Source organism: Onychomys torridus, chromosome 15 (genome assembly GCF_903995425.1).
Source record: "Onychomys torridus chromosome 15, mOncTor1.1, whole genome shotgun sequence".
NCBI lineage: Eukaryota > Metazoa > Chordata > Mammalia > Rodentia > Cricetidae > Onychomys > Onychomys torridus.
In genome coordinates this window covers 35,077,803-35,149,891 of record NC_050457.1, presented here as the reverse complement: position 1 = coordinate 35,149,891, position 72,089 = coordinate 35,077,803, and the positions used below count along the sequence as shown (strand labels likewise).

The window sequence follows — 72,089 nt, the reverse complement described above, 5'->3', positions numbered from 1 at the left end:
TCATGCCAGCTTCCTGGCTAGGGGGTGCAATGGTTGTCATGTTAGAATGGTGGTCCAGTGTTGCCAAAGCCCTTAAGTTTTCATGAGAACCTGGATATCTAGGTTGCATTGTAATTTCCTGATGTCTAAGCATTATAGACAGTCAAATATTTTGGTCCATGCCTGTAATCCCAGTGTGGTGGGTATTGTGTGGCCTGAAATACTGTGTGTCCCCTGAAATAAACTTATCTGGGGTCAGAGAGCAGACAGCCACTAGAACAAAGCCAAAAATGGTGGCTAGAAAATAGGAAGAATAAGCCATAGCTGAAGTTGGGTGGTGGTGGTACACGCCTTTAATCCCAGCACTTGGGAGGCAGAGCCAGGTGGATCTCTGTGAGTTCAAGGCCACTTTAGAAAGAGCTAAGCATGGTGACCCAAGCCTTTAATCCCAGAAACCCAACCTTTAATCCCAGGGAGTGAGGGCAGAAAGAGAAAGGTATATAAGGCGTGAGGACCAGGAACTAAGGAGGAAAAAGCATGTAGTTAGTTAAGCATTTTGACTGGAGAAGCGTTCAGGCTTTAGAGCAACACAGTTCAGCTGAGATTCATGTGGAGGACTCAGAAGCTACAGTCTAAGGAAACAAGACCAGCTGAGGAACTGGTGAGGTGAGGTAGCTGTGGCTTGTTCTGCTTCTCTGATCTTCCAGGATTCACCCCAATAACTGGCTTCAGGTTTGTTTTTATTAACAAATACCTTTAAGATTCATGCTACAATCCCAGCACTAAGGAAGCTAAAATAGGAGGGTCAAGAATTCAAGGCCAGCTGGCGGTGGTGGCACATACCTTTCATCTCAGCACTGGGAAGGCAGAGGCAGACAGATTGCTGTGAATTCCATGCCAACTTGGCCTGCATAGTGAGTTTTAGGACAGCCAGGACTATGAAGAGAGATCCTGTCTAAAGAACAAACAACAAACAAGAATTCAAGACCAGCCTGCCTCACCACAAATTCGATAGATGAATAGATGGATGGATGGATGGATGGATAGATGGATGGATGGATGGATGATAGACAGATAGATTGATGGAATTATAGACTAAACAAAATTCATCACTGGAGTGTATTGGCCTGTGGTTGGTTGCTTCTTGCCCCCTGACTTAGTTCCAGGCTTACAAATACATAATTCAAGGAGAGGAAGGATCTCAGCCTTGGGAAAACAACTCTTTGGAAAATCAGGTGGTCTACAGTTCATTGCTTTGCCAGATCTGTAGAGATAAAAACCAAACAGACTTTGTAGGGACAAATACTTCATGTCCTAAAGCTCCTTTTCTCATAAATAGGGGCAATGCCAAAATGCTCACTAATTCTTATCTTAATTCTTAGATAACCAAATGTCAGTTTCCCATAAAGCCAATTTGCCCAGTAAGATCCCTCAGCATTTATATAGACGCGATGAGAAGGGCTGGAACTTGGGGTGGGACAGAGTGGTGTGATCATATCGATACTTGGAATCTTGAAGAGTTAAATGTGGGCCAAACAAGGAGGAGGAAAGCCAGAAGGCGATGTCGGTGGGACTCAACCTTCCTTTAATACAGTTCCTCATGTTGTGATGACCTCAACCATCACACTATTCTGAATGGCTGGAGAGGTGGCTCAGGGGTTAAGAACACTGGCTGCTCTTCCAGAGGACCTAGGTTTGATCCCTACTGCCCACATGACAACTCAGAATAAAAGCTGGAGGGGTGGGGGGAGAATAAAAATTATTTTTAAAAAAAGGAAAAAAAAAACTATTCTGTTGCTACTTCATACTGTAATTTTGTTACTGTTATGAATGGTAATATAAATATCTGATATGCAATTGCAAAGGGGTCATGACCCACAGGTTGAGAACCACTCACTGGAATAGACGACCTCCTCAGCTGCATGTTTAAGTGACTTGACTGTATAAAGATGCTTTTGTTCTTTCTCCTAGTTAAAATAACTTTATTATTTTTATCATACTATTGTATGTGTATAGGTGTTTTGCCTCCATGCATTTTTTTCTGTGCCATATACAAGCGAGGTGTCCGAGCAGCTCAGAAGAGTGCATTGGATCCCTGGAACTTGAATCACAGATTCTGCTTTGCACCTTCCCCGTGCTCTCTCCAGAGTCCAATCCCCATCATTTCCTTCACATTGTGTAACAACTATACCTTGCATGCTAACTGAAGGTGTTTGTATTTTCTGGAATAGTCTGTGCACAGAAGTAGGGTAATCACCGAAGTGATTCTAACAATTCCCACCAAGAAAGGCAGCCAGGCTGGGGAGAAGGAACAACAGAGTACAGTGTTCTCGGGCTTTCAAAAAAAAAAAAAAAAAGAAAAATCCAAATGCTCTCATAGGTTGCTATCTGATGCTTTTTTCAGTTTTGACATTTTGTTGAAGAGCCGATATAGTAGGGACCCCATGATAAAGAATTTGAATAATCCCTTCCTCTGGGAATTGTCCTAGTCAGTGTTCTGGTGCTGTGAAGAGACGCCATGATCACAGCAGCTCTTATAAAGGAAAACATTCCATTGGAGCTGGCTTACAGTTTCAGAGGTTTTGTTCAGTATCATCATGGCGGGAAGCACGCATGCCGGCAGACATGGTGCTAGAGAAGGAGCTGAGAGTTCTCCATCCTGATCATCAGGCAGCAGAGAGAGACAGAGACACTGGGCCCTTCTTATTCAAACCATCACAGTGGACAAAGAGACTGTCTAGCTGAGAAGTGATGGAGACCCGATCTTCATGAAGACAAGACGGAAGCTCCAGTCGGAAGAGAAGAACATTAGAGGTGGAAAACGAGAGGTCCCACTATAGCACTAGGAAGGTACAAGATCAGGGGAATCCAGAGAAGAGAAATTGTTAAAAAACAATGTGGTGGTTCACACCTATAGTCCCAGGAGTCTGGTGTCTCCAGACCTGTCTGGGCTATACAGCAAAACTCGGGGGGGGGGGGGGGCGAGAAAGGGAAGCATGAAAGAGAAATCAATGATTTCAAAAGCCACAAATGTGGAGATCAGACTCGTGCAGTCCCGACATGGAGTGTCTCCTATAAGTTCGTGAATTAAAGCTTGGTTCCCAGCCGGCACTGCTGGGAGCTGACTCAACCTTAAGGCACTAACTCCATTAATGAGTTCACACTCAAGGGGCTATTAGAAGGTGGGGCCTGGATGGATAGAGAAAGTCACTGGGGTCATGTCTTCGAGATGTGTATCTCATCTCTGGCCTCTTCCTGTCTCTCCAGCTGCTTTCTTGCAGACTCGTGAGGTGAGTGGCTTTTCTCTGGCACCACTACGGTGTTCCTGCTCTGCCATCGGCCATAAAGCAAGGGAGCCGCCACCACACCACGGACCTCTGAAACTGGGAGCCAAAGGAGCCTTCCCTGTGTTTAATCTCAGCTCCTTTGTCACAAGAACGAAAACTAACACAAGAACACCACGTCTCTGAAGATGAATGACAGGGACCACATCAGTGGAGCAGAAAGAATGAGGCTGTATTTCAGTGAGTGCCATGGGGAATCTGTGGCAGGAAGATGATGTGCAAGACACAGTTAGTCGCGAAGCTTGCCTAGGAGCAAGGAGTGTGATCCGTACCCTGCAGTGGCACGGATGCAGAGGAAGAAACAACAAATAACATAGCCTACAGGGTTCTTTTCACGGTCTGCTGTCTGTTCAGCTCTGCTCTCCTCACCACACCCACCTCATGACCAATGAGATATCTTCCCAGCCATTGCTGTCTCCCAGCATCAGCATGATCTCCTGCTAGCGGATGCCTCTACCAGGACACCAGGACACCCTGCCCCTCTCCTGAACTGGACTCACTCCTACTTTTTAAAATTGCTCACTTTAAGGATTTATGTATATGAGTGTTCTACTTGCAGGCCAGAAGAGGGCATCAGATGGCTGGGAGGCACCATGTGGGTGCTGGGAATTGAACTCAGGGCCTGGGAAAGAGCAGTCAGTGCTCTGAACCGCTGAGCCACCTCTCCAGTCCCTAAAATTGCTCACTTTTAAGATTCATTTTTGTTATGAGTGTTTGCTTGTGTGTATGTATGTGCCCACAGAGGTCAGATGATGGTACTACAATGAGTGGTGGTGGTGCACGCCTTTAATCCCAGCACTCAGGAGGCAGAGGCAGGCGGATCTCTGTGAGTTCGAGGCCAGCCTGGGCTACCAAGTGAGTTCCAGGATAGGCACAAAGCTACACAGAGAAACCCTGTCTTGAAGAAAAAGAAGAAGAAGGAGAAGGAGAAGGAGATGGAAAAGGAGGAGGAGGAGGAGGAGGAGGAGGAGGAGGAGGAGGAGGAGGAGGAGGAGAAGAAGAAGAAGAAGAAGAAGAAGAAGAAGAAGAAGAAGAAGAAGAAGAAGAAGAAGAAGAAGAAGAAGAAGAAGAAAGAAGGCATCAAACCCTCTGGACTGGAGTTACAGACAAATTGTGAGCTTCCATATGGGTGCTGAGAACTGAACCCTGGTCCTTTGTAAGAGCAAGGAGTACCCTTAACTGCTGAGCCACCTCTCCAACCTGTAAGACTTTTGTTTGTTTGTTTGCTTGCTTGTTTGTTTTCTAGACAGGGTTTCTCTGTATAGCTCTGTCTGTCTGTCTAGATCTCGCTCTGTAGACCAGGCTGGCCTCAAACTCACAGAGATCCTCCTGCCTCTGCCTCCCCAATGCTGGGATTAAAGGCATGGACCGCCGCCACACCCAGCCTTTAGCAGGGTTTCTATTGCTATGAAGAGACACCATGACCACAGCAACTCTTACAAAGGAAAACATTTAATTACAGTTCAGAGGTTCAGTCCATTATCATCATTATCAGCATGGTGGTGTGCAGGCAGACATGGTGCTGGCTACGTCTTGATCAGAAGGCAACAGGGAGTGACCGTGACACTGGGCAGTATCTTGAGCATAGGAACCTCAAAGCCTGCCCACCACAGTGACACACTTTTTCCAACAAGGCCACACCTACTCCAACAAAGCCACACCTCCTAATGATGCCACTCCTTATGAGCTTATAGGGGCCAATTACATTCAAACTACCACAGACAGTATCTTCTTCATTTCTATGATCTCAGTGGCTAGTACAGAGGCTAAAGCACTCGTTAGTTGAACTAGTCAGCAACAGAAGAGGGCCACTGTGTAATACCAGTGTCTCAGGAGGCTGTGTACAGTACCATTTTAAGAGGGCAACTATTGTTTAGGACTGAGCTACCCTGGTGGGGCCAATAACAAGGAACTACCACAAGGGAACCAGGGGGCAACTTGACACTGACTGAGGTGGAAGACAGCCACAGGGAAGCAGTCATGGAAAGGGAAAGAGCTAAACGTCAACATGTCAAAAAGTTTCAGGTGGCATCATTGAGGACAACTGCCCATCTGATAGCCCTGACATCAAGCACTGGAGAATTCTGACGATCCAGTGGAGTATTTCACCCACCCACTACCCAGCCCCTGAACCCCGCCACACACACACACACACACACACACACACACACACACACTCACTCACTCACTCACTCATTCACTCACTCACTCACTCACACAATCTACCTCGGCTAGAACCTGAGCCATTCCAGGGTGGTAACTGGGGAGTTTTAGGAATGAGTGGTAGCTTGCTCAGTCCACAGACTGCAAAGTCAAGAGTGGCCAGCAGAGGCTCCTGGTCTGAAAGGAATGGAAGGAAGCAAATGATGGTAGAGCGCTTGCCTAGTGTGTGTGAGGCCTTGAGTTCAACCCACCACACACACACACACACACACACACACACACACACACACACACACACACACACACACACACACACACACACACCACACACACACACACACACACACACACACACTGGGGGCAAGGATGCAGAATGAGAGAAAGGAACTTTCTATACTTCAGGTGTGTCTAGAACAAGAAATTTTCAAAATGAAAAATTAGAAAAATATTTCTGAAGTCTGAATAGTCTTTGGTTTGACTAGACTTTTTTAAAAAAATTGTACCTTCATTTTTCCTTAAAAAAAAAAAAATCGTTATCCTCTCTTGCAGCCGAGTTCTGTCTTTTCTTTCCCCTGCGCCTACTGAACAGAATTGTTTGACATACGCCATGTCCAGTAGAGGGCAGCAGAGTACAGCTTTGATTTAAAGGGCCTCAGCGTGTTGACTCTGCGAAGAAATCTTACACTTAGTTATTCTCAAAACTACAGCATAACTTTAACCCAGAGATCTCCGCAGAAACCTGAAAAATACACAAAAACCATCGACAATTCCATTTTTACCAGCCAGAACCCAGACTCGGTGTTTACCTGCTTCCTAAAAGGACGTGCCTATTCCTCCTGCTTCCAACCGTGTGCAGGGAAGGAGACACCCGCGGGCCCTGCCAGGGCTCCTGCTCTCAAGACCTTTACCTTCGCGGAGGATGACAGTGATTCTGCACCTTGTTTTTCCCCTCAGAGCGGCTGAGAACTGCTGGCCCCTTCCAGCTGACACCCAAGGCTGCCACAAGCACCTGAGTTCTGCACAGGTCTGTGAGCACCGTGAATGTTGTTGTTTTGTTTGGCTCGTGTATTTATTATAATTATGTCCTCGCGGATAGCAGTAAAGTGGCTGAGGGAAAAGGTAGCTTTTGCTACTTTGCATGCAACCTAGCAGAGACCATTTTCCTCCTTTTAATGCAGCAGTTTAGGTCTTTCAGCAGAAAATAGTTAAAGAATACTTAGCAAAAATCCTCTAGAAAAGACTGGTGAACTGAATTTAAGAACATATTATAAAGATCACATGTCACAAACAAGAAGGATTCATTTCAAGAATATAAAGATGGTTCAACATATACAAGCCAATACATACAATAGAGCACATAAAACAGAATCAAAGCTGGAATCGTCTCCATAGATGTAGAAAAGACCTGCCACTTGAGTTCAGCATCCCTTCACAGTAAAAGCCCTCAAGAAACTAGAACAAAAGGACCATACCTCAATACAATTCCAGTTACACATAACAAAGCTATTGCCAATAGTCCTAGCTGAGGAAAAACCGAGAACATATTTTCTAGACTTAGGAATAAGATAGGGAAGCTTTTTATCTCCACTCTTAGTCAATATACTGCTTGACATGTTAGCCAGAGGGATAAAGCAAGAGAGAGAAAGAAAAGGGCTTCAGATAGGAAAGGAAGCCGTCCAACTATTCCTGTTTGTAGATGCAGATATTTACGATGCTATACTGAAGAAACCCTAAAGGTTTCACCAGGAAACTCTTGGATATAATCAACACTTTTAGTAAAGTATCAGGATACAAAGTCAATACAAAGATCAGCAGCTTTCCCATATAGCACTAGGAAATCTGGAAAGAAAGATGCCAATAGGAAAAAAATCCTACTCATGGTAGCTTTCAAAAAATAAAACACTGGGTTGGGGATTTAGCTCAGTGGTAGAGCACTTGCCTAGCAAGCGCAAGGCCCTGGGTTCGATCCTCAGCTCAAACAAAAGACAACACCTAGTAAAAAGCCTAATCAAAGGGGTGAAAGGCATCGCAATGACTACTTTAAAACTGGAGAGATATGGAGCTGGGGAGATGGCTTAGTGGTTAAGAGCACGTGTAGCTCTTCAAGAGAACCAAGATTCAGTTCCCAGAACCCACATGATGGCTTACAGCCATCTGTAACTCCAGTTCCAGGGGATCCAACACTTTCTTCTGACCCTCAAGTACACCAGGCATGCATATGGTGCACATACATACATGCAGACAAAGTACTCAGACCCATGAAATAAAATAGAAATTTTAAAACTGAGGAAATAGAAGAAGACATTACAAGATGGAGAGACTTCCATACACATGAATTGGCAGAGGTTTTATTGGCAAAAGCAGGATATAGATTCTGTGACATCTCTATCAGAACATCCTACAACCTTCTATCAGAATCTCAACTCGGTGGTTACAGAAGTAGAAAATAGTCCTAAAATTCATATGCAAAAACAGCAGTTTTGCTGGGCAGTGGTAGAGAACGCCTTTAATCCCAGCACTCAGGAGGCAGAGGCAGGCAGATCTCTGTGAGTTCGAGGCCAGCCTGGTCTACAAAGCAGGTTCCAGGACAGGCACCAAAACTACACAGAGAAACCCTGTCTCAAAAAAAAAAAAAAAGAAAAAGAAAAAGAAAAAAAGAAAGAAAGAAAGAAAGAAAAGAAAAGAAAGAACAGCAGTTTTCCAACAGCCAAAGCAATCCTAAAATTCCAAAAACCTAAGCAGAAAGAGTAAGTCCAGAGGTATCACAATCCCTAATCTCAACTTACTTTATAGAGCCACTATCACAAAATCAGCATGATTTCGGGAAGGGGGACCATACTGGTAAACCAACAAAACAGAATAGAGGACCTAGGAGCAAACCCACACAGGTATAGCACCTAATTTTTGACAAAATGAACAATTATCCACTGCTGATGGAAATGTAAACTGGTGCGGCCACTATGGAACTTGCTGTGGGGTACACACACCCTTAGAACAGAGGTACCATATGACTACTGGTTTTGTCTCTATGGAAGGACTTGAAACATACCACAGAGATGCTTGCACACTCACGTTTACCATGGCACTGTTCATGATAGCCATGACATGGTACCTGTCCAGATGCCCATCAACAGGTGAACAGCTAAAGAAAACATAATACATAGCACTATGATGATTTAGTCAGCCATAAAGAAGAATGATATTTGCAGAAAAACGGATGGAACTGAAGATCATGATTTTAAGAAAAATAATCCAGATTCAGAAAGACAAATATCACATTTTCTCTTACATGCAAAATCTAGACTTAAATATATATCATGCTATATTTATTTAAATATATAAGAATAGGGGCTGGAGAGATGGCTCAGAGGTTAAGAGTACCACTGCTCTTCCAGAGGTCCTGAGTTCAATTCCCAGCACCCACATGGTGGCTCACAACCATCTGTAGTGAGATCTGGCATCCTCTTCTGTGTACATAATAAATAAATAAATATTTTTTTTAAAAAGAATAATATCCAACTCTAAGAGTGACTATGAAGAGAAATCAGGGATCAGGAGGGAGCAACATGGGAGTTAGAAATACAAAGTACAGTACGTTTCCTCTAACGTGTGGAATCTATATTTAACAATATATGTGTATATGTGACATAAAGCAGAAGGTGACCATTTTCAAGGAGGAAGGATACCAACAAGGCAGGGGAGAAGAACAGAGTATGGGGCTAGCAGGGTAGATGTGAACAAAGTTTAAGATTTAATGCAAATGTCATAATGAAACACATTTCACCGTATGGCAACTGAAAAATTAATTACAAATTTAAATATATAGCAGTCTAACATTTTGAACAATTTCACACTGACAAATCTGAAAATCTAGACTAAATGAACAGATTTCATTACAAAAAAATCATCTTACCAAATGTTATACAAGGAGAAAAGGAGTTTTGAATAATAGCCTTTTATCTGTTGCAAAACTGAATTCAGTATCAAGGTGAACTACACACTCAGACAGTTCTACTGGCAAACTCTACCTGAAAATTTAAAAGGAAAAAAGGTTGCCTAACAGCAATAGCACATATAACTATCTGTGGGGTCTCACCAAAGAGACACTCACACGGTGTAGATTGACCCCAGACTCCTAAGGACGGTTCAGTACTTGAGAATGCATGCCTGTAATTGGCTGCAATAACAGAAGACAGCAAATCAAACAAGCAGTCCGCCATCTTAGTAACGACTAGGGGAAACAGTTGATATCTATCAGTTACTGAGAATTAAGATAAAAATTCTTAGAGAGTCAGGAATAGAACTTTTAAATATTCCACAAATTATACCTACCAGAAGATTTTAAAACTCACACAAAATACTATGGCTTTTCAGGAACAAACAAAGGTAAAACATCAGTGCCCCAAAATAAAACCTGCAGAAAACAGATCACCCCGACAGCCGCTGAGTAGGGATGACGAGGACCAGACAGTGGTGAAGGTAGACTATGTTTAGCTCTAGCTACCATGCTTTTATTCTAAGAAGAAGGTTGCCGCAAGTTCCTCACTGAACTAAAAATTAATTTTAACACTAGAAGCACCAGAGATGCCTGGCGGTGGTGGCACACGCCTGTATCCCTGCACTCTAGAGGCAGAGGCAGGAAGAGCTCTGAGTTCCAGGCCAGCCTGGTCTACAGAGTGAGTTCCAGGACAGTCAGGGCTACAGAGAAACCCTATCTTAAAAAAAAAAAAACAAAAAAACAAAAAAACAAACAAACAAACAAAAAAAAAAACAACAATAAGGCACCAGAGAGATATACTTGATATAAGTAAAAATTCTACTAATTCTTAATTCTTTTTGGTTCTGTGTAAGTTTGGAGATCATAAAGACATTCGGTTCAGATGCCATCAATAAGTGTGGAAAACACATCCTGGAACTGAACCAACTTCACTAAGCAGGTCAGATAAATCTGATCTATATCATTGCTAAAGGCATAGTCCAGGTGGAAAGCCTCTAAGTTTGCCCACACCTTTCATGGCATTAGAAGGAGATACAAGGAGATATGAGCAGACAGACACTCCTGCATTCTCTTTACTTCTCAGGAACAGAGCAAATCAGCTCCAAGGCCACGGACACCTGCCTGAATTTTCACCAAATCTGAGCCATCTGTTTTCAACGGCAGGTTGGGATTCACCTTCACTCTCAAGCAAAGAATAGGGAAGCAACCCTCCAGCCTGAAGAAACAGAAGTAACACATGCGCAGTTTAATAAACACGTGTTGATTTGAAAATGGTCCAGGAATTCTAATAGGCTGTCCTCAATGGAACTGAACCCTGCCCAAATCTGTCCTGTGGACACCCGACCTATTGATATACATGGGTGCTTCCTGTGTGCACCGGGTGAGTTCTAAAAGTCCTTTCAAATGTCACCTACAGAGAGACAGCTTCCCACCTCATTCCATGAGGCCAGTATTACTAAATATCAAAATTGGATAAAAAAAAAAAAACACCCAACACAAGATTACAGACCCAAGTCTCTCTCATAAGTATATGTGCAAAACTTCTAAACAAAATCTTACTGAAAGAATTCAACAAAATAATTTAAAGAATAATATATCATAACTAAATTAATCCAATGAGAGAAAGCTTAGCCTGGGTACTGGGAGTAAGAGAACAGATGGGAATGGTTAGAGAAAGTTGTAAGGGGATTTTGAAAATGATGGATGCTTGCGATCTTGATTTTGATTAATGCTTGTGCAAAAGTCTTGGCAAATTGTTCGCTTTAAGTGTGTGTGGTTTATCATATATTCCAACTACACTTTTTAAAAGTTCCTTAAGAAGACATTAACAAACAATAACAAATTAATTTTAAAAACCTCTTTGAATGCATGTGCTCTCTCTTAGAAACGCCTGGCGTCTAGGATAGGGCTAGAACTTGTTCGGGAAGACTCCAGCTGCATCGTCAAGGCAATGAGAGAGAGGGGCTGAGCGAGGGCAGTGGGAAACACAGCCCACAGGTACTGGACAAGCAGCAGGAACAAGCCTCGGGGGGACCAGGCGGCCCACTCCGAGGGCACGTTCCTGGAGGGCAGGATGCCCTGCAGCCCAGTGAACCTTCGTGCACAACCAAGATCGGTGTGCACGTGTGAGTGAAAACGCACGAAGACCGGGAGCGGGCATCGTGGGCTGCTCCATCTCTGCAAGCTCCCGGGCAGCAGAAGCCCCGCCAGGCGGGACACCAAGGGCGTTGGTGCGGAGGGCGGGACCGCGCAACCCGGCTCCTCCCTCGGCTGAGCCGGCCCGGGACTTCGACCCGCCTCTCCCGCACCCTCCCCGGCACCGCACAGCCCAGCAGCCACGCCAGGGCCGCCTGCTGCAGAGTGTGTATCCGCGGTGGCCCCGCTTCGCTCCCGGGATCTTGCTTAACCTAAACTACAACCGGGGCTGGGAGGGCGGAACAGCGGGACCGCACGACTTCCGGCAATCCTCCGTGCTGCCTCGGTTGCTAGGCCCGAAGACGCCAGCGGGCTGAGACGGGCGTGCCGTGGAGGCGGAGCCTGGCGTGAGTGAAGCCCGGGAAAGCCAGGGAGGAGGCGAGCGGGACGAGGGGGCGGAGCCTGAGATGGGTGGAGCCTGGGGCAGCCAAAGTTCTCAGGCGGGCGGGCCCGCTAGGAGTCTGAGGTGGGTGGAGCCTGGGGAAGCCGAGGCGGAGGCGAGCGGCACGAAGGGGCGGGGCTTGAAGTAGGTGGAGCCTGGGACAGCCAAATTCTGAAGCGGGCGGGCCCAGGAGGAGGAGCCTGAGGTGGGTGGGGCCTGGAGCAACCAGAGGGCTGAAGTGGGCGGGACCCCGGTGGGTGGGGCCAAAAGTAGGCGGAGCCCGGGAGAAGCGGAGGAGGTCGGGGCTGCGGGCCGACGCCCACCTTGCGGGGGCGGGGCCTGTGTCCCCTTTCCCAGTGTGCGCCGCGTCGCTGGGTCTCCCGCGCGTTTTTTTTTTTTTTTTTTTTTTTTTTTTTTTAAACCTCTCGTAGTCCCGCTGCAGCGGAGCAAGTGGAAACCTACGAAGTTGGGTGTGACCTTTTCTCAGCCCCCTCACAGTGAGGTCCTTGATCCCTCCGAGAAGGCGAGGTTTATTCTCACCGCTCCGTAGAAGGAAATTGTGTGTTGCAAATTGCCCAGATCAGGTTGGAGGGACGAATAATGCACAGAAACGCGCAGGAAGAAACTGCAGGCAAATCGGGGTGGGTCGGCCCGGGCCTGTCCCTGCCTGGCGTTTCCGAGGGTGCTGCTGACCTCAGTCAGTCTACGCAGTACCCATTCTAGCAGAAGACTCCCGAAAGCCGATTTCTGAAAAACTGGGACACACCCACGCGCTCTCCCGAAGCTTCACACTACAGAGACGTGAATTCGGGTGCATCGCGACTGTGGAGTTGTTCTGGAAGTGAAAGGGATAATAGTCAAAGAAGTTTCCGCTCCCGGGAGAGACTATGACAAGGGGTGCGAAGTTGACTTAAGTTTGCCTTTGAAAAGAAAAAAAAAGAGTTTATGAGGATTCTTCTTATTTGAGAACATTCCAGTATCGGATGTTTTGAGGGAAAGCTGAGCTACGTTTCTGCTTCTGACCCTTCCGTTTACAGCTTTAGTACCTCCGGCAAGCTCTCTAACATTTCCATGCCTCAGTTTCTTTACAAAAACGCAATAAAGTATGTTAGTGATCAAAAGCATGTTGAATAGAATAGACCTTTTCATAACTGGCTACTTTGGGGGGTGGGAGCACATTGTTGGGAGTTAGGTCGTTTGGCGCTTCTCCAAACAATTGCTTTTTCTAACGTCCTCTCAGTAACTGAGAAAAAGCTTAGTTCATTAAGGCCAATAACTCAGAACGCCTGAAGAATGGATGGAAACTTTCCCCATTTTTCGTATTCTTCGGTAAATTCCAGAGGAGTCCAAAGACAAAATTATCTCAGGTGAAGATGTACTAGGATTGTTACTGAAGGCTTCACAGTGTCTATGTTTTTCTCATAATTTTTTTATTGATTCTTTGGGAATTTCATTTCATGCATCCCAATCCCATTCATTTCCCAATCCTTCCCTGTCTACCCTCCACCCCTGTAGCCTTCCCCTCCCCAATAAAATAAAAACAGTTTGCTCCCCTGTCTTTCCCACCTCTCCAACTTTTTTTTTTTTTTTTTGTCATAGTGGCCTTGGGAGCTGAGGTGTGTCAACAACGTTGCTTGCAAAAGTTCATGGCAGTGAGTTGAACCAAGAGGTCTGGTTCAAAGCCTCTAACTTCTGGTACACCATCAATACTGGACCCTCATTGAAACTTCTCTCAGATATCCTGCTATTGCCCCAAGTCATGGAGATCCTGCAGATCCTTCATGCACTCTAGCAGGTCATAGATGGGGTAGATGTTAGGATGGGTCAACTCAAAAGCCCTGGATGTGGGCCTGGGTGATAATAGCTGAGTTGGTCATCCAGGCCTCCACTGAAAGCCATGTGGATGCCTAGGGTCAGAGCCATACAACTGAAGCCATTTTGGTGCCGGAGGGCTATGCTCCCACCAGGGCCATACAAATCTGAGTGGCTTGCACTGCCATCCAGGGTCATGCTGACGTCTGGGCCCAAGCTGCTGGTGAGGGCCATGTGTGGGTCCATGGCCCTACTACAGATGGGGTCTGTGTTGAGGTTCATGGCCCATGATACCACCAAAGGCCGTGCTGATGTCCACAGTCTGCACCCACCTGAGGCCATGTTGATGTCCAAGGACTATGCTGTTGCTGGGGCCATACTAATCTGAGTGGCCTGCACTGCCTCCGAGGCTATGGTTATATCTGGGCAGGCTCTATTTTGAAATGACTGTAGTAAACAATCAGATCTCTTGACTGTGCTTCCAGAACCTGTTGAGTCAAAATATCTACACCTACTGGCAGTTCAGCATCAAAGGGTGAAACTGTTTAGAAATAGATACCACCAACAAAGCATCTTCAAATCAGAAGACATTCTTTTTTAAGACCTTGGGTTTCATTCAGTGTTGCTTAAGCAGCTCACTGATTTCTGTAGGAAGAGGTGTCTTGACACCAAAGGACTGGTACCAAAAGGGGCAGTTGTGTCTGTGTAACACCTCCGTTAGTACTGCCATAAATTCCTTATATATTGATAAAGTTCAACAAAATGCTTAGCCTTATAATCAGAGCAAAGGTTTGAATTTGCAACCCAAGTTCCCATACTTTTTAAAATTATGATTTCATGATTAACCTTATGAATTATGTTGTGTGTTGAAAAGTATATTATAATGTTTGATGGGATAACTGCATTTTTAGGGCCATCTTTTTGGTCACAAGACTCTCCAAATATTAATTTTCTCTTCTCCTTCTTTGCCAATAAAAGAAAGAAAAAAGAAAAAAAAAAAAAACAGCCTAAAGGTCAGATTCATCTATCCCTATATAAGTCTACATTATACATTAACAAAATGTACTTTTAAAAATACTCTCCAGTGGATATCAAATCACAGTCTAAATAAATATGTATGTGCATATGTATGTGTATAAAACTTGGTAAAACTGAGCCTAAAATATGCTGTTCATATTATCATTAAGTAAGAAATTAGATTCTGTCTGCTGTATGGACAGGTAGTTCTGTGCTTCATGAGCGGTTAGGAGCAAGCTCTGTAAGGGAAAAGTCCCTCAAAAACACGATGTTCTAAACTGGAAATTAACTGCTTAGAAAGATGGGCGGGCCAGGCGGCGGCGGCGGCGGCGGCGGCGGCGGCGGGGGCGGCGGTGGTGGTGGCGGCGGCAATGGCGGCGGCGGCGGTGCACGCCTTTAATCCCAGCACTGGGAGGCAGAGCCAGGCGGATCTCTGTGAGTTCAAGGCCAGCCTGGGCTACCGATCGAGATCCTGGACAGGCACCAAAACTACACAAAGAAACCCTGTCTCAGAAAACCAAGAAGAAAAAAAAAAAAGATGGAAGAACATATATATAAAAGTGTCATAATAACCCATTATTTTATGCAATTAATATACACTAATGAGTTATTTTTAAAGATGGAGGGATTAAAACAGACTTCTATTTTAGGTTTATAATTTAAAGTGTCCTTATAATATTTTAGTTTTACATGTTGCTTTGTCTCTGCCTTGTTGTATAGTAGGTACAGTAAATAGAAGTATGAGCCATTCTTTTCCCAGTCTATTGGAAATCCACTTATTTTTAGATGCTTGGATGGCATATTCATTGATGGAAATGCCAAAGTAATACCAACAATTACATTCAAGTAATTAATATCCATATTTGAATTCATTATCAGATGTAGAGGCACATTTGTCCTAAGGATTATGGCATAATCATTTATACTTTAAATAAAAATCCATTTGGATGGCTGCTATGTGGCAATGTAGCTGCTTGATTGGCAGACAGAAACTTTTTGGAAAGAAATTGCACTTGCAGGGTTCATTTTGTGCTTTTGGATTCTACTTTAACACACAGAACTCTCTCAGCTCATGCTTTCAACTCTTCTTCTATCTTGCGCTGGGAGAGACCGACTTAGCCTTTAAGAATGAGTGACGGTACAGGGTGTACATTCAGAAATTCACAATCCACTGACTAGAGGACAGCCTGTCAACGATTGTTCAGACAGTAAGCTGGCATGATGAGGCTTTTGACGGGAGGTACAACAATGGCTAATTCTTCTTCACCACGTGACTGAGTACAAAGGCAATTGAATAACAGTAGTTAAGCTGCTGTAACTTTGAGAAGAGATGGCTTTTGATCATTAGTATTTTAGAGTTGTTAAATGATTCCAGAGTGTTTTATTGGTGTTGTAGCATAGCCTAATGGACTCAACATTACACTAGTTTACCCTAAAAGTTTGGGAGTCATCCGTTTATTAGCTCGACTTCCCCACAGGTAAAACCCTGACCCTCTGGCTACAGAGGAAGTAGGAGGCCTGACTCCTTCATTTAACCAAACGACTGTCTGGCACCCTTAGTTCCTGATATTTCAAAAGTTAACTATCAAGCTGAGCATGGTGGTGCATGGTTATTATTCCATCACTGAAAAGGCTGAGGCAGGAGTTCAAGGTCAACATGGGCTGCGTAAGAAGACCCTGTCTCACACAAACAAGGTAAAACATCTGTGTTTATTACCTAGGTCTATGTATAGTCTAGACACGCGTACTACTTTAAATTTTTACTTTCTTCCGTATTAGTAATCCTTTGAGTGCGTTCCATTCGTTAAGCATCATAATTCAATAGTGTTTCTTACTCTCACCCTGTGTTATGACTTTTTCTCCAAAATGATTCGCCTCTTCCTAGACAGAGCCACCAATGTGGCATTAGGAATTTGATGTGTCTGCGGTTTTTCCTGTGAAACTGAAGCAAATCCCCCAAACACTGCCTACAGCCGCAACAAACAAAGTCAGTTTTTACAATCAGCGTGTCCTGTCTTCTATGTTAGACTACATTGGAAAACTAAGGTTTCCAAGAAAAATCTTTACAGAATCAGAAGCAAGGTTTTCTTTTTTCTTTTCTTTTCTTTTTTTCTTTTTTTTTCTTTTTTTTGGTTTTTGGAGACAGGGTTTCTCTGTGTAGTTTTGGCGCCTTTCCTGAATCTCGCTCTGTAGACCAGGCTGGCCTTGAACTCACAAAGATCTGCCTGGCTCTGCCTCCCAGTGCTGGGAATAAAGGCATGCGCCACCACCGCCTGGCTCAAGTTTTTCTTTTTAGACAGTGGCAGAGAACTTGCTTGGTATGTTCAAGACCCTGGGCTTTGCCGTTGTTGCTGCTTTTTTTTTTTTTTTTTTCCGAGACAGGGTTTTTCCACGTAGTCCTGGCTATCCTAGAACTTGCTTTATAGACCAGGCTGTCCTTGAACTCAGAGATCTGCCCACCTCTGCCTCCTGAGTGCTAGGATTAAAATAGTGCGTTACCACCACACAGATTGTTAAATAATTGATTCCCAGGATTGTTAAAATAAAAATCCTAAGGAACTTAGGTATGTTCATAACACTATACTTCTTTAATATAGGTTTATCCAAAAATAAAGACTTTCACTTTCTAAGATCATTCTGCTTATTAGGAACCATTTTTCCATGTGGGCAATATTTGTCAATAAGTGATTCTGTTATTTTTTTTCCTTTCCACAGAATCTTTAGGTAATTGTTATACTGTGGTTGCTTTTGAAAGAGGGCCTTACTTTGTAGCCCAGGCTGGCCTTGAGATCTTCCTGTCTTCCCTCCTGAGTGCTAGAACTACATACTACTCGGCTCAGAAGACAAATAATTCTTATCATTTCACTGAGTTGCTAAAGAACTTTATGAGGGGGAGACACCTATTAAAATACCCTTTTAAGATGAATATTTTAACACTTGGATTGTTGGGGCTGGAGAAATGGCTGAGCAGTAAACAGCACTTGTTACTCTTACAGAGGACCTAGTATGATGCATGTCTGTAGTCCTAGCACTTATAAAGTAGAGGTCAGAGGGGCTGGGGGGAAAGTGGGATCGGGGACGGGAGTGGGGAGGACAGGGGAACCCATGGCTGATGTGTAAAATTAAAACACAAATATAATAAATAACAAAAAAATAAAAATTCAAAAAAAATAGAGGTGGAAAGATAAGGAGTTCAAGGTCACCCTCAGATGCATAGAAGTTCAAGACCAGTCAGGGCTATATGATAACACTGTCTCAGAAAAATCCAAATAGCAACAATACTAAATTCATTATCTTTGGGTCCTGTATGTATGTGTCTGTGTGCTTAACAATGAATTGTTCTGATCATATGCTCTCCACAGTGATGTCATGAAAATTATATATATATATATATATAATGGTGTCTTATGTCTTTAAGCTATAACCTGTTTAAAATGATTAAAAATCCTTTTTGTTTGTGATTCCAGTTTTAGGAACCATAGAGATGTTTTCAAAGGTGTGGTGGGTGGTCTTTGAAAAGGTTCTATGATAGGCCCCCTCTGGAATACCGAGCTGTTTCCTCATGGAAACTGAGGAGCTGTGCCGCTGTTTAGGAATCTGCACAGAGGTGGCGCAGTGATAAACTCCACACTGGTTACAAATGCCAACTGGTACTTGAACACTTCCTTTTGCCCTCTCGTTTTCAGCCCACTTCGCTGTGGTCTTCTTGCTTCACTTAGGGACATCAGCAAGGATGGGAGCTTTTTCAAACTACGACATGGTTATCAGCTAACTTGATGAATTAAAAACTAGGTTTCCCAAGGAGCTGTTGTGTTCATTCTAAACGCTTGGTTGGTTGTTTGCTAATCACTTCTGTGAGTTCCACCTGCAGAGAAAAAGCTTTTAGACTTACTTGGACTTTTTGTATTTGTTGTTTTATTTATTTATGCCCCAATTTCAAGGTATAAGCTACTTGCTTCATAATTTCAAATTTGTGATACATTTGCAATTTCTAATCGGTTTTCACAAGTTTATTGAACTACTTATCATCTCAGGCTTTCTTTTATTTTGCATACCTCTGTAGTTGTAAATGTTTAGCCAAGCATTAGCAATTCTTTAAGGTTTTATATTGCGTGCGTGGGTGTGTGTGTGTGTGTGTGTGTGTGTGTGTGTGTGTGTGTGTGTGTGTGTGTGTGTGTGTGTGTGTCTGATGGAGATCAGAGGGTATCAGATGTTTTGGAGCTGGGCTGATTGGCAGGAGTGTGTGTGTGTGTGCGCGTGCGTGCGTGCGTGCGTGCGCGTGTGTGTGTGTGTGTGTGTGTGTGTGTGTGTGTGTGTGTCTGTCTGTCTGTCTGTCTGTCTGTCAGATGGAGATCAGAGGGTATCCGATGTTTTGGAGCTGGGCTGACTGGCAGTTATGTGTCACCCAGTGCACCTGACATGGCTGGGAGGAACCAAACTAGTCCCTGGAAGAGCAGGAAAATGCTCTTAACTACTGAGCTGCCCTCTCTCCAGCCCTAGCAATTTTTTTTGTTTTTTTTTGGTTTTTCGAGACAGGGTTTCTCTGTGTAGCTTTGTGCCTTTCCTGGAACTCGCTTTGTAGCCCAGGCTGGCCTCAAACTCACAGAGATCCACCTGGCTCTGCCTCCCGAGTGCTGGGATTAAAGGCGTGCGCCACCACTGCCCGGCCACTTTCTCTTTTAGAGAATAAAGAAAATCGACATTATCGTGTTGCCTTGAGTAAATCGATGTCCATGTATAGTTTGCTAGCTATTCGTGGGTTCGCCCTCCTCCTTCCTCTAGCTACACCAAGGGGGGTGATAAAAAGGAGTGTAAGAGATTCTTTTAATGTAGAAATACTGTTAGGGGGCATGGTTGGTGGCGGGGATGCCTATTCCTATCTCCTGTTTCTGTGGAGAAGGCTTCCAGTGGTAATGTTCCTAACCTTTCTCCGCCCACTGGAGACTTTAGTGAGTAAGGCACCCGTGGCTCACACCTCCAGTTCTCTGTGGACTTCTGTGCAGAGACACCAGTCCAGGTGTTGACAAATGACCGTACTTAGAGGTGAAGTTCTATACTATCAAGCCAGCCCAGCCGCACTCAGTCCTGAAGCAGTCTGTGCCACAGAGTTCTACTCCTAATGGTTTCTTTGACGTGCACTTGACTCCTGCTCCAACTCACTTCCCAGCTCGGATAGGATGACATCATTTGCTCAGCCCCTCCCCGAGGGAAACTGTAGGCTCAGATTTTGACCAGTCACAGCTATGTTACTTTGTTTGCCTCGTTTATTGCAATTTTAGTGGCTCCCTAATTGACTCATCTCTTTCCACGCTTGCCCCTTACAGGCTAGATCTCCAAGGGCTTGGTTTTTCTGGAGAGTCTCTCCATATGTTTAATTTACAAATCGTTCCAACTGGATATAGGTCATCATCCTCTGACCTCTATTCACTGAACATTTCTACACTGGGGATGATAAAAAGGAGTGCTAGAGATTGTTTTAGTGTGGGAATACTATTAAAGACAAGGTTGGTGGCGGGGACACATGTTCCTGGTTTTGTATTTCTGTGGAGAGGGTGTCCTGCATGTCTTGGAACTAGGTCTGTAGACTAGGCTGACCTCAAAACTCAGAGATTTCTCTTCCTCTGCCGCCCAAGTACCAGGATTAAAAATGTGTGCCAACACACCCAGCAGCCAAAGGTCTTTTAACTTCTTGACACATCCTTACTTAAAACCCTGGAGAAAATAAGGGCTACTTTACATAGGTGATCTAGCTGTACATAGGTGATCTAGCTGTGACTTCAGATCTCCTCTTTCCCATTGCTTATTCATGCTGCACCCCCACAGCCACCTCTTGACTGTGCCTCAGTTTCTCCACCTACAGAGACCTCGCCCCAGATCACCTAGGAGCCTGTCCTCTCACTGAGGCTTGACTAATGAACTTTTAACCCCTTCCCCCATCTGACAGCCCTAATTTATGTCCCCTTTCCTCTACAGCACCTGAGACTTGAAGGCTCATGTTTATGTCACAGTCCAACTAGGAATGAACACAGGAAGTCAGGAAGTCATTTGGGCCATCAAGTCCCGAGAAGTCACTGGAGATTTTTCTGCTTCCACAGGCTTCTCCCTTCCCCCAAAGCCTGAAATATCATGCAGCTCTCAGTGGTACTGTATTTAGAATACGAATGGAGCGACTTCAACACTGATCTGTCATGGGGAGGCACTGTGGTGTTTGGGAATGGAGGGGTGTGGTTTTTTCTAGACAAGCAATGGAAAACACAAAAGGGTTATTTAGGCGGTTTACTCTTTTTACCTTGCTCTGTGTGAACTCTGGATATCATGTACAGTTTGGACATTAAAACAGGGAGAATGCAGGGATTGGAGCTAAAATCTTTAGCTTGAAAAGATGAAGGCTTGGGAAAGCTATGACCAGAGGCAATGGAATTATGGAAATTATAATAAGAGTAATATCACAAATACCAGCCTGTTAAATCGTGATGTCTCATATTTCAGTTCTCTGTCTTCCCAAAATACAGTTGGCTAGGACTGCTTGGAATACATATTCAGTAACTGCCTCCTTAACTAAATGAGAATCCTCACTTCAGGAATTTTTAAAATTATTATAGATCAAAAATTCGTAGAGAGGATTTAAGAAAACTATTTTGTCTCTCAAACTGAATTATCTACATATCTGGGTATAGCTTAATATTGGTTTTAAATTTTTTGGTAAATAGTCACACAAACCAGAAAAAACAGATTTCCAGATTTTTATTTCTGGAACTGTACACCAGGTATTAAAGTACAACAAATACAAAATAATGCTCAAAAAATCAGTGTTTATGTACAAATATTAAAATCAATGCAACAATAGCAACTTCCTCTTGAACATTGGATACTAAAACTTGTTCTGATTGTCACTAATTTAGCTCACACTCACAGGGTACTTATTTCAAACTGGGACAATTGGAATCACTGGTCATCTAAGAGGAATATTAAGATCTACCATAGTTAACAATAAAACTAATAGTTTCCCTCCTTTTAGTGAAAAAATTAGGAACTTTTTAAAAAACATAGTAATGTCAATATTTTATAAATTATTTCAATTTCCATTCGTAGACAATGTGCTTTGAAACTCTGGGCAACAATCTCCTTGGTGGTTGGGTTTGTTAGTTTACATTCAAAGTTGAAATATTTACTAGACTTTGGTTAAATTAAATAGTACTTCTACTCTATTAGGTCTGATGTTCTCAAATATTTATGACCTTCAATTTTAAAAATTAAAAAGGAAACGATTGCACAATTCTTTGACCTAATTGTACAGACTTTAGTATTTTTTAAACAGTATTCTACATCCTTCAAGTAAATTCAGCAGTTGACCGGGACAAGAGGAAAACTAAACATTTAGAAAGCTAGCATGAGCAAGGCAAAGCACAACCAACAAAGTAAGTATTGCTCTAGTCACAGCACCAGGTACACTTGTGAATGAGTCTGCGTCCTCTCGAGCTCCCTGTCCACAAAGGATGGATCAGCCGACACTGCAGCTGCTCACCATGAATTTTTGGTTTGTTCATAGGAAAATATTGCGGCAAATGAAAAACAACAAAGAATTTATTACAGTTTGCTATAAGAATTGTGCTTAATGCGTGATAATAAAGGCATTGTTTTTCTTCATACAATTACAAATCAGGTTCTTTTATGCCTTCAAATTCAATTCTTTTAATAAACAGTAACAAATTCTCTGTTAAGATGTTTAAATGGAGACAAAAAAAAATAAGTCCAGCTGTTGAAAGAAAATTCAATAAATAGCTATTTTACATGGATAAAGTCATAGTGGTACAATTTATGAATGTCACATCAAGCATGCACAAAAATGGTATTATACATGGCAGGAGTCGTCAGAAAATATTGAATTAGATCTAAAAAGATATGAAGAATTTACTTTACACATATATACAAAAATCTTGCAAATTATTGCCTCATTTTAACAAGGAATTAAAAGTAAACGTCACCAGCTAGGTAGCACTCTCTAAGAGGCTAAAATCAGGTTAGCATTTAAAAATCTGTTAAGCTAGCTGGAATTTATTTTTCTCTCATATCATTTTCTGGATTTTGGTCAAAAATCTATTTAAATAACTAAAGTGTCCATTCAACTTGCTGATAATCAAAACTCTAGATAAGAAACACTGTTTCCATCTTGTATCAAGACCCCAGCAATGCATAGATAACTGGATATATTCCTGCATCAGCTAATGAGAATGGGCATCTTCATGAAGTGCAACTGGTACTAGCATTCGGTCATCTTTGTGTAAATTATCCATGCAGACCAGCCACTGTAAACCCAGAGTGAAAATTAAAGTTACGCAATGGAAGAGTATGCCCAGTATTCTACTACATCAAAGACAGTGTACTAAGGGAACAAAAGAAACAAGGTTCAAAGTTCAGCACAACACAGCAATAAGAAGCTAACCACTTGGATAAAATATCAGAAAGCAACATAGAGCCCAGGCTACCCATTATTTACTGTGTGCACACAGGAATACTAGATTTTAGATGTATAAGTTAGAGACTGATTTTAAGTTATTAATTTAACTACCCTTTGTCCTCTGTGCTAAACTAAATTTTATAGTCAATGTGCTACTGCATAAACACTTCAAAGCAATCTTCATTAAAATGCTGCAAAGAAAAACAATACACATCATCCAAAACTAAGGATGTCATTGCAGTTCACAGTTTGTATAATAAATACCCTCCCTTTCATTGCTAAGACCACTACATCCTATCTAGTCAGCAGCACAAGCTGGAAGCGACCCACACCTGCAAACAGCAACACAGTCAAATGGTAAGGGTTTGCAAAGCAACAAAACTAATAATAAAATAAAAAATTTAATTAAGACGGTGCAAAAAGTAATTGCTTTAACTGTACTATAAAAGCAAAGCTTATTATATCCTAATACTGTATTGTATAGTTTGATTCACCTTAAAACTTAAAGGAGCATATCTAATAAAGCAAAAATGGTCAAAGCTTATGACAATGGCTTCTTATTCACGTTTGGAATAAAAGTAAAATTGCATTTGAGATGCATGTGAACGTCTGTCACTTTTTAAAACTGAAAAGTGGTTACGTACCATTCTGTTTCAGACAGACACTCACATTTTTCCTTGCCAACTATTCAAGCTAAGAAAATAGCTTAAATATCCTTCAAGGTTCTGCACTGTGCATACCATCTAAAAGTCTCTCTAAGCGTTAACACTTTGAACTGCAGCGCTCCAAAATTAAGAGGTGTTCCAAACGTAAACCACGGAGTGGAACTTCCTGGGCTCTGTAGACTCTGCTTCTGCAAGTCAATGGCCTCAGAATACACTAAATTATCAGTGACTAATATGATTTTTAATGTTACAATCTTGACAATGGTGGACAAAACCCCATATGAACACCACATCTTCAAATGCCAAATTTGTAGTCAAAAAAAAAGAAAGAAAGAAAAGAAAATTACACAGAAGTCTCCCGGCAGTAAAATGACCATTCTGTGTAAGGTAGCCCTCGTCTAGAATTTGGAAAGAGGATCCAAGCAAGAGTCTTCCTCATTCGCACGCAGTTGCTCGTGCTGGCTTCCAGACAGATGGTCTTGCTGCTTTGTAAACTGAAGTGCTCTAGTTGAGTAACATGAGAGAAGTTTCCATTTTTAAAAAATCCTTGCATGTTTGTGCAGTTTAAAGAAACCTACCCCTGCTTTATCACCAAAGAAAAGAAAACCAAAACAATGCTACATTGAGCAGGGATTGGGGTTGGTACCTGTAAACATTAGTATTCCACTGCATCCATTACGGCAAAAGGAATTTACAGGAAGAGGGACCACACATCAGTTCAGAACATCTGTGCTGGTTTTGACGGGTGGCCTCTGTCTACAGGTTTTAGACTGGGAGTGAGGGCAAGGGACAGAGAGGAAGAGGAAGTGGAGAGGGATGAAGGGACAAGGGAGAGAAGCAGAGCTTAAAGCTGCACCACAGAGTTCAATCCTAGTTCCCAACTCTGCTGATCATAGTTCATTTCCACATTTATGGATTGAAAAATGAAAATACTCTTGATAAATCAAGATATAGTTCTATACATACTGACATCACTGATGTCATAGTGAAAAAGGTTCAAACTTCCAGTGAAAGACTATGCAAACCTGATAGCTCCCCTCAAGTTGACTGGTGCCACACACCCACTGTCTCTGGGCTCCTCATTCTGTCACTCTGAATGAAGGGCAGCGTGCTGATGCAGAGTGTGGGCACTGATGAATCCATTGGTCTCATTGGCAGACAAACTGCCAAAGTCAGCCACAGAGACAGCCATTTTGGCACTGGTGATGTGATGTGTATGATTTTCAAAGTCTACACCCAAATTATTTACAGAAACCTCATTCATAAAAGATTCAGGGACAGCAATGCCCATTTTCAATCTCTTTGCTGGTCTTTCTGATTCTTCACTGCACATAGGGTTTAGATCTGAGTGATAAAATCCAGTCTCAAATAAATTAAAACAATCACTTTCACCATTGCTGGGCAGGGTGAGTAACTCTTCCGTTACAACAGGCACATGATTGACTTGTCCACGGGGTGTGTTTCCCAGTGGAGGAAAGCTATCATCCAGACAGTTCACATCTGTGGGGTTGCAGACAGTTGCTACACTGTTGGTCAAAGCTAAAAAAGAATGGAAAGTAGCTTCAGTCAGTGATCATTTGATGTGCAGCACAGAGAAAGGGCTGTAGCATGCTGCACACAACCATCTCACTTTACCTGTCAAGTCACTGGCAGTGAAGGAGCTGAGAATGTTCAGCTGCTGATCAGGAATGGGCTCAGGCCGGTTCGAAGTTAAGGCTGAAGAATTTACTGTACCACCGAGAGACTCTGTTTCATCTACGAGACGATCCATATAGTCCCTGAAAACACACACCAGTAATCGTGACTGTGCGTCAGAATTAAACCAGCAATCACGACTCAGTCAGGCCCCGATACTTACGTAACTCCAGGGTGATGGTTATAGCGTTTCTTTCCAAATTTCGTCTGTTGAGCAAAGTAATCGTAGCGTTCTGATTTCTTCCACATGTAGTAGAAGGCCACACATTCAGCAACGGTTCTAGATCTCACCTAGTGAAGCAGACAAAACGTTACAAACTGACGCTCCTATTTTTAGCAAGACTCCCCAACAAAAATGCTTCAATCCATAGGTCTTTTCTATCACAATTATTACTAGAATTATAAAATTTTAAATATGTCTATTAGTGACATGTCTTTACAAGTAATAAGGAGACAGATTTCAAAAGCACAGGTTGCTCAAAAATAAAACATAATATACACCCACAAACTATTTTGTGTGTTTACTGAAAATCCTCAAACAACTGACATTGAACTCTCACTGTGACGGACTGCTGTTGAGTTTGACCAACCTCCAAGGATGGGCCCACGAATGCTTTTCCTTGGGACCTACTAGTTCCCCAAATGATGGGCAGGGAATCCAGGGAGAAAAGCACTGCCTCCCCAGGCTAGTTTAAGGCTCCATCAATAAGAGGTTAGGAGGATCTGACAAAGGAGCCACCAACCTCCAGCATCTGGAGTTCGTTTCCAGTCATTCCCTAACCAAAGGCAGGGCTTTCCTGCTCCACTGGCTCTTTGCTCCAACAGGCTTAACAACTTTTAAAAGTCAAATAGTTGGCTCCATACCCAAACTACAGTCCTTCAAATCATCACTTAATTGCCACAAGTAAGTGTCTGGCTATACAGACACACCTCTTTATCTTCAGTCAATAAACACTCTCTTCCCTGATTGATCGGTGCCCCCAATAAAGACATCTCAGAGTCTCTATCCTGATTCCAGAGGGAGCTGTGGTCTAAAGTCACTAAGAGAGGGCCAGTCTGGCCCATAGAGTGAATTCTAGGCCAGCCAGGGGTATATAGTGAACCCGTCTCAAAAGAGAGAGAAGAAAAATTAGTATGATAGTGGTGTGTTCAGGTAGAGAAAGCAAACACATTATTAAAAAAGCATAGAGCTATAAGCACAGATATACAATACAACCAACTGATCTTTGACCAAGGAGTAACAACACACTTCAATGTGGGGGAAGGACAGACAGTCTTTTATATAAACGGCACTAGAACAAACAAAACCAAACAAATGCATCTAGACACAGACCTTGTATCGTAAGTCTGTAACAGCTCTGAGTCATAAAAAAATTGAGCTAAAGGGTATAGACTTCCCACATACTTGCTGCTCCAAACATGCACAGCTTCCCACTGTCAGTGTCCCAGGCTAGAATGGGACACTTGCTGAATGTGATATGCCTCCACTGATATGTCTATCATTGCTACCCAGCATCCGGAGTTTCCATCAGGACTCATGCATGACTCCTTTATAGTATCAACACTGGGCAGGCTCACTGCCTTCGGTCCTCTGTACCTACGTACCCCTACTTCCTGCCAAGCCTCTCCAATCTACTAGCAGCTCTGACTTTTCCAGTGTCCAACTGTTGAATTCTTAGAATGCACATAGACTTTTCGGATTAGTTTTTCACTTAGTATTAAATATTTAAACTATTCCCTGTGTCCTTATTTGTTAACTATTTTTTTTTTTTTTTGTCTAAGTGATAACCTGTTGTCTAGACTGTCACCAGTTTATGATTTATCTCTAAGGAGATACTGATTCCCAGTCTGGTGATATAATGAAAGCTAATTAAACCTACTCTGAACATTTGTATGCATGTTTCTCCTTGAACATGAAGTTTTCAACCCATTTAGATAAATACACGAGTGAGTAGGACTGCTAACTCATTTAGCAAATGTTCAGATTATCAGAGACTTGCAGTTCTCCACAGCAGCTGTCCCATTCTGCAGCCACACTAGCAACCAATGGGTCTTCCTGCTGCTGAACTTCCCTGCCTGCACTGGGCAGGGATCAGGGCAGATTCTTAGTCGCTTTTAGTAATAATCAATCACTTTCTCTGAATCAGTCTCTCTCTCTCCTCCTTCACCCTCTCCTTGTTTTTTAGAAACTGCAGTTCTCAACAATCAATCAAAATATATAAGGAGACTGCAAATATCAGAACAGCTTGGAAGAAAGTGAGAGTCAAGGAGAAACACGGGAAGGCTTCCTGAAAAATATACAGAATCCATGTTGTGTGAATTGAATTTGGTAACTGTGGCATCTGTAAGTACATTCCAATCATGTTTAGAATAATATCAGAAATACTATTAGCAGGGAACATTAACAAATTGCTCACTTTTCCCTAAGTAAACAACTTGAATTGTTGCTTATATTGTAACTAGTAAGAAATTTCTCTATTAATTTACCTTATTTTTCTGTATAAGATGAAAATCTTTTCCATAGAGCATGAGTGCATGTTCAAAACTTCGGCATTCTTCTTCTGTCCACGCTGTCATTCCTTCTAAAAGGAAAAGGGAAGAACTCAGTCAGCCTCCAAACTCTTCCATGTGCATCCCTGATTTATCTCACTCTGCGTTTTCTGGGAAAGGCCAGAAACTCACTCTTCTCTCTCACATTCTGATCTAGGGTATTTCAGATAACATTACCCCACTATACACACTAGTCATTTGGAATATAAAAATACTGGGCCAGAGAGAGAACTCAGCAGTTAAGAGTGTACTGCTCTTCTAGGAGACCCGAGTTTGATTCCTAGCATCTGCATCAAGCAGCACACCATAGCCTCCAGGGGATCTGATGCCCTCTTCTGGCCTCTGTGGGTACCTCCACTCAAAGGCACATACCACACACAGACATATACATCTACATAATTAAAATAGTAAAAATACATCTTTAAAAAAAAAAAAAGCGCATACCTTTCTTTAATCCCAGCACTCGGGAGGCAGAGGCAGGTGGATTTCTGTGAGTTTGATGCCAACCTGGCCTACAAAGCAAGTTCCAGGAAAGGTGCAAAGCTACAGAAACTTTGTCTGGGGGGGGGGGGGGGGGGGGCGCACACACACCACCACCACCACCACAACAACAACAAAAACCCCACTTTTTGTTCTCTGCACTGTGGGACAAGGATTTAATGGTGTTTTAAACTATTTTTAAAATACTGTGTGTACACATGTGCATGAAGACTCTGATATAAGCCAGAGGCCAATCATGAATGTCTCTTCAGGACCTATCTACCCTGTTTTATTGAGACATGGTCTCTACCTAACCTGGGGTTTGCTGATTAGGCAAGGCTTGCTGCCAGCACTAGGACTACAAGCACACACCAGCACAGCTTCTCACGTGGACACTAGGATCCAACTCTAGCCCTTTACCAACTGAGCTGCTGCCCCAGCCCCAACAAACACGCTTTTAAGTGAAGTAAAATGACTATCATCTTTCTGGAGTAAAATGAAAAAACTATTTTGGTTTAACATAAAAGGTAAGTTCTTTAATTCAAGACGGTAAATAAAGAATATATATATATTTATTTCAAGTCAGTATGTGAGTGCTGGGGAAATATAAAGAGAATTAATCCATGCTTTCCAAATACTAAATCCCATTAAAATTTCCAGCAGATGCTAATGCTGACAGATCAGAACTCTAGTTAGGGCAGGAAGGCCTTCACAAGGTTATAGTCAAGGCTTGGGATTATTCATTATCCTCCTTTATTTCTGAATTGACTCACTTAACTGATACTGTGGACCAGATCCTCAAAGCCATTAATAGCAGTAGACAAAAAAAGTGAAAAATATTTTGAACTCAGGAAAAAAACTGGTGTTTAAAGACCGAGAGTTTTGACAGCTTAAAATAATCCTTTCAAAGATGCATCTTCCACAAGAAAGTATTGCAATATACTCTCTCAACCTACACATTTAAATATACATTTCCAGCCTGGACATTTCCCATGCCATTTATAGAACATCACTAAGTATTATTTCTACTTTACATACACCTGATGACAACCACAGTACATGTAATCCACTTATATACAGATGAAGACATTCAAGGAGCAACCGCATTCCATAACACTCAGAAACAGACTGGAAATGCTACACAAAATCACCACACTATCACTATAATTATGTCCATCTTTTTTCTTTTTCTCATGTATCTGTGTTTGTGTATCCATATGTATAGAGGTCAGAGGACAATTTGCAGGAGTTATTTCTCTTTTTCCACCCTGTGGGTCCTAGGAATTGAACTCAGGTCATCAGGCTTGGCAGCATGTGCCTTTACCTGCCGAGCTACCTCGCCAGCCCTCTTTTTCCCCCTTAATCCTAAATGTCCATTTTATTTTCTGACTTAAAAACCAAAATATTCCCAATATTTTAAAATGAAATCATAAATTTATTCTTTTTAATTACTTTGCTATATTGTCACTTGTGGGGTCTACTTTGCTCTGTAACTATTTCTATAACAAAGTGGAGGTGATGGGAGGTATGAAAATGAGCACAGACTTCACGACAATGTCACAGGACTGCTCTACCCTTCACGATGTATCACATATCCTGATCTTTACATGGACAGCCCTTGCTGTTTCTCTTTTTAATCCCCGTGCTTCTCACCTTGAGATGCCTTTCCATTACAGCAGTATCTTTCAATTGCTTCCTTTATGTTGTGGTCACACTTGAGAAGTTCATATAATGCCTAAGAGAACAAAAGGGAAAAAAATTCAACACACAATGCAACAGTTCATATCGAAGAGCATTTTAAGGAACAGGTATCTTATAGGAGAGGCTTTACAAACATTCCAAAATGCTTTCAAATGTCATGACAAGCTGGGCATGGTGGCACATGTCTTTAATGCCAGCAATTGGGAGACAGAAGAAGGCCAATCTTAGTGAGTTTGAGGCCAGCTTGTTCTACAGAATGAATTCCAAGACAGCTAGGGCTATGTAGGAACCCTGCCACAAACAAACAAACAAACAAGTCATGACATATGAGCACATTTGCCTAGGCATTTGGTCTATATAACCATTCTGCAAACTGACTCTAGTACCTCATGTGCTTGTTCATGTTTATGTGAGTGTCTGTGTATTACATGTGGTGGGTACAGAAGCACAAAGCATCTGTGCACCCGGATGGACCAGAGGCTGATTTCAGGTTATCTTTTTGGATTACTCTCCACATTATTTTTTGAGCCTGGGTCTCTCACTGAGCCTGGAGCTTGGCCACTGGCCAGACTGGCTATCCAGCAAGCCCCGAAGGGTTTGACTCCATCTCTCAGTGCTGGGATTACAAGTGTGCTTTACCATGTTCATCTTTTTTTTAAGGTAGGTACTGAGGATTGAAACTCTGGTCCTGATGGTGTACTCACTGAGCCATCTACCCAGAGCAATGTGTTTATTCTTACCCAGAAGTCATCCATTATCATCATTCTTGAGTTTTAAATTTTCTGCGTCTTCTCACTCAGGAAGATTTTATTTTACTTTTTAAGGTTTATTGAAACAAGGTGTGACAGAGCCCAGAATGGCCCTGAGTTTATTTAGCTGAGGCTGGCCCTAAACTGATTCTCTTGCCTCAACTTCCCAAGGGCTGAGATCACAGGCACTCACTACCTGGGCAAATCCCCAATTTTAGATCATTTTGGTAGCTGGCAAAACTAGACTGCAGCGTCTGTCCCTTGCGTCTCTCTCCTCCCTCTTTTGGAGTTGTAAAGGAAGAGCAGAGCAGTGGCAGGCCTTGAGAGAAGCACTGGTTCCTCAGGGCCTTCTGGTAACTAGGCCTGGGATGTTTATGTCAATCAACCTCCTGCTGTTAAATGTGTGGGGCTGTTAACGTATAAACAGCAGCAGACAGAATTCAACTGCAAATTCAGTAACAAGCACCTTCCAAAGTAAATCTCAGGAAAGACAAGGCTCTCAGCATGAGAAAAGTGGAGACTATAGCAACATTAAACGACCACTCAGGATGTAGTTATTATAAATATCTGTCCTTATTTATACACACAGGTAAGTACAGGACTCACCCCTCATCAAGGAAACTTGTCTTTGCAACAGAAGGAGACCATTACAGAAAACTACAGCCAATCAAAATGTGGAGTCCTGGTGCCCAGAACCAGCTGCACACCTGCAACTTAACTCCTGCACCCAAGGCGCAGGGATTATAATGGAAGAGGGCAGACTTCAAGAACCAGAGAACAGAGTTTGCTGTCAGACTGTGATTCCTAGAAATGTCAGAAGCTATACCCTTAAAGTCTCACCAAGGCTGCCTAAACATGAGCTGAATAAGGATGATATCAAAAGGCGCGCTAATACAGAAGGGGGAAAGCTCACGGGGCCTCCACCCTCCACAACGAACGACAGGCAACTGAGCGGTGCTGAGTGGGAAAGAGTCCTCCCAGGGAAGAGGAGCGCACCAGTTGGCTCTCCAACGCCAAATGGTAGCCCCGAAAACACACATACAAGTAGTACTACACAGACTAAGCCGTTTCTACTTATGATATAGGAGAGAGAGAGAGAGAGAGAGAGAGTGTGCACATACATGGTAAGAAAAAGGGTCTATGAATTTGAAAAACCACGCAGGGTGGGAGGGGATAGAGGGCAGGAGGAATGGTACATGGAAGGGTCTGAAGGAAAGGGAAGGAGATATGACATATTACATTATAATATCAAAAAATTTTTTAACTTAAATGATCATTCAACAGGTGTTGAAAAGGACCTGACGAATTAGCATCACTTTCTCATGAAAGAGAGGCAATACTGGTCATAAACAGATGAACACTGTCCCGCAATAATAAAGATAGCAAGTGTTCAACCAAGTGCCAATATTATTCTTGCTAAGATCCTGTCTCAAAAAATAATCTAAAAAGCAATGGAGGAAGACACCACTGTCAACTGCTGGCCTCCCTTCAAACCCCTCACTACCTCAACACACACAAAACCCTCTGAGAAAAGAGATCCAATTCACATTTAAACTAATCTGTAGTTACAAAGTTGTCTGGAATTCCAACACAAGGGGAGGAAACGTACCTGTTCATTGTCCCTGGTGTGTGCACCTGAAGAAATTCTGTCCATGACTTTTTCATTTCCAGTTCTTAACGACGTCTCAACAAGGTACTCCTTGACTTTGCTCTCCAAAACCACATCAGGACGCCACAGTAACTGGTCTTCATTTTCATATGCTGAGAAAGACAATCCCGTTAACACATCACAAATAGTGAACGCATTAAAAAAATGTACAGACTGTGCCTCCCTTCCTTGACAGAGCTCACTGACTGGGACAGGTAACTAAGCATCAGTGTCAATGCTGAGCAAGTACAGCCTTTCACTAGCATAGAAGAAAACAGAACTGTTTAACTTGACTATCTGGGCCCACTGATCAGAGAATAAAGCCATTGTGGAAGTTGGATTTACTGATTGTTAGAGGGTTCTCTATGTCTAGTAAATTATAATTATAAAACCCCATATAGGTATCTTATTGTCATGTAGTGAAGCTGTAAAAAATAAAACAAAAACAAAACCCTGTCAAACTCTAACAATCTCTTCAGAATTTTCTCTTGAATCCCATAATGATCTTATGAACTTGCTAAAGGTTAAAATTACAAATAAATAAAACAAAAAGCCAAAATATCAAATAATAACTTGGTGCCTAAGAAAGGCCTAGTTTTTCCTTTGCAGAGTGCTTTAATCAAAAGTGAGTTTTTATTTAAAGGAGGAAGCTGATTAATCAAGCCCCCTATAGAGGCTTTAGAAAGAAGAGCAAACATAAGAACAACGGTTTGCACAGTCTCTTAAAGTGACCAGACACTAATACTAATGCATTTGTGCTGTCACTACCACGGTTTGTATCTATGAATGCACTCTGGCACCTTACTCAAAGCTGTGTTCCACACAAACAGTGGTACTGATGACCCACATATTTACCCCAGTGTCTGAAGTGTAATCCACGCTGTAAGCATGCAATACCTTATATATAACTAATAAAAAAGCATTTATTGGTAGCAGGACCCAAATGCTTTGAACTAGGTAAGATCAGCAGTCTCCTTCCTGGTCAGCAGGAAAGTCAGAATGCAGATAGATGCCCATGCAGCATCAAGACCAACATCTGCACAGGAAGAGGTTACCCACCCAGGATCACCACATAGCACAGGCTGCCCTCAAATATGTGAGGCCCAAGTGCTGGGTTGACAGGTATGCCACCACACCTGGTTAAGGCTCAGGTGTCTTTTTCTGAGAGATTTCTAGAACCAGTTTCTTTAACTGAAATGTTTGGGCTAACTGTTGGGAACATCCGGAAGGCACACACCTTTTCCCCTGAATTTGCAGGCTAGAAGGACTGTTACCTCTGCTGTGTTTGGCCAGCAGACCTAAGCTGTGTCAGGCCTGCACTCTGTGTGCCATGGGAATGAGGAAGGCCATGATGCACTGAAGACCATCAGCTCTTCCTGCTTCCTCTTCCACCAGTTAGAAAGCAGTTTAGGAGAGCAGTGCAGCCCACTTATGGCCGGGTAACCAGTCTTAGTCCGTGGGCTTTTAAGTGGAGAGTAACAGGGAGGAAAGGAGGAAGCCAAGTCTGAATGGCTTCCCAGAGACGAACCAACTCATTTGGGCAAAGACCCAGTGCCCAGGAAAACAGTCCAGACCTACAGGCTTCTCACCATCAGCTAGGAAGGCCCACCTGCATTTATAATCCCAATGCCTTCTGTTCTCCATACCCTCAGGACCAAATGCAGCTGGAATCTACTACAAGTGAGAGGAGGCACCACGTGAGTGATGCGCAGCAAGGGAGGGAGGGCACCAGGGTACACTCAACTTCCTGCTCTTCGGGGGCAGACAAAAGAAGTCCTCCTGGTTTCTTTTTCCTTCCAGTTTTCTCTCCACAGATCATGTTTGTAACATCCTCACAACTTCAGGTGATGGGCCTACCAACTCTTGTGAAGCCCTGGACCAAGGTGCTACTCCTAAAGAGATAAGGCAGTCTCCACAGGCGGCACACACAGGCTGGGAAGTGCTGTGGGCTGGGCTGGGGCTCCATGTCTCTTCCTTTTGTCTTTCTGAAACAGAGACTTACCACTGTGGCCCTCCCCTCTGGGTGCCCTGGAAGTCATGATCTTCCTACACTGGTCCCATCAGGCCCAGCTTCATGATCACTTCTGATACGTTCTTCCCAAGACAGGCCTACCTATCAGGACTCTGGAAGCCGCTCTGACGATCAATCTGTCTTTGCATCATCTAAGCTGCTATATAATCAGACTTTACTAAACACAGGTGGGAGAGTAGTTGGATCTTACCTTTCTCCTCACCACTGTACTCGCCAAGATAAGGGGGGATTTCTGCCTGATATTGTAAACCGATCATTATTTCCTACAGGAAAGGGAGAAGTAAAAGCAGCATTATTATAGAAAGCACTGAAAAACAATCCCAAATCATTAATCTGTTCCCACAAATCCAAATAAACCTTACCACGTAACAAAAAAATTAACAAACTGCTTTGGAAAGTTTTTCCTCCTTTAAGATTTTAATTGAGCTTTAAATATGTGTGGGGTGGGGTATGTGCACACGAGTGCAGGTCGGAAGACAGTGACGGATTTCCTGGAGGAGGGGTCATAGGCAGTTGTGGACCACCCAACATGGTGCCAGGAACTGAACTCCAGTTTTCTAGAAAAGCAGTACACACACTTAACTGCTGAGCCATCTATCTAGTCCCATTTCAATCATAGTTCTGGAGATTCATTTTATTTTTAATTATGTGTATTTGTGTGTGCACACGCATGCATACATGAATGAGTGCAGATACCCACAGAAGTCAGAGAGAGAGTCAAACCCCACCCCTCAACTTGGAGTTGCAGGCAGTTATGAGCCACTAGACCTGGGGCTGGACCTGAACTCCAGTCCTCTGTGAGAGTGCATGCTCCTAACTTCTAAGCCATCACACCAGGCCTCCCAAATGTTCTACTAGAATTAACGGTAACTCAACCTACCTTTCTCAAGTCTTCAGGTGAGTTACCACTGTCTGCTTCAACATCTTCAATCTCTGATTCCTTATCTCCGTCACAGGTAGTATTTGCTTAAAGAAAAAAAAAATGCAAAGTTTTTGAAGCACCAAAGAGAATGCCATTTATATACTATAAAAATTTGTAGAATAAATAAGATTCATCTAATTATCATTAAGCTGGCATCCGTCACAAAGACAAAAACCCCGAGAACGCTAATACTTTCAAGTGTATACTCTCATCATTATTCCAGTGCATGGTGGAAACAACTGGAACTAGCCAGTGCCATTGCTGAGCACGGGGGTTTGTGGGACCGGACTAACCCAGGACTGCACACAGATAGCTGAGTCCATCAAAGCTATCCCCACACACACCACACATGTGTACTCCTGTGTACCCAGACATATTAGCTACTCCAAGAGCAGCTTTCAGGAGAAACGGGACTGCAATTAAGCACTTTTTCAGTCTAAAGCCCTTTAGTATTATTAATAAATATTAAACACTAAGAACTAAAAGGAAAAAAAATAATGAATCACTAAAAACAAAATTACTTGTTGACAACTGGTAAGTTTTCAAAACAGCTAGGCAGGGCCTTTTAGTAAGCACCCCAAAATACAATCTATAACATTTTTGGCTGAACTAAGTAGGGTGGGTTACCACAGCAACAGATGAGTTCTGGGAAAGAAAACAGGCAGTTTGTAAAACTAGGTGAGTGAGTGGATTTTAACAGCATATGGCTTCACTCCATCCCAATAATAAAGGCTAGAATGCTATCCCGATTCTGATGACATTTTATTTACACTAGGTACTGAACACAAGATGATGCCCTGAAGCCTGTGGCATCATTGCTAACCAATCAGCAGGGGTTGGCACTCTTACATCGCAAAGGCCGAGGAAAGAAATCCGAAGTTTCATGAGAAGTCACGGATGGTGTCAGATCATCTGCAGAAGACTGGGTTTCTTCATCATCACCCGACAACAGGTCTTTTGCTATTTCTTCCTGGAAGAAGAAGGAAGGAATGCAAGTTAGGAAGAGCTGCATCTCACCAGTAGAGATGCCTTTCTGATTTTATAACACACAATAGTAAAGGACTATTTCATGTCTTCCTAGTTCTGAAAAGTTGGAAATTCTGTAACTTACTTTATGTGTATAAATACTAATAACATTTAATATTTAGCTATATACTAATTATACTATTTTAAATTTTTAATGACTTATCAAATAAGAGTAACAAATGTACACTTAAACTACTTGCCTACTTTGTGGGCATGTGAAGAATTTATTGCCAAGTGCAGACCAATTTTCAGTAGATTTATAACAATCTGTCCCAGCACAGCAGTGTATGTCTACAGTACCAGGTTAGGAGGTGGAGGAGGAATTTCATGAGCTCAGGAGCTCAGGGCAAGTCTGAGCAATAGAGTTAACTCAAAAATAATAAAACAGCAAAACTATGACTTCTAAGTGGCTAGCAATTATGTTCATTTTTTCCAACCTATTTTTAAAGATTTAGCAACATCTCCAAACTCTCCCGATGATTTAAAAACTGGTATCACCGCTGAAAAGAAGCACAGGAAGTGCCCTGGTATACAGCAGGCACAAAATACTGAACGCTACAGAGTGTATCAAAATAACTCACAGGAAGAGGTTCCCAGATGCGGATTCCTCTTCCAGCCTGAAGCCTGACAGGCAAGGAAAACCGCCCACACAGAGCCACAGCTGCATGTTTCTCCTCAGCAAGGGTGGGCATCCCCACAGCAGCTTGTGGGAGACAGGTCACTATGGCCTTAGCTGCTGTGACCACTGTCACTCCCAGGACCCAGAAACAGAACTCTATGCTTAAGCCAACCTAGTCTGAAGGCTTCTGGGAGACTTGTTAACTAATGTTTTCATGTGTTTACAGATTAAGAGTAGTTAAGGCAAAATCCATTAGATAAAACGTATAGACAGATAAATATTGACAAATGGAAAAACTACTACTATTCAGAAATTATTAAGATCAAAGCCAATGTTTAAACCAGCCACCAAAATAATACTAAGTTTATATTTCAGAATTAGAAAACGCTTGAGCAAAAGAAACTCTAGTGAAAGCAGGTGACAGCAGCAACCCTGAAACCTTCTTACTAAGGCCTGTACTCACTTTGTCTAGAGTCATGTCTGGCAGTTCATCTGCAAGTTCACTTGGGGGGCTGTTGGCACTGGAATTTGTCACGGTCGGAATTGTAGATTCATAGCCGTAGAACGCCAGCAGGTCTTCCAGAGGCATATTCCCTTCCTAGTTGAGCAGGGTACATAGACAGACCTCATCAGCAACGCCATCATCTGCACCGCGGGTAAACTCAATGCTCTTAGGTTTGTTTCTACAGCACACAATCAACCACAGCCAAGCTTTAGGTGTTCGTTGTGTACTGCTGTCGGAAAATACTAAACCCAGTGCTTAATCAGTGTATTAACAAGAGCAAACAGTTCCAATAAATCAATCGACCGATCAACAGACAACTTCACATCATTTTTTGCTTGTTTCTCAGTTAAGTAACCATTCACCACTTGGATTCCTCTTCATGTTAACTGAAGACTCCAAAAGAAACCTTGGCTGAACCAGGACCAGCTATCTTTATCTAATGATGTGCAACCACAACTACCCTTTTTATGTTCTTAGTTTTGAGTGCAAATCCCAGTCCCCCAAGTCCTACTGCCAACAATGCCCTGATAAACTGCATGCTTTGGCTGCGGTACTGTACCCCATGCCCTGCTTCATTCACAGTGACCCCTGAACTCATCACACACTTCTTGAGCAGACTTGCTTTAACTAATACAATGCACAGAACTGCTTATAGCTACCATTCACAAACAACTTCAATATAAACTTGATAACTTACGAACTGAACCTACATCAATTCAGAGATTTCTTCCTAAAGCTTGCTTACGGTTTAGTTTTCCAGACCTTCAAGACAAACAACTCTGTCATACAGTACACTGTATGGAGATGCTAATGTGGAGCGTGTAAATAGTGTTCATGGGGAGCACAGAGTGAGTCACGCACTGAAAATGCCTACAGAGATGCTCAGTGTCCACCATGGCCCACAGGGAATGTAGGCTGAAGGTCCCTGAACTCTGGCTTTACCTCCACAGATATGAAACGTAGGTATACCCCTGAGCCTGACCGCACAGAGCTCACACTAAGTCATGTAACACAAGCTAACTCATAAATGTCAAGTCAGCCCAGATTGAGATGAATGGACCCAAGGAGAAACCAGCATGGATTAGTTTTGGCACAACCTAAAGAACCCTGGAAAGGTGACCAGCACCCGACTCGGTTTCTCCAGAGCATTCCTTTGGCTCATCTCACTCACTGGAGGTGAGTGGCTGCAGCCTGTGTGACCACCTGTCAGCAGCATCACATCTCTAAGACCTCAGAGGTGACAACCCTCGGTACTGGGACACCTGCTGCTGTTCCTCACTCCCTGACGGTCTACCATATCACTAATGACTTCCCGGTACCCTGTTGAGGGTTACTAGACCAGGATATAGAAAATTACAGAGAAATCTTTCTCTGAAGGAATTCAGTGTTACTGAAAGACCGGCTAACTGCCATACAACACAGTGGCTGTGATGCCCAGCTCGGAAACTGGTGCTGAAGCAGTGTACCCAGAGAAGGGACCTGACCCCAGGAAACAGCATGGAGGAGGGATGTCCAGAGGACAGACAGAGGCTGCATCTCAGGGTGTCATCCACCGGGAGTGACAGTGACTGTGTGTATGACGCACAGGCTTTCCTTTTCCCAGCCTGGCCTTCGATTAGGAGAGCCAACAATAGAGACGGGCAGCGGCTATGATGAGTGCAGATCAAAGAACCCGAAGACCAGAGCGAGGCTGGTGCCCACTTTCACTGGGTAGCAGAGAAGACACAAAAGCATCTCTGGCCGAGCCTCTAAGCATGGGACAGTCGTCCAGTGGCAAGCATCCCATCCAAAGGAAAAGGCGTACCTGAAAGCTGGTTTCTCACTAAGCCTCGTGGCCTGAGCTCAGTGGGATAAACGAAAAGGGACTCAAAAGGAGACCGGCAAGAGCAGCAGTGACCGATCAAAAGGGCTTCATGCCGAGGAAAGGAGCCTGACTGTATTTCAAAGAAATGGGAAGCCACTGGAGAGTAATGGGAAGTAGGGTGAGCATGATGGCTCAGTACGTAAGGTCACCTGCAGCCAAGCCTGGCTATCTGAGTTCAACCTGAGACCCACATGGCGGAAGGAGAACAGACTCCTACAAACTCTCCTCTGACTGCAACACATACACAGGTGTGAGTACAAACACACACACACTCACACTCACACACACACACTCAGAGAGAAAGAGAGAGAGAGAGAGAGAGAGAGAGAGAGAGAGAGAGGATATAAAACATGGTTTTTAAAAGGAGGAATATGACATCATTTCTTCTTAAAATACTGGAAAGTTGCACGCAGAAAGCTGTGCGGTTGGAGAGACATGGAACCACTTACAGACCCTCGTGCTGGCTTTGAGTAGTGATAAAGTGAAGAGAAGAGACGAGACCTATGCTGTGGTGGGATCAAGCGGGCTATTAAGTGTGAGGGTGAAGGGAGGAGGATGGCTCCCAGATCTCTCCTTGAGCAAGAGGGCGGCTCCTTTCGGAGGGACAGGAAAGATCAAGGGGAAAAAAGCCTTGCGTTTTGTTTCTTTAAGGAATTCTATTCAAGAATTTCACAGGACACAAGTTAAGTTTGAGAGAACTACAAGGCATCCAAGAAGAAAAGTCAAGTTGGCCAGGAGCCTGGAGTGCAGAGAATCCGGCTGGGCTACAGATATAAATCTGGCATTCATTAGCATCTAGATGATATTTAAAGCCATGGAGCTGATGAGCTCACCTACAAAAGGGCAGAGAGAAAAGAGGGGTCTGTGCCTTAGTCCAAGAACTTGAGAAACAGGAGCTTACAAGCAATAGGGTTCAGCTACAAATCTTAAAATGGGGTTTTTATTTTAAAAATAGTGTTCCAGACCAAGGAGAATGGGAACCTGAAGAATTATTTATGTGCCATTAAGAGAGGAAAAGTTCGGTTTTTTAAGTTATTTGATAGCAGGATGGAAAGAGATCTCTGAGTCTAAAGAGTGTGAGACCTCTGGCCTGAGAAGTCAGCTAACTTTCGTACCATTATGACACAGAGTCGCAAACCAAGGCAGGGTTTACGATAGATACCTAAGGTGAGATGAAGCAAAAGTGGAGTGTACTTGAGATCCCACGCCTGTGGATAAGAGAGATGGAGGTGTGTGAGTGGGGTAGACCCAGGAAAGCAGGAGCCTGGGAGGGAGTGAAGAAGCAATGCTGAGACCAAGGTGCTCACCGTGGTCAAACAGCAAAGAGCAATCAACTGAGAAAAAGGCTGACAGGCAAGAATTCTTCCCATTCGGCAACCAGGAATCATTGGTGACTTCCATGAGATGGAAGAGGCCAAGCCAAGGGCTGACTGGGAGGGAAGAAGCACAAAGATGTCTATGCTATGACATTTGGCTAAAAAGGAGAGTGACCAAGAGATATACAGGGTCATGAGATAATTTCTTCCAAATGTGAGAAACCTGTTGAGTAGAGTTGTACCATGACATATTTTTTTAAAAGAAGACTAACTGAGCATGGTGAAGACAGCCTGGGCTCTACAGGAAGATCCTGTCTCAAACAACAACTCTAAGTAGAATGAACTGAGGGCAAAAGGGATGGCTATACGGATTAGTGTGAGATAAGGCATATGCTTCCAGGATGGGACAGGGTGAAAAGAACAGAAAAATCAGAGGTGGGGAGGAGGCAAGAGGTTCTTGGTTCTTCATAAATAAAGATGCAAATGTTGCAGGATGACCATGGAGACCTGATTACTAAGTTCAAGAGATGGCACAGCCTTCCTAGTGGGGTTGATGCAAAAGACAAATTACCTGTGTGAAAGCTTTGGATTCAGTACCGGATAAAGGGGATCCAGTTTCTGAAGCATTTCTTGAATGAACTTTCTTTTAGAACCTAGTAATAAAGTGTTGCTATGCAGTCCCCGAAAAGCTGGATGACTGAATCTAGAGGTCCCTGAGGACCTGCGATGGCTAGCCCAGCTTACAAATTTGATCCAAACATACTAACGACAGGTTTTTCTCCCCTTTTCTTGGGCCATTTGTTGAGTTTCTTTCATTTTAAGAGCACAGGTGAGTTTGCAGCCATATTTGTACTGAACTGCTCTATAATGGTTAGAGTCTATATTAGAAAAGTAGAATAGACACTTTAGAGTCATAGGGCATGCTGACTGCTGATCATTACCTTGGATTTATAAACCACCTAACCTCTTACATCTCCAGTCCCCTATCTGTAAAAAACAAAAGTACTATTAATTTAATCTGATGATCATGTTAAAATTAGGATGCACCTACTACCACGTTTACTTTGCTATTTCTTCATCAATGGGACATGTTACAGTCAGGAACAGGGAACCAAGAGCTGGCACCCATCTGACAGGCATTGCTGGGCAGGTGAACTAAGACTGTAATGCAGATCCAGCTCAGTACCCAATACAACATCCTGGAGATCTTGCCAAACAATACAGAGAGAATCTTTAAATGGTTTTTTTTTGAAGAAATCACACAAAGTCTAGTGGAAAAGATGATTTTTTTTTTTAAAGTTTCTTACTTATTTAAACTTCTGAATTTTTAGGGAATTTTAAACATTAAGGAAGAATCTACATGTTAACAAAATCAGGCATGATAATAACCTTTTAAAAGAGCTAGATCCAAATCTAGAACTACTAAATTCAAACCCTGGAAAGCAGTTAGATGAAAAATCAAACTTTATGAAGCTGTGATAAAGCCTTACTTTGCTATAACTAAACCAGTCACAACTAAACTCCAGCCACACCGTCTCTACTTACGAAGAGCCACTGAAGGTAACTGATTTGGCATCACTTTCTTTCTTTCCATGTCACATGACCAAATTGTGTAAGCACTAAAATGTATTCATAGTCAACAATCTAATTACTGTAAAAATAAAACTTATGTGTAATTTTTGAAAATGAACATTAATACCTATGTGTAATTTTGAAAATGAACATTAATACCCTATCCCTAAAACTGTCAAAATATACCAATGCCTAAACTGTGGTTTCAATAAGAAAGATCAATACAGTATCTTTTTGTTGTTGTTGTTTTTTCGAGACAGGGTTTCTCTGTAGCTTTGGAGCCTTTCCTGGACTAGCTCTGTAGCCCAGGCTGGCCTCAAACTCACAGAGATCCACCTGGCTCTGCCTCCCCAGTGCTGGGATTACAGGCGTGCGCCACCACCGCCCGGCTACAATACAGTATCTTAAATTGTATAAAAATGTAAAATTTCATCTACAAGCTTAAGAAGCTTTATTCTTTACCTTTATATCTGTTTCCTTTATTCATTTTCATGTTTCATTAAATAGCAATAAAGAACAGAGATAGAGGATGGGGATTTAGCTCAGTGGTAGAGTGCTTGCTAGGCAAGCGCAAGGCCCTGGGTTCAATCCTCAGCTCAAAAACAAAGAACAGAGATAGCTGTGTTTTCCTGCAGAAAGACCCACCAATCAGAAGAGCACTAGGAACAGAAAGAGGGACTACATATTTTTAAGTCAGTAAGTCTTTCTTATTATTTGATTTTTTTTTTTTTTTTAATTTTTCCTTTTTCTTTTTCAGTTCAGGCTGGCCTTGAATTCATGACCCTCCTGCCTCTACCTCCTAAATGCTAGGAATACAGACAGGCATGAGCCACCACTTCTGTCTTGGAAGTACTTTTTAAATTAACAAACCCAATTATAATCACACTGGATTAATTAACCACGTGAACGAAGATGCTTTGAAAACCTCAGGTTTACTGGAACAAGCTTGGAAGTCTCGGCCCTGAAGACTGTCTCCCTGAACGTTAACAAAAAGCAATGCCTAGGGCGCACAGCCCTGCCTCACAGAGATATAGTCAAGAAGCCACATGTTTGCCCAAGAGGGATGGAAATCCGGGCGATTGATACTATTCTCTACTATTTCTCAAGGGTTTTGTTACTGTGAGCCGATCAGAAACTTTCAAATGATGTTAATTTATAGATAGTATAATCCATGGTGACCCATGGAAGGAAGCCTTTCGCTGCAGCCCTAGCAAGTGAAGGCTTAAATACCGTCCATTTGCATTCATATTGAAGTCGTGAAGTACACTCAATCCAGGCAAGGTTTTAAAAGATGACTAGAGGGTAAAGACGGAATATTAGCAATTTCCATTTGAAAGTCCAGTAAAACTTGTTCAGTGTCCAGAAGCATCCTACCAATTATAAGTTATTTGAAGGAAAAGATTTAGTTCTACTACAGAACTAAGTTTAACTTAAGTTTGACCCTCACTGTTCTGAAGTAAGCTGAAAATCAGGCTAACAGATAAATAACGAAATGAAAATGTTCTGACTAGGCTACTCTCAAAATGATGAGGAAATCAGTAATATTTCATTGTTAGGTTGAAAAAGGAAATGATGCATACGATATTTTTATTTCAGAAAGATTCTGAAAGAATGTACAGTAAGACTTCGAAGTCTTTACCAAATTTGTGTTCTCTAACGCTAAAGTAAACCCATTACCTTTTCCAAGTCTTCAATTTCAGAACTGAAGTTTTTACCCTCATCCATCATTTCCTCTTCTTCAAGAGTTCTTTCGTCGTCATAGTCATGGACCAACATCTCAGCAGTGGGGTCAAAATCATGATCCTCAGAAGACAGAGACCCAACTGGAATGAAACACACTGCATCACTTCACACATCCACAAGGTTATTTAAGAAAGAAAATAAGAATGTCTGTTGTTCTTCCAGTTGCTTTTGATATTTATATGTGGATTTTATTGAATGAATTTATTATACATTTTATGGCTGTAAAGTAAGACTATGTGGTCTTGAAAAGATATCTAAATCAGCAGAACAAGGTAGAGTTACAAACACCTTTATAGGCATCCAGACCTTGAAAAGGAAACCTTAGAATAGTAACAAAATTATTTCAATGGCATGGACTGAAGAGAAAATCAAACTTTTTATTAGTCAAATTCATTTGCTTAATACAGCAAGAACTGGGCTGGTAGAAAAGTGGAAGAAGGTGGCATCCAATACCAGGGGTCCTGGGTTTAATCCCTAGTGTGGCCAAAACACAAAATCAAAACCAACAAACAAAATGGCAAACTGGCTGAAGAATTAAGTTCCCGGGAATGGGAGACTCTCCAAGAATCAGCCAGCAAACTGAGCTAACATTTCAAATAGACCATATATTTTACATTAGTTCTAACCCTTAACAAAGGCACAAAACTCAACAGAAAATTTGAAACAAATATAACTTTCTATGAAGCAGCTATATAACAATTTAGTTTTTTTAAAGCACAGAATCATTTTATTCACATATTAAGAGTATTTCAGACTCCCTAGAATTAAACAGACAGACATCAAAATGCAAGCCCATGCTTTGGATTCCTAAAAAATGTTTAGGACTATGTGAAGGGTAACACAGAAAATCCTATCTGAAGGTTTTGGAAGACAGCCCACTGCAAATTGCTATTGTCAATACGAACTTGTCTATAACACTGTATTATTTTTTAATATAAAATCAACAGGTTAAAATAAATAAATAAACAAATCAATAAATCAATGAAAGTTCCTGTTCCAAGAGAAACAAGATTTATGACAAGCAGTATTTTCTCCATTTGTTTTGCTCTAGTATTGAATACAATCGGCCCAGTGAAGTTCAGAGCAGGAAAAACAGTACCACTGAAATCTGGGGGATGGTCAGGAGTGGATCGAAGGATAGTAAACACAGTTTGCTCTATTTTTAGGCAAGCTATTACTATTTTAAAATTTCAAATATTTAAGTGTCATGTGAGATCATTACCAAAACAGTGAACTAGGCCAAAATGTTTTCATGATAGAGGATCCAACTACAATTCCATGTTCCTGAGTTCAGAGACTTCTAATCATCAGCCCACTCCTATACACACAAATAATATAAATTTCCATGAGACTTTATTTGTCAGGAGGTTTTTGTTATTTCTTTAAAGCTTAAAAAAAAAAAAAGTATATGCTCATTCTCGTTGAAGTAGATGTGGTGTAACAAAGAGAAAGATGAATATTTACTAACTAGCTCAAGCCAGAACACCCATCATTACAAATTTTCTTTCCCAAGAAACATCTGTGGTATGCCAAAGTGTCAGGGATGAAACAAAATGCTCTGAAGGTCCACTCCTGGCTTTGTCCTTGACTTGGGACCCAAGGCAAGCCATTCAAAATCTCTGGGTCTAGCTTGAAGTTTTCATCTGTGAAATACACAGGGCTAACAAAATCTCTGCCAGCTCTAAAATTCTCTCCAAATATTGGCTAATTTATTAAAAAATATGGCATAAGTGTCTGCTTAGCTATCAAAGCCACACTGCCTTTTGGACTTTAATTTAAATTGCAACTTCTTAAATTCAGACAATAACAAAAAATGAAAAGACTACATTATCAACCTGATACTTCAAATCAAATGCATGAATAGTCCTTCCCTGAACTTACAACAAAAACTGCCTGTCTCAAAATTAGGAAAAATTGTAAAAACACTTCTTGTACAGATACAGATACAGATAACTATCTATCTATATATAGTGGGGTTTTTTTTGTTGTTGTTTTTTTGTTTTTCGAGACAGGGTTTCCCTGTGTAGCTTTGCGCCTTTCCTGGAACTCACTCTGTAGTCCAAGCTGGCCTCGAACTCACAGAGATCCACCTGCCTCTGCCTCCTGAATGCTGGGACTAAAGGCGTGGGCCACCTGCCTGGCTACCTATAACAATTTTGAAAACAATCACAAACTCCTTTCATCTTGTGTTGATCAATTTTACTGCCTTAAAAGATAACCACGAGTCTTTGAAAGTTACCTAAATACAAAAACTGAAGACAGCAAGGCAAGTGGCTTGTTCCCTCCGATGCAGCATGGAAAGAGTCTGGGGGAGCTGGGGATGATGGAAGTCCCTATCCAGAAAAGAAGAAAGAGCAACCACTCCATTCTTAACTGGAAGACTCTCTGCAAAATCATTCCAATCTCCTCCTTGTAAAATAAAGGGTATAGATACTTCCAGAGGCACTTTTCTGGAGCCTACCAGATGAGACATGGGAGCTAGAAAGAGGATGAGAAACTAAAACATTTCAGCAGCTGGGAAAAGATGCCACAACCTCCCTTTCTATGTAAGTCCATCTATGCAGAGTCTGGGGGCTCCTCCTTTTATCTGTTCCCTACAGTGGCTTCTGACTTCTGTACTAGATAAGTTGAGATTGTCCTGGCTCAAAATAATCACATTAAACACTTTTCTGTGCAAAACTTAGAAAATGTGTGTTCCTTTTCTTCTTTTACCATTAAGGAAGATTTACCTAACTCAGTTTCCAACTTAAATACATTACAGCCATTTCTCGAAGGACAAAGTAGAGGAAAACGGAGAGTTAAAGTAAGTAATCTAAGTTGTCCCAAGTTCTGACAAATTAAAACGATAATTTCCTTTAAATAAATAAATGATAAAACCTAAACTGTTAAAAATTTGAGGAAAGTGGATTTGGGATTCACTATTTCCAGCTTGGAGGAAAATAAGCAAGAAAAAAGTTATGTGAGAAAAATAGACACATTACTTTAGAAGAAAAATGTCTGTCTGCAGCTTTGTAATAAGGCTTTGGGGGCATTTTTTCCCCAACATGTACAGAGAATAACAATACAGCTATTTCTTCCTCTAGCGAGGTAACTGCCAAATGTACATGGAAGCTCTTTCAGGACCAAATGATGAAAAACTCGCAGGATGAATTTCTGTGTGAGCTAGCTATTTTAGCAACAGATCTTTGAGCCCCCATTTCCCCCAGGGGACTCCCCCCCACACCCCGAATAGGTAAGAAAATTGAACAAACCTGGGCTCGAACTTCCAAAAGAAGCCTGGGAGAGAGAGAGAGAGAGAGAAAGAGAGAAAAGAAAACTGTGAGGTTGAATCGCACAGCAAGGCAAGGAGGCAGCACAGGCAACAGGGCGCAGAGGGGGCGGAGCCGAGCGCTCCCAGGCAGCTGCCAAAAAGTGCAAGACGTAGCTTCGCTCCAATCGCTCCCGGCCCCTTTCGGGCCCCCCTCTTGGCTGCCTCGCCTTCCTCCCCGGAGTCCCCAGTGTACAAACTCGCAGACACGGGACGACCAAGCCTGGAGCTGAAACAGCCAACTCCAAGCCACCGTTTGGAGCTCGGCAAGTTACAAAAGCCGAGAAGCCGAAGCCAGGGCAGAGCTAGTGGGTTCCGAGCATCAGTCCTTCATCCCGGGCATCTCGGGAGTCGTCGTCGTCGTCGTCCCCCGACACCCCACCCCATCCCACCCCCCCAACACAGCTCACCCTGCTCTCCGCTGGCCCCAGGGCAAGTCCTCGATGCGCAACCCCTTCCTCCCCAGAAGGGTCTCACCGTCTGAGACCCAGCCTGCCCTTTGGGGGCGCGGGTGCCCCAACTCCAGGGTTTGCCCGCTGCCCCAAGCGTAGGCCTGCTAGACTCGGACGCTGGTCCCCGGCCCTAAGCGGGAGCCCACCCCCCCCCACCTCACCGGGGGGACCAGAGTCACCGCCCCAGGGTCTGGGACGAGCCGGTGCCTCCCCGGGTGAGCGGTCAATCTCCGGCCCGCCCGGTCGGCTCCGGCTTTGCTCGCTCCTGCCCAGCCCCGGGGGCTCCCGTCACTCCGCCCCCTCCCCCAGCTCCCCGTCCCGGGGGAGATAGCCCGGTGGCTCGGCTCGCCCGGCCGGCCATCCCCGGCCGGCCCGGGGAGGAGAAAAGGGGCTCTCGGGCCGCTCGGCCGGCGAGGGCGTCGAGGTGTGGGTCGGTCCCCGCGCCCGGGGACGCCGCACCCCCCTAGGCTTCGGAGCAGGGAGTCCCGCTCCGTTCCCGCTGGCCTCGGAGCCCCGGCCGGGAGGGGCGACGGGCGGGCGGGCGGGCGGGCGGGCGGCCGGAGAGCCGAGGGCCGGGCCGGCTCACTCCGGCGGGGCAGTGGCGCAGCCCGCTCTCCGCGCTGCAATCCCGTCGCCGACGGAGGATCGGCCGCTCTCCACCCACCCTGACCCGGGGAGAAGGCGCCGAGCGAGCGAGCGAGCGAACGGCGGCCCGCGTCAGCCGCCCCGGCCCCAGCCCGGAGCCTCCCCCGGCCCGAGGCTCGCCGCCGCCGCCCGGCCCCGCCGCCCGGCCCGGCTGGGGTCGGAGCCGCCGCGGCCTAGTCCCGAAGGGAGACCGCTCCCGCGCCCGCTCCCGCCCCCCCCCGGCAGCCCCGCCGCGCCTCGCCGCCGCCCCGCGCCCCCGCCGCCGCCGCGCCGCCTTCCGAGGACCCGCGGGAGGAGCCCAGGGTCTCAGGCCGGCTGCGGGGCTTCGGGGGGACCGCCCGGCTCCCGCTCCGGCACGGCCGCCGCTGCCCGGTTTCTCCGCTCACCTCCGCCATATTGGTACCTTTAGGGCGAACGAGCAGCGCCGAGCCCAGTCCCCGGATGGGGCGCCTGAGCCAATCGCAGCCGCCGCCGCCGCTGCCGCCGCCGCCGCCGCGGCCCGCCAGGCACCCGCCCGGAGGCAGAGGCGGCTCGGCCCCTTATAGGGCAGGCCGGCCCCGCGACGCCCCCGGCCCCGCTCGCACACCCACGCCGTCCGGCGCTCCCGCGGCCGCCGCTCCTGCACGCGCCCGCCCGGCCGCCCGCCCGCCCGGCAGCACGCCAGCCCCGCGCGCCCACGGCGCTCTGCCTTGGCTGGAGTAAAGTTCCAGGCGAACTGCGGGCGGGAGGGCGGGTGCGGGGACCGGCCGGTGCCGTGCAGGGCCCGGAGCAGGGGGCGGCGTGGGAGGGGCGGGGGCGGGGGGAGACTAAGGAGGAGGACTCGACGGACTTCCCCGAAGTGAGCGAGAGAAACGCGATGGGAAGTGAAGCAAGTGGCGGACGCTGGACCCGGCAGAGGGAGGACCCGACAGGGACCCCGACAGCCCGGCACCTGCTGGAATGGGATGCGCAGCGGCGTTCCCGGGGCGTGGAGGGGGTCTGTGGAAGTAGACATTTGCCAGACGGGCTCTGGGAGAGGACAGTTCAGAGGGAAAGGCGGAAGACCGACAGGGCAGACATGATGAGCAGGCTTGCGCGATCCAAACAAGACATTCATAGACTGTGCATTTAAATACCTTAAAAAAAAAAAAAGTAGACCAGTTCTATGAGTATATTAATCACAGTCTGGAAGATGACCCAAAGATTTACACGTGATAAAACTTTTAAAAGAAAGAGTGTACCAAAAACCCTCAACCGAGGTTCAAAAAACTGCCTCTCATCTCCTCCGGAGAAAGGGGACAAACATTTGAGATTATACAATAAATGTAGTCCCATGGGCAAGTGGATGGATGGACCAGAGAGAAGGAGATTTAGCAGATGTATCTGCTCCCACATAGGCTTGATTGCCACTTACTTTGCGTGTTGGGAGTTAAGTCTAGCCTTTAGTTGATCCCCATTCACACTGAGCAAAGTACACAAAAATATACACTCACAACTGGCTAATGGCCTGCAGAAGTAGATTGTGCAAGAAGAAAGTCTGTGGGGAGTCAGTCTGGCAAACTTAGAAGACACATGTCTTTAGGTGGGATGCTAGAAATAATCATCTGTGAAAACGGAAGTCTTTTAACTACCTGGATCCAGGGATCCGTGAGACACGAATACACAAATAGGAAATGCTAGAGCCTTACAGGAGTTTGGAAAGGGTGCCAGTAAGCACCAGAGCTCTCCTCCCAGCTGACTGCCAGGAACATGTAATATTAATGGCAAAAATGAAGTTTGCATTGTAACTTCATAAATTTAAGCGTTTTTCCCCCCCTGAGACAGGGTTTCTCTGTGTAACCGTCCTAGCTGTCCTGGAACTCGATTTATAGACTAGACTAGTCTCAAACTCACAGAGATCCACCTGCCTCTGCCTCCCAAGTACTGGGATTAAAGGCCTGCGCCACCACTGTCCGGCTAAATTAAGCATTTTCAAGATGCTAAAAAATTTTCGTACTTTTTTGTGAAATTTATTTAACTTTATTTTATGTGCATTAGTGTGAAGGTGTCAGAACCCCTGGAACTGGAGTTATAGACAGTTGTGAGCTGCCATGTGGGGGCTGGGAATTGAACCCTGGTCCTCTGGAAGAGCAGCCAGTGCTCCCAACCTCTGAGCCATCTCTCCAGCGCCCCCAAATTTCATACTTTTAATCCAAACCTGCACTGTTGGGGTTTTAACCTAGGGTCTCCAGTTCCTGTACTCTATGAGGATGAGCCTGGAGACTGGATTGAAGAAAGAAGGGTTAAAGATTATTGCCAAGGCACTCTCAAAAATCAAGCTACAACACTGGTAAAAAATTACTTATTTATGGAAATTTTGCAGGAAAAAAAACTCTCAACAATTTCAAAACATCCTAAAGACATGGAAAATTACACTTTCCCTACTGTGAAAGATATCTTGTGACCTTTTGTCCAGTCAAATAACTCAAAGACAGCTGAACTTTGAAATCAGAGGCTTGGCACATGTTGTACCCACGGTCCTCAGTGAGGCGTTCATAGTTTTCAAAATTTAAAAAAAACAAACAAAAAAACAAAAAAAAAAACAGTGGTTTGAAACGGAGCGCAAGTGATCAGCTCCAGAGCTGAGGCGGTGAGCGTGCCCTGTGGACAGAGCCAAGAAACACTGCCCCTGCAACTCTGTCACGGCCAGGTCTCCAACAGCCTGCCTCTCCTTTACACCGTGGGGGAAAAAAAAAATGTTTCATCCTACCAAACTTGGCAAATCTATGTAATAAATGTGGCCTTAGATTCTGTTTGTCGATTCTGAGAACTGCATGGGCTTCTCGCTCTGTATAATGGACTACGGTTTCTGTAGATTCTCTGGTGCTATTTGGACTGCTTACACACTCCGCATCACAGGGGAAGCTCTGTCTATAGTCTTAATAATAGTAATAATAATAATAGTCTTAATAAGTTCATGAAATGATACAGTTTAATGAATTAGCAGCTTTTTTTTTTTTTTAACTAGGCAAAGAATTTTATTAACCCTTTTCCAAACTTTATCCCCAGGTTTCTTCAGGGTTAATTTGCCACAAAGAATGAATTGTGTATGAGCAAAAACTGAAAGAGCTGCAGCATCCAGGAGGCTCGGGCTTAGAAATATTAGAGATCTAGATTTTATCAGATCCATAAGCAAAAGAATTTTCCAAAGCTGTCATGATATAAAATAGCAGCTCTATTAACTTCGGCAAGTGTCACCGTCTTCAGAAGTCGCTTCAGTTCAGTGTGCCTGGTTCTTAGGAACCTCATCAAAATTCCCCACCAGATCTGGGACTTACTTCATCATCACCATCCTCTCCAGTAGCTAATGGTGCTTTTCCATCCACAGACCGGGCAGAGCTTCAGCCAGTCTCCCTAACTAGTCAGACAGTCTGCCCTGAGCTGACTTAGGATGCTGGGAAGCATTTCTGTTAGCTGCTGTGTGGCCTGTTAATGGTGAAGGTGTTTGCTGCCATAGACACCTGAACTTTGGGGTTGTTAAAATAGATTCCCATACCTTGGTTTGTAAACATGTTTACTTCTTCAATAGCAGGGATATTGCTTACCCATCTCTTCTTTAAGGAGAACTGCAGCATTTTATCATCTGCTGCGCTGTTCTATGAACCACCTTCTTCCTACAAACAGGTCTTTTTCGAGTTCATGCGCGCACTGATAAGCACTCATGCCCGCAGTTGGGCGAGTTTTTCCTGGCTCATGGTCGTTTCTTCCAACTTGTTGTAGTGGAAATGGGGCCGAGTATGAGAACTAGGGTTCATGCTCAGGGGTTTCAGGGTAGACCAGCTGAGATAAGGCACACACACACACACACACACACACACACACACACCGGGACTCAAGATGGCAGCTCGAATTAGCAGTTTAGAGAGGCATAAATACTTTCCCACTCCCAATCACTAGAAAAACAGTTTATATTTTTACCACCCTGCCTTACATAACACAGCCCTTTTAGATAAAGTGTGTAAACCCTACTATGTAGATGGATCTTTCGTTCTTCTTAATAAGACTTCCAAGAGTTAGTTCAGATAAAATGTCCTTTCTTCCCATGATTTGAAGTCAGTGTTTTTGTTATTGCTTTGTTTTCCTGTGACTCTAACACTGTACAACAGGGGCCATTATATAGACAGTCCTATGTCGGATGTCATGCCCAATAGGATTACCATGAAAGTCTGTGTCCCCTAAAGACTACAGTCAAAGTAATTATTATCGATGACAGACAGGGCAAGAGTGAGGGAAAATTAAAAGTACAATAACAGGAACCCTGTAAGTAGAATCGCAATGTAATAAGTCTTTCAGCCATATTTAGAAAATAGAGATGTGAAAAAAAAAAGAGAGAGAGAGACCCAATGAAATTGGCTCCACCAGGAGGCTAACCCCACAGAAAAGAAGAGCACAGATCATGGAGGACAGCATAGAACATGACAGTTATAGCATAAAGCCTGGCGGTCAGACAACGTCAACAAAAGTAAACACAATTGGTTATTTGATCCTCATCTTTGAGGGTCTTTTGAGTCATCTTTGAGATGCTACATGGAGATCCTTCACTAGAACGGACATTCAGCACACTTTAAACGTCCTACCTGTGCTGTACCATATCAGCAGTTTAAGGAAACACCCTCTTCCTTTGCCGGGGCTGCAAAAAAGCCCTAGCCGATTTTAACACCTCTTTCATGGCGTTTCCGTCATGAAACTGCATTGAAAGTGGGTTGTAATCGTGTTACAGTGAGGCGATGTCAATATTTAGCTAGCTATAGGCTCCCTCTAGCTCAAGGGCAAATAATGAGCTATCTTTAAAACAAACGCCTGTCACAGTCAAGCAGAAGCCAGAAAGAAGTAAGGCAGGCTAGTGTAGACAAAAGCCAGAGAGACGGCCACTTCGGTACGGTATGTACAGCCTAACGGGACAGCAACCAAGCTGCAGCAGACTGGGGCTTGACCTGTGAAAAAGATGGAACCTGGGCTTCTGTACATTCCAGTTTGCCAGCAGCAGCTGAGAAGCAGAATTATGTGAGGTGTCTGGGCTTTTTTGTTTGTTTGTTTGTTTGTTCGTTCGTTTTGTTTGTCAAGGTTGTTGACTTAAGAGAAAACAAAAAAGCTAGGTGCAGCGTAGTACCTGCGGTCTCAGCTACTCGGAAAGCTGAGGCAGAAAGATCACTTGAACTCGTGAGTTCAAAGCCCAAACACCGTGGCAAAACCCAGCCTCAAAAGCAACCAAAGAGCACAAGTAAGTACATCATGGCCATCCCACAAACTTCCAATTTATAAATTCTGACCGAGAACATTTCCTGAAAGTTAACTCTTGCTAGGGGTTTATCTCAGTGGTAGAGAGCCTGCCTAGCATACACAATGCCCTACACCAAATTAACCTCTCTAAAGGCTTCAAATGAATTTGTAATGATAATAATTCAGGCCAGCACCAAGCCAAGCTACTTCCATTTTTTTTCCTAATTATATCTACTTCTGCACTATGATACTGGATTAAGTAAGATTTTACGTTTAATGTTCAAGAATTATCCCGAATACCCTTTGCTGGGAAGAGTGGTTACTGTCTGAGGAGGTGAATTGGTGATGGTAAGCTTTGCCTAATAAGGATTACCGACAAAAAGGAAATGATTTACATGGTAAGTAAAGACTTCACACTGATTAAAAGCGTCCTCTTAGTTCATGTGTAAGAAGAAGGGAGTCTGGTCCATACACATGAGCATTCCTCCAAGAGTCAAGGCCATAAAACTAGATGGACTCATTAAGCTAACAGCCTTGTTGATGGCCCCAATTCTATCTTGCACCTCAGTGGTTTTACATTTATTTAAGTTATATCCTCAAGTGTGTGTGTGTGTGTGTGTGTGTGTGTGTGTGTGTGTGTGTGCATGTGTGTGCATGTGTATGTGTGTGTATATGTGTGTCTGTATGTGAGTGTAGTGTGTGTGTATGTGTGTGTGTCTGTGTGTGTAGTGTGTGTCTGTGTGTGTAGTGTGTGTATGTGTATGTAGTGTGTGTATGTGTGTGTAGTGTATGTATGTGTGTGTAGTGTGTGTATGTGTGTGTAGTGTGTGTGTATGCACACATAGGTTATAAAAGTGGAAATGGAGTCATCTTGGGTAGTGGAGAGAAAAGGTAAGGGAGTATATGTGATCAGAAAAGGAGGGGCTATTTAAGAGAGGGGGGGCAGTGGGTGAAGGGGTACCAGGAGGGCAGCAGAAGTGTGAAAGACTGGAACCAAGTACAGTGACACATATCTAAAGCACATGGCACATAAAACCCATTTGTGCCGGGTGGTGGTGGCGCACGCCTTTAATCCCAGCACTCAGGAGGTAGAGGCAAGTGGATCTCTGTGAGTTCAAGGCCAGCCTGGTCTACAGAGAGAGATCCAGGACAGCCAGGGCTCTACAGAGAAACCCTGTCTCAAACAACAAAAACAAACAAACAAAACGATGTTTCTGCTTTAACAACAGGAAAACTTTACCCAAATCTTTTTTCGCTTAGAACACACATTCCCGTTCTAGTCTGAGCAAGTACATTGTGATTTATGTGTGGAAATCTTTTTCCTGATATAGTACTTTCTTTGCAGCAAAAATATCCTTCCTCAGTCAAGATAAATTTCCTCCAGATTGTGTTATCAGTCTAATTATTATCAATTTGTCATTGATCAAAACAGTGTACATGTATTATTTTTATTAAAGCTTATTGAACAAAAATTACATTGGGAGTCAATCTCTCAGTAGGGTAAATAGCATCTTTAAACACTAATTCATGTCTCTGTTAATGAATGATGCTTAATGCTAGAATACAAGTTTAATGTCAACTGTATTCTTGGTCTTTTTACAGATTATACCCTTTGAAAATAATATTTATAAGATGCATAGCTAGAAATGGATTTTATCATTAAATCATCATTTAAGCTCTTTGACATATTTACTTATTTATTTTTGATTTTTCAAGACAGAGTTTCTCTGTGTAGCCCTGAGTATCCTGGAACTTGCTCTGTAGACCAGGCTGGCCTTAAAGTCAGATCCACCTACCTCTTACCTCTGCTGGGATTAAAGATGTGCACCACCACCAGCCAACCTCTTTCAAATTGTTTAAATGATCATTCATTGAAATTCTTTGTAATCTGTCATGTTGTTATTCTCTCTCAAATAGTATTTGGAGACTGGGAGATGGCTCAGTACCTAGGAGTGCTTATTGTACAGACATGAGGGTATGATTGCAAATCCCCAGCACCTCATAAAAGCCAAGAAGGGCTGCACATACCTGGAACCCCAGGAATGGAGGGTGGAGAGAAGTGGATTCTATCACCAACCAGGCAGCCTAGCCAAAACAGTGAGCGTCTAGATCCGTGAGAGACCCTGCCTTAAAGGAAAAAGAAAAATCAGTAGAGGATACCTAACCATCTCCTGAGGCTTCCACAATCATGCACACGAAGATGTAAGCAACACATAATATTCAAAAAAACAAATTTTAGCCGGGCAGTGGTGGCACATGCCTTTAATCCCAGCACTTGGGAGGCAAAGGCAGGCGGATCTTTGTGAGTTCAAGGCCAGCCTGGTCTACTGAGCGAGTTCCAGGAAAGGTGCAAAGCTACACAGAGAAACCCTGTCTCAAAACAAAAAAACAAAAACAAAACAAATTTTAAATGATCTATAAACTGAAATTTTGTTGAAGATAAAGAATTAAAGACTGACTTTCTTTCTTTTTTTTTTTTTTCCATTCAGCTCTTTATTAAACAAGTCAGAAGGTGTCTTGGCAGAGACATATCTTCACAGTGTACAAAAAGATTCTCCACACCAGGAGAGTGACAGCACATGTGAGGTATATACGGGTCCTAGTTTCTACCGAACTCCAAAAAGCATTCCTTAGGAAGAAAACATGGGTCTCCCCTTTACCCGACTACAGCCACAGAATGGTAGATTTGTACAGCTAATTGAAGTTACTTGCAACCTGATGCCACAGAAATGCTCTTATTTACATAACAAGAATTGCTTCCTGGGATATGGTACACAAATTTGTTCACCCTAACCCCAAGAGGATTCCTATATGGTTAACCATGGAACCAAACAGTAGGTTTTGGTTCTTTTTTTTTTTCCCCTTCCTATTTTAATAAAAAGAAAAAAGGAAAAAAATTATAACTAATATAAGAAAAACTATATACAAAAGTATAATAATTATATATCATATATATATATAAGTAATAAATACTTAAACAATGACTAGTCCATTTCCATTTGACAAATTCAGAGAAAATAATTCCATTATCTATACTATTTTGGTAAGTCCAAAATGTACCTGATTCACTTTCTATCCTAACTTACATTACTAACAGAACTATCTTATAATGTCTTTCAAATTTATACACTTACTCTTTAGTGAGTTTCTTAACAAGGAAAACTATAACTATCTAAACTTTAACTGTAACTATCTAATCTTCAACTCCCTCAGAGATATTACCTAACAAAAATAAAAACAGGAAGTGCACGCAAGCAGCTTCAAAAAAAGAAAAAAAAAAAAAAAAGTGAGCTGACAGAAGCAGCCAGCTGCCTGGACAGTCACCTGAGGTTTCTCCACAGTGTTGGGGCATCATCTTCAGCCTACAGGCTTAGCATATCTTACAGACTCATTTGTGAACTAGGATGTACACAAGGCCAACAGTTCGACCTCACATTTGGTGAGAGCAGTCCATGTACCAGAAACACCTGAAGTCCATTAGTGTCATGTCATGATTTAGGATTTTAAATTCTGGAAATTATTGATGTTTTTTAAATTCAGCTGTCCATTTTTCTTGGCTGTGTATATGTGGCTTCATCTCGGCATCCCGTTCTTCTCTACATCCCTCTATTAAATGCCAGTCTACTCTTGAGAGGGGTGAGCTTAGTTATTCTTCAAGAATAACTGTTTCATCTGCTGTTCCACTGCACATCAGAAGCCATCGGCCCACTGCCTGTTCAGCTGCCTTTCAAAGAAAAGAGCACGGTACCTTTTCCAGATTGCAAAGTCCACTTCAGGATATTGTCCCGGCCTCAGAAGACACCTTTTGTTAAAGCCACAACCACACTTGTTTTGGCAAGAATCGGTAGTCCTTGGTTTCATGTCCTGTCTGTCTATTTTGTCCTGTTTGTCAGCAGTTGATTTGAGGATACTTTGTTGTCCAGTGGCTAAGACTGACTTTCAAAAGGATTATTCAGCCCTTTAGTCTTTTATAATTACTTCAATATCAGTGTTACCAACAAAAGACTGCTTAGATTTATGAAGTAACTGTTCATCACACTACTTACCTTCGCTTCGAGACTCTGTTTACCTCAATAGTCTCAGAAAAGAAGCAAAATGGAAGTGTTCTTAGTCTCCTATTCTCTCCGATACAGTATTTGTAAGTAAAATGCTTGTATCTCATCACACATTTGAAATATATTTCCATCAAGTTCTCCGTGCTGAAGATTAAGGCCTTTCGGCTTGTGGGAAATGCCCTTCACACTATAGACCCCTGTCAAACCACTGCCAAGTCACAATTGGATTCTTTTAGGAAAGTCTCATTTCATACTTCAATTCTAATGAACATAATGAACATGTTGATTCTTTCAAAGCTCACTTTATTTATTTGAAATAAGTTTATTAATTCTGAGAGTTTCATAAAATGTACTTTGAATATATTCAAACTCCTTTCTCAATTACTACCATAAACACACCCTCCACCCTTCCATCCCTTCCCTCTCAATTTTGAGCTCTCTCTCTCTGTGTTTCTCTCTCTCTGTGTCTCTCTCTCTCTCTCTCTATCTCTGTCTTTCTGTCCTCTGTCCCTCTGTTCCTCTCTGCTTCTGTCTGTCTCTCTGTCTCTGTCTCTCTGTCTCTGTCTCTCTGTTTCTCTCTCTTTTCCCTAACCAGTCATGCTGGGTATGTCGTATCATACAGGAGACTGACTCCCTTTCTCCCAACACCTATCAAATGTCCATAGCTCTTCAGCTGGAGTGGGATTTCCTCTCCACCTTTCCCAGTCTATGCTGGGGGTGGGGTTTCCTGTCTACCTTTCCCCACCTATGTTAGGATTCCATCTGCCTTGAACTTGTGTAGGTCTTGTGCACACTGTCACAACTGCCATGAGTTCATACGTGCAGCTGCCCTGTTGTGTGTAGAAAACGCCGTTTCTTTGAAATCACTCACCACCTTCCTTCTTGAAGTCCCTGAGCCTTTAGGAGGGGTCTGATATGGAAGTCCCATTCAGGGCTGAGCACTGTACAGTGTCTTGGTTGTGCAACAGTTTCTTCTGAGATTGGACCGTTCAACCCCATAGGGAAGTTCTCTAATCAGGAAGGTAAACAACTCAAAACAGCCCCAGAAGGTCCCTGAAACAGACCAAATTCACTAGGTCTCCCCCTACCAGAGTCAACAGTGAAAGCTGGGAGTCCTAGGCAAGCCAAGCTGCAAAGATGATTCTTGAGACCACAGCAGCTGCCTGGAAGAAGCAGAAACAACATGAGCTATTTGGAAGAGTTTAGACTAACCAAGTCACTTGGGAAAGGACACTCCCCAAACTGTTGAGCTGCCTGAAGGCTTTGTAGTGTGCTCCAGGTTCTCAGCTTTTGTAAGCAGGCAGCCATGTTGGGGTGGGCGTTGGTGATGCATTTCTTTTTTTTTTTTTTTTTTTTCCCAGAGCTGAGGATCAAACCCAGGGCCTTGCACTTGCTAGGCAAGCGCTCTACCACTGAGCTAAATCCCCAGCCCCTCTTTGAATCATTTCTGCTCCTCTAAGTAACCCCTCACCCATATTACTGTAGTAACCCCGATAAAACTCATTGCTTCACCAAGTTGGACTTCGGTGGAATCCGTACTTTGGTCTGTCCTGGGCTCCTCATCTGGGGTGAGTAGACGTTCAGGTTGTGTCTCCCCAGGAAACGTTTCTGTCACACAACGGTCTTATTCACTGCACACTGACCAGTTGAGAATGTCTGTGTTAGTTCCACCTACTCAAGGAGAAGCTTCTCTGATGAGGGTTGAGAGATGTTGAGGCATATTTTAAATCACCAAGAAATAAGTTATAAAGCTCATTACAAGATAGACTACTAAAAGTGGGAAGTTCAAGATTAAAAAGATGCAAAATCTAAATAGAATTTTTTCATTTTATATTGAGTTATAAAAACATTAGGAAAATGAAGGTAAAATAAAAGTTGAGCATACAAACCACCTAGTTCATCATTACTTAGTTTTATATAATATAATGTACCATAATAATATGTAAATAATGTAAAAACACTAAAATGGGTAACTTTGTTGTTGTTGTTGTTTTTCGAGACAGGGTTTCTCTGTGTAGTTTTGGTGTCTGTCCTGTATCTTGCTCTGTAGACCAGGCTGGCCTCGAACTCATAGAGATCCGCCTGCCTCTGCCTCCCGAGTGCTGGGATTAAAGGCATGCTGCACCACTGCCGCCTGGCCATAAATTTTTATAACCTATAGATTTGTATAATTTTTGTAACACTCTATGATAATCGCACAAAAAAAGAAATCATCGAATGACACATTTCTCAGAACTTATCCCTATCAATACATAACAACTAGATTTGGAGATGGGACCTCTAAAAAACGCAATTGAGGTTATAAGGCTGGAACTATGATCCAATGATTGGTAGTCTCATAAGAAGAGATACTGAGGGCTGGAGAGATAGCCTAGTGGTTAAGAGCATGAGCTGATCTTGAGAAGGACCCTGTTCCATTGCCAGCACCTGTATTTGGTGGCTCACAACTGCCTGTAACCCTGCCTCCGAGGGAATCCAACCCTCTTTTGATCCCCATGGGTACTTCAATCACACACACACACACACACACACACACACACACACACACACACACACACTTGAGAGAAAATTTCTATCCCTATTTTTCTCTGTGTGCCTATCACAAGGAGAGGGCATATTAGGACATAATAAAAAGGCAACCAGCCATCTGTGGCCAGGAGAATCTGTATCAGAACTAACCCTGAGGGACACATGGCCTGATCATGGTCTTCCAACCTTCAGTTTGTTTAAGCTACCCAGTCTGTAGTATTTTGTTATGGCATACTATAACAGCATGTGATCATCTATGTGTGAAACCATGCTGTTTGCTTTGGAAATAAAAAAAGAATGTGAGTAGAAACTGAGAAATGTCGCACAAATTTCAGATACATTGAAAGTTTTCTCTTGGATTTGATGACAATGAAAGGTAGATGTTGCTAAAAATAAATCAGTACAGGAGCCTGTATCATTCTATTTTTAGTGGGAAATAGAAAAATATTATAAGAATAGATACATAAGCCTCTCCATTCGATGGCTTTTATCCAGTTTTCATACAAATGTAGAAGTCTCTGAAAACACTTGTTTCTTTTCAAAATCATAACCTAAAGATGAATTCGGATGAATTGGAAATATGTAGCATGAATCTTAAAGGTACTTATTAATAAAATCAAACCTGAGGCCAGTTATTGGGGTGAACGCTGGGAGATCAGAGAAGCAGAACAAGCCACAGCTACCTCACCTCGCCAGTTCCTCAGCTGATCCTGTTTTCTCAGGCTGGAAGCCTCTGAGTCCTCATCCCAGTGGATCTCAGCTGAACTGCTGCTCAAAAGCCTGAATACTTAACCAGGCCAAAAGCTTCTAGTTTCTTGTCTTCACGCCTTATATACCTTTCTGCTTTCTGCCAGCATTCCCTGGGATTAAAGGTGTGTGTCACCATGCCTGGTGAGTTCCAGTGTGGCCATGAACTCACAGAGATCCAGACGTATTTCTGCCTCTGGAATGCTAGGATTAAAGGTGTGAGTGCCACCATTTTCTGGCCTCTGTATCTAGTGGCTGTTCTGTTCTGACCCCAGATAAGTTTATTAGGGTACACAATATTTTGGGGAACACAGTACCACCACAGAAATACTTACACTTATGTCGTGTTTGGTGTTCGCCGTGAAGCCTGGCTCCTTCTTGCTTTCTGAGATCTTCTTTCAAGACCAATGATTGAGAGAGGTCATTAAGTGAAAAGAACGACCCTATCCATTCCCTTCACTACACAGTGTCTTGTGTTTGATACCAGAAAATTCCACCAAGAAAACTCCATCCCTCATCAAGTCTAACCTACAAAATATACACAAGGCAGGAAGATTGGACATGTGGACAGAATGGCTTGAAAGTTAACTATGTATCCTTTATTTCAATGTGTGCTTCAAAAGATATGCTATGAAGATTCGTACTTATATCTTAATTAACCAATTACATAAAAATAGCACCTTTCTAAACTTAACCAAAAGGGACAAAATCTCAACACAAAGTACTGACAGTCAGTTTTGTAGTTTTCTGCTGTGCCACATGTGGAAGCCAGACAAACTTTGAAAAAATCTCAAGGCGTAATTTAGGAATTTTCACACAGGAGATGATTCCATGGAGAAAAGCATTTGCCATGCAAGTGCGAAGACCCAAGTTCAAACCCCAGCACCTATGTGAAACCAGACTCTGTAACTCCGTTCCTGCAGCAGGGTGGGAGGCAGAGATGTGAAGACCCCTCAGAAACTCCTGGGATCCTGTGAGCAGCTAACCTTGTAGATGCTACAGAAAACCACAAGAGATTCTACCTCAAAACAGGCAGAAAGCAGAGGCTGACACTGGAGGGTGTCATGTGACCTTCACATCTGTGCTGTCTGGCATGCACTTCTGCACACACACACACCCCCCCCACACACACTGCATAAAATAATGTTAGCACTAGTTGAGCATGGAAGCATATATAAATCCAGCACTTGATAGACTGAGGCAGGAGGATTGCAAGTTAATGGCCAACCTGGGCTACACATATCAAGTTCCAGGCTAGACTATGCTACATGCAAAATGTTGTCTCAAAAAGGGAATGGGTAGGAACAGATGGGGATGGAGGGAGGGGGAGAGAAAGAAAGAAAAATGAAGGAGCAGAAAGGCAAATAAACGCAAAAAGGAACTGGACCCATGCAGATCAGGGAACCAGGCTTGTGCAGGAAAAGCAAAAGGGGGCTCTCTTACATGTGTCCCCCAGTGTATGATCAGAAAGGGGGCTCTCTTACATGTGTCCCCCAGTGTATTGCAGAGCTAGTCACTAGAACATCTGGATAAATGAGCTTGAAGAAGCTGGTGACTCTGCTCTCACGCACTCCAGGTTTAGCTTTGGATGGAAAAGGGGAACATTCTACAGCGCTGGCTGGCTTTTCATCGTGAGAACATCTTGCTGCCTGAGTACAACTCTAGTGTTTAAAGAAACATTTTTTTTTTTCTTTTTGGTACCACATGGTCTATAAATTCAACCCAGCTCCTTCATCTGGTATTGAAATAGAGACCCGCCCAATACCGAAGGTGAGCTGCCTGTACTGGGCTTTGCGGGGAGGGGGCGGGGAGCTGCACCCACTCTCTTATTGTTTCACTAAGGCCTTTCCTTTAAAAATTTTAACTTTTCAAAGTATTACTGTGAAATATTTTTGTAATACCAATAGATATGCCTTTGTAGGATATTTATACACTGTATGATGTGTTGCTGTGGTTGGTGTAATCAAAAGATAAACAGCCAATAACTAGGCAGGAGGTATAGGTAGGATTTCCAGGCAGAGAGAGAAAGGAAGAGGAGGAAGAGTCAAGGCATGCAGAAGACACCAGGAGATCCAAAACAAGCAGGAGATGCAGGAGAAGAGGTAACATCCACAAGCCATGTGGCAGCACGCAGATGAAGAGAAATAGGTTCATTTAAGTTATAAGAGTTAGTTAGAAACAAGCCTAAGCTAAGGACAAGCTTTTATAATTAATAAGAAGTCTCTGTCATTATTTGGGAGCTGAAGGGACAGAGAAAAACTTGTTACTATATGCCTTTTAAATGTTATCTTCTTCCCTTTTTTCTCTTCATTTAATTCAAACAAATAACATGAATATAATATTTCTCCAAAGTGAGTTCCAGGAAAGGCACAAAAGCTACACAGAGAGACCCTGTCTCAGAAAAAAAAAAAAAAGACAAAAAACAAAAAAAAAATTTCATTTTATAAGCACATATCGAATTGTATATTAAATGCACAGTACTTTATTATCAACTACTTTGCAAGACAGACAGGTGTTATTTTCTCCATGTTATAAATAAATAAAAGAATCATTCAGCTTGTAAATTATAGAGCTAAGTTTGGATACCAAGAATGGGTTGTCTCTTTCTGAAGCCAATGGGACCTATAGACAACGCCCCCAACACCCCCCACGCCCAAACATTACAGACTATCAGAAATGCTATAGGTTACCCTCCAGCACTTGACAGTATGACCCTGTTGCTGAAGATACCACACACTTACATCATAGAACCTGGAGCTATCTAGCTGGTCCTCACCTGGAAGCTTCACCTTTCCTGGATGACATTCATACTGCTGTGAGGTATTATGTACAGCACTGGAGAAGAACAGCAATTATCAATCTCACCCAGCTGTGAATCCTGAGAGCCTCAATAATGACCTATTTGGTAAGATATTCCCCTGGTACAGTCATGGCATAAGTATTATGATAGTCACCAACCACTTTTTTATTGGGTTTAAGGCCTGCTCCGTGAGATGGAACCTTACCTGGCAAAGTCAGTGAGGCCAAGAACTTGAGGCTTAGATAGGGCATGCGCCTTGAGGAAAACTTAGTACCATTATTCTGCTAAATGGACATGGCAATAAAATGACTCCTAATGACATATTGCTCTCCCTGTAGACAGTGCCTCACTCAGTCATCCTCAGAGAAGCTTCTTGAAGCAGATGGCAATTAGCTCAAAAACTCACAACTGGACAATGTGCAGAGAGTAAGAGACCTTGGAATGCTGGGTCCTGAATGGGATATCTACTTCACATCCCTTTCCTCAAGGCTCAGGAATCAATGGGGAAGAGGTCAGAAAAATTCTAAAAGCCAGTTGGGCGGTGGTGGCACATGCCATTAATCCCAGTACTCAGGAGAGAGAGGCAGGTGGATTTCTATGAGTTCAAGGTCAGCCTGGGCTACAGAGTGAGTTCCAGGGAAGGTGCAAAGCTACACAAGAGAAACCCTGTCTCGAAAAAACGAGAGAGAGAGAGAGAGAGAGAGAGAGAGAGAGAGAGAGAGAGAGAGAGAGAAGCGGGAGATGCTGGGAGGAAACAGGTTTTCAGACACAGCAGAGCAGATGCACATACAAACTCACAGAGACTATGGCAGCACACACAATTACTTGAGTTTTTCATACTCAAGCCAGACCAAATTCTAACATGGCTGAGGGGAAGTGGGCATGAAGTCCACCCCAGCAGCAAAGACACAAACTAGGCCCGGCCTATGGAATATAATTCGGTCACTGGGTGCCATATTGAGAAGAAATGAATGTTAGTCTCATGAGGTGAGTTGGTTCTGGAGAGAATGGTATCTCATGGAGGAAGCCACCCTAACTGCTGACTTTATGATGATCAATCTGAGATGCTAACTTCCCTAATGAAAGATATCAGATCATCATAAAGCATTTCTGGGTACGCCTGTGAATAGTGGTATGCATGTACACATGCACACGCATGTTATATGTTTGAGCATATGAGGCACACATTTGTTCCTGGGTGTGTGGAGGCAGGGGGTGGATGTTGGTTGTCTTCTACTATTCCTCACCTTGTTTTTGGAATAGTGTCTCTCATTAAACCTGGGTCACATTGACATTGGTTGACCCACTAGCTCTCAGGATCTTCCTGTTTCTGCCTCCCAGTGCTGGGATGACTGTGGCGGCTCCTGTGACCAACTCCTTACAATGTGAGAGCTGGGTCCTCATGCATATGTAGAAAGAGCTTTACTCACCCATCTCCTGAGCCCCAAGAGGGTTTCTGGTGGTCTGTTTTGTCGCTGGGTCTTACTGCATAACTCTAATTGGCCTAGAAATCATCATCTAGACTAGGCTGGCCTTGAACTCACAGAGATCTGCCTGCCTCTGCCTCCTCCTCAGTGTTGAGACTGAAGGCATATACCACCACACCTGGCCCCAAGAGTGTTTTTTAAAGATTGCTAACCCTGGCTCAGGAAATGGGGAACATTGGGTCCATCTTGCTTTGTTGAGGTAAAATTCAAATGCATTTGAGAAATGCAAGAGCAGGTCAATGAATCAAGGCCCAAACCTCCAGTCACATGATCCCAGCCTCAGAACAGAAGGTTAAACAGAAACATGATCCAAGGCTTTCTGATTTTTCTCTGTGTGCTTGGCAATATTGCTTCTTTAGCTGTGACAATCTTGAGATCTGTCTCACCCTAAACTAGGACTCTTTATCCTGGGACAAGTCGAAATGGTTCAGTTGCCAACAGTTGTTTCTAAATAAGCCAGCCATGAAAGAGAAGTCATTGATCAAAAACAAAAACAAAAACAAAACAATTAACATTATCAAATGTAGGCTGCTGTCAGTCAAAACCATGACTTATGGTCCCCATACCCACTGCTGCTTCTCCCCCACTCTGCAGCTGTGAAATAAAATGACTTAAAGAAAGGAGAATCTGCCGGGCTGTGGTGGGGCATGCCTTTAATCCCAGCACTTGGGAGGCAGAGCCAGGTAGATCTCTGTGAGTTCAAGGCCAGCCTGGTCTCCAAGGCCAGTTCCAGGAAAGGTGCAAAGCTACAGAGAAACCCTGTCTGAAAAAAAAAAAGAAAGAAAGAAAGGAGAATCTGCCAGGCAGTGGTAGCACACGCCTTTAATCCCAGCACTCAGGGAGGCAGAGGCAGGTGGATCTCTGTGAGTTCAAGGCCAGCCTGGGCTACAGAGTGAGTTCCAGGACAGGCTCCAAAACTACAGGGAGAAACCCTGTCTCAAAAAACTAAAAAAAAAAAAAAAAAAAGAAAGAAAGAAAGAAAGAAAAAAGATATGAGAATCTTCCTGTAAATGGCTAATCACCCAAGTCTTGCTGTCACCCATGCCACTTTCATGTGGTTGGAATTCCAGAATGGCTTCTGTCCCCAGGTCACTCACACCTGGACTCCTCCTCACTCTTCTTCCCAGTAACTGGATGGAAGATGGATTGTATTCTCTAGAAAAATAGAAGAGATGATAGATAGATAGATAGATAGATAGATAGATAGATAGATAGATAGATAGATAGAGATAGACAGACAGACAGACATGTGGATGGATGGTGGATGGATGATAGATAGATGATAGATATATAGATACATAGATAGATACAAACAGACTTAGTATAGAAATTAATTTATGCTCCTGGGCAGGCAAAAATGTCTCAGGATTTGCCTTCTAGATGATGGAGTCCCAGGAAAGCCAGAGGTATGAACTGCTCCTTGTCTGTGGGTGGAGGACAAGGCACTCCAGTGTCTGAAGGCTGAAGAAACTAGACATCCCAGCTTAAGAAGACAGCCAGTTCATGCTTCTGCCTTTTCATTGTTAATCAATCAAAGTTTTGTTGTTAATCAACTTACCAATGATGCCTACCAATGGTAAGTGTGACTACTTTTACTGAGTTTGCTGACTCAAATGCCAGTCTTTCTCAGAAGCATCTTCACACACCCAGAAGTAATGGTTTCTCAGCTATTTGCTAGCTCAGCCTGTAATCAGACTTTTTCATTGGGAGGCTGACACAGAGACTTATTATTAATTATAAATGCTCAGCCAATAGCTTAGGCTTGTTTCTAACTAGCTCTTAGAACTTAAATTAACCCATTTCTGTTGATTTACATGCTGCCGTGCAGCTCATAGCTTATTACCTCATTTCCTACATGTCATGCTTCCTTTGCATCTGGCTAGTGACTCTGCCTTCTCCCCAGCATCCTCTCTGCCCCGAAAATCCTGCCTAGCTATTGGCCATTTAGCTTTTTATTAAACCAACTACAGTGACATATCTTCACAAGCATAAAGGAATATTCCACAACAGCAGTCAAGTAAATATACAGAAGTAACCATCACAAAGTCAAAAGTAACTCAGTCACATTTTCCTATCTCTGAGAGTGGGTTTCTGAGTACCCTGCTATCTACAGTCCCTTTCTAGAGGGTGAAGGACCCTGTCAGAAGGAAGCATGGCAAATGAATGGAAGGTAGCTCAGAGCCTAGGAGGAACTGGGAGCCAAGAGCAAGCGCTAGAGAGGGAACCATAATGAAAAATAACAAATGTTGTCATGGAGGTGGAAAATCTGGAGCACTTATATGTTGCTGGTGGGAATGTGAAATGGTGTAGATTGCTTTAGAGAGTGGCCTATCAGTTCTTCACATGGTTGAATGTAGAGTCAGCCTAAAACCCAGCATTTCACTGCTAGGAATGTTCTCAATGAAAGTATACCACTACACAAAAGCTTGCATACAAATGCCATACAGCATTAGCCATAATCACAAGACATGAAAACAACCTGCTGAAGAACTGAGAGATGAAGGATGGATGCTCAGTGCTAAGGAAGGGTGCGGTGCTGATTCATGCCACAGAATAGATGGTGCCTGCAAACCTTACACTGTATGAAAAAAGCCAGTCACAAAGGACCATGGATTATAGGATTCCACATATCTGAATGATCCAGAAATATGTCTGTCAAGACAGACAATAGACCAATGGTTTCCAGGGGCCCATCATTTCTTCAGAGGGTGCAGTATGTGTTCACTTGGCTGGCTGTGAGACACAACATCACAGAGGCGGGTTCTGTGTGGCAGAGGATCTTTTATTATTTTCTTTAAGATTTATGTTTAGTATCTCTCTCTCTCTCTCTCTCTCTCTCTCTCTCTCTCTCTCTCTCTCTCTGTGTGTGTGTGTGTGTGTGTGTCTGTGTCTGTGTGTGTCTGTGTCTGTGTCTGTGAATGTGGATGTGAATGCAAGCATCCATGGACGCCAGAGGTGGTGGATCTCCCTAGAGCTGAAGTTACAGCTGAGTTGCTCCCTGTAAGTGCTGCGAATCGAACTCAGGTCCTCCGTAAGAGCTATACATGTGTCTAACCACGAGGCAGCCCTGCAAAGTAGCATCTTAATGGGGCATAAAACAGAATTTCTATGCTCAACTGGTTTCCTTCCTTTCCCCTTTTATCTGCTTTGGCCCAGTCGAGTTGACAATGAAAATGAATTGTCACAACAGTGACATTAAGATAAGCCCCATCTAGGAGAGGGGGATTCTCCTCAGAGTGAGGTCTATCTGAGGTCTTCCTGGTAGATTCTCCCAACCTTCCTTACAATACACCCACCAATCTTCTTCCTATTCCTCTTTCACTTGGGGTTAGACTTTCACTGTGGGATAAGGTCGCCATCCCTCCCACATTACACTCACAGGGGTTTCCTCTAATATTAGCTAACAATATCTTGGTATATTTATCTTGGCATATGTTTCACAGAAGATCAAGCTCATCTATAATGTGATTCCATATATGTTATATGGTATATGTATATGTGTGTGTGTTTGTGAGTGTGTGTATGTGACATAACCTAATAAAAATTCCATGGCTATCCCTTGGAGATGCATACGTAGAAGGGGAGTTTCTGAATCAGATGCCCTGGACTAGCTGTTCCCATCATATTCTCTTTAGCCATATCTGGAGAGAACCCCTGCCTCCCTGCTACTCAGGGCATTATCTGTAATTTCATGTCTAGGAGACATAGAATGATATCATTTTTTTTCTCTGATTACTAAAATTATTACCTTTTCTTCAAAACTTATTGATCTGTATGAGTTCTTTTCCTGTCGATTTCCTATTATACACTTTTTTTTCTTTTTTGTTGTGTTTTGTTTGCTTATTTTTTGTTTTGTTTGTTTGTTTGTTCAGACAGGGTCTCACTATTGTAGCTCTGGCTTCCTGGAGTTAACTATGTAGACCAAGCTGGCCTTGAAATCACAGAGATCCATCTAAATATGCTTCCTAAGTGCTGGGATTGAAGGCATGTGCTACCACACCTGACCCTCACTTTTCCTATTTTTATATTTAAATTATGAAAGAAACTATGTTTACTTACTTTTTGGTTTAAAAACTACTTGCAGATTCTAAATGTTGAACCCTTATGGGCCTTGGACATTGCAAACACTTCCCAATTTACCATCTAGGAATTGTCTCCATGATGTCTTGAGTTAAACTAAAGTTCTTAATTTTAATATAATCTAGGACTGGACAGTGTTTATGCATTACATCTTGGTCAAAAGTTTGAACCATGGCCAGGCTCACCCAGATTTTGCTTAAGACTTTCCGTGTCCGATTTACTATATTACCTAGTTATAGTGAGTTTGTGAACTCACTCAAACATGTGAGTGTGCACAAGTGGGTGCCTGGGTTTGTGGAGAACAGACGTCAGCACTCACAATTCTGCCTCATTTTTCTGAGTGCTACAATTACAGGTATGAGCTACCATGCTGGACCAAGGCAACATATTTTGATATATGTAGGGAGTGGATAAGGCCCTGAGTGAATGTGTATTATTGACATCAGCATGGTCATGTCATGGACCCCAGTGCCTCAGACCCTTAGAAATGGCAAAGCCTTCTTCAAGTCAGGTCCTTCAGCCCTGGTTGGAGTAATGATTGACTTTCAGCTAAAACCAGTGTCTGGAGGAACTCTTCACTGCAACTTCTTCAACTAACTGAGTTCCCAGGCTGCTGATGGGGTGTCGCCATAGAGCTCATGACCAACTTGATCCCAGCGTTTGCACTCCAAGTAGAATCAGATATTATATCGGAATAGTATCTGTCTTTTCGCGATGAATTTGCATTGGTTTCCCGCAACATGAAAATTGTTGTAACTATTTCTGGTTATTCAGGGATGGGCCAGTTCTTTTTTTTTTTCCAGAGCTGAGGACTGAACCCAGGGCCTTGCGCTTGCTAGGCAAGCACTCTACCACTAAGCTAAATCCCCAACCCTGGGCCAGTTCTTTAAATCCAGCAATTTCCTGCCCCCTCCTCTAAAGGGCCTTTAAAGCCACAGTATCTATCATGAAGCTAAACAGAAAACAGTACATACAAGGAGCTCTTCAATTCTCCCTGTTTAATTTTGCCATTCATATTGCTGATATAAATTGTGTGGTTTCATGTATATCGTAGTGCAAGCCTATAATCCCAACATTTAGAAGCTGAGACAAAAGAATTGCCATGAGACCAGCTGGGCTACCTAGGAAATTCATTGCCAAACTGAGCCAAGCTATGACATCTTGTATGAAAAATATTTAAATTAAACAATTAGTATGATTTAAATTGATATCCATGTTTTACATTCAAATGTCCAAATAACCTGAAGACTACATCTTCTTTAGGAAGAGACCAGTAAGTTCCCATGATTTTAACTTCTCAGATCAAAAGTAGGGGTAATCTGAGACATCCCAGCCATCTGGGATGCTGTGAGATGTTCTGGATGCTGTGAATGTGTTGCTCTGATTGGTTGATAAATAAAGTGCTGACTGGCCAGTAGCCAGGCAGGAAGTATAGGTGGAATAAACAGCCAAGGAGAATTCTGGGAAGTGGAAGGCTGAATCAGGAGACACCAGCCAGCTGCCCAAGGAGCAACATGTAATGGGATGCAGGTAAAGCCATAGAAAACATGGCAAAACATAGATTAATAGAAATGGGTTAATTTAAGACATAAGAGCTAGTTAGCAGGAAGCCTGCCATGGCCATAGTTTAAAAATAATAAAAGCCTGTGTTTACTTGGGTCTGAGCGGATGCAGGACTGACTGGTAAGAGAGATTTGTCCTGACTATGGGCCAGGCAGGACACAGGAAAACTTCAGCTACAGAGGTAGGTAACCAGTTGGTAAATAAAAAGAATCACTAAATACACAAGGAGGCCATCTTCTCCCGACCTAAACACACACATTATGCACTTTCTATAAGGCATAGGATTATTCCTTGAGAAAGACCTGCTCACTGAACTTTACATCTTTGTATTATCTAATCCAGATCTACAGTTCATTGGTGGCAATTTCCAGTTTCGAAGTCTTTCAAATGTATGAAAAATTTACACCCTCTGAGAATTCCTGTGATTTTTTCTATGCCTCTTTAGAGGTTCTCTTCGTCATATTTAACTTGTCAAATAATTGCTTATCATATTTTCCCAAAGCATTCAACTTAATTTTCTTAGTGACAGCCCTTCAGGCTCAGACCTACTCAGCTTATATACTCTGTAACTAAATATAACCATCATAATAAATACAATGGGACATCATTTACTTGAAGTCTAGGGGGAAATATATACATATATTTAGCATATAACCCTATGTGTACCCTATGGAGAGGAAGCACACAGGCAAACCATATTCCTTGGCTGGAAATGGTCTACATGTCCTTGGAAATGGTGTTTGTGGGTTTG

General features: G+C 43.1%; 1 protein-coding gene and 1 pseudogene across 2 annotated transcripts; both read right to left on the bottom strand.

The window, feature by feature from the left end:
* Positions 1–21,617: 21,617 nt before the first annotated feature.
* On the bottom strand, positions 21,618–49,418 carry Mier3 (MIER family member 3). 2 transcript variants are annotated; one of them, XM_036207200.1, is made up of 13 exons: positions 49,226–49,418; positions 47,687–47,711; positions 44,370–44,515; positions 37,899–38,033; positions 36,640–36,760; positions 35,749–35,834; positions 35,059–35,131; positions 32,798–32,949; positions 30,392–30,473; positions 28,196–28,287; positions 25,872–25,999; positions 25,649–25,791; positions 21,618–25,552 (listed from the first exon to the last, which is right to left on the bottom strand). In XM_036207200.1, exons 1-13 carry the CDS (start codon positions 49,232–49,234, stop codon positions 25,101–25,103), a joined length of 1,644 nt encoding a protein of 547 aa, XP_036063093.1. In that variant the 5' UTR covers positions 49,235–49,418; the 3' UTR covers positions 21,618–25,100. The 2 variants fall into 2 exon arrangements, with proteins under 2 accessions (XP_036063093.1, XP_036063092.1); XM_036207199.1 differs by having other exon boundaries at positions 28,196–28,290; positions 49,226–49,417.
* Positions 49,419–52,077: 2,659 nt separating this feature from the next.
* LOC118596150 lies at positions 52,078–52,612 on the bottom strand (annotated as a pseudogene).
* Positions 52,613–72,089: the final 19,477 nt, after the last annotated feature.

Excerpts from the sequence above, each read along its gene's own strand:
- Mier3 (XM_036207199.1), bottom strand. Across the intron at positions 44,516-47,686 it reads TTTTGGAAGTTCGAGCCCAG|TTGGGTCTCTGTCTTCTGAG; the intron begins GTTTGTTCAATT and ends GTTTCATTCCAG. Across the intron at positions 26,000-28,195 it reads ATCTTATACAGAAAAATAAG|GTGAGATCTAGAACCGTTGC; the intron begins GTAAATTAATAG and ends CTGCTTCACTAG.